Source organism: Eupeodes corollae, chromosome 1, assembly GCF_945859685.1.
Source record: "Eupeodes corollae chromosome 1, idEupCoro1.1, whole genome shotgun sequence".
Taxonomy (NCBI): Eukaryota; Metazoa; Arthropoda; class Insecta; order Diptera; family Syrphidae; genus Eupeodes; species Eupeodes corollae.
The window spans coordinates 212650825-212722913 of record NC_079147.1 but is presented as its reverse complement, the minus strand read 5'-3'; the positions used below and the strand labels follow the sequence as shown (position 1 = coordinate 212722913).

Sequence of the window (72089 nt, the reverse complement as noted above, 5' to 3'; positions counted from 1 at the left end):
TCTGAGAGCACAATAATTTGCTCACAACTAAATCATAACCTTTTAGCAATAATTATTTTGAAAACACATTCAGCTAATATTCAAATTTAGATGTGAGCTCCTAACCTTAAATGAAAGCAAAAGAAGACTGCGTCCATTTTATAAGCATTTGCCCAGTGTTAAAACACCAAAGACTAAAATTTTTCCAGAAAAAAAAAAAAAAAAAAAAACAGTTTTACAATGCAAGAATAATATGATTATTAAATAGTTTAAATTGTAAATTATTGTACTGTTTTTTTAAAATTCAATGTATAAGTAATGAAATCTTTTAATTACTGAATTTGTTCGGAGCTGGGACACTTGCTGCTCATTTTAAAACACTTTTGTCCGTCGATGTGAATCAACATTATTTCTCCTACGCACTTCCCAATTTAACAGTCAGTGAATTAGATAGTCCAATATCTTGGAGTGATTTGGAAACAAGTTTGAGTAAGTCGAAGAATAACAAAGCTTCAGCCATAGACGGGATGATTTTTACAAAAACAGCACTGATCAATTTAAAAACTTTCCAGTGAAGTACTTTAACAGTTTATATAATGATGCTTGTCTGCCAAAAAACTTCAGTAAAGCAGTTATTTTGCCATTTTCAAGAAAGGAGATTCAAATCTTGCGGATAACTACTCACTAAGTGGATCGAGAGTACTAATCGTCTAAACAAGTTTAAGCTTGTTTTCTGTCGGGCTTTTCAACGATGGATCACATTTTTGCACTTACCAGTATGGCCAGGAAGTCTATTGAAAAGAAAAAGAAATTGTATGCTTGTTTTGTAGATTTCAAAGCAGCATTTGGTAAGGTCAACAGACAGGCTTTAATGTACAAGCTCTCATTACTAGGGATTTCCCGAAAATTCCTGATGATGTATTTTAAACTTTTAGATTCATCTAGCACCTTTGTATGTGATGGATCAGAGTTTTCGGATTGGTTTGAAACCACAGAGGATGTTCCACAAGGCTGCATTTTGAGCCCAATAATGTTTGCTTTGTTTATCGACGATATCTGTGATGATCTTCCAGGAGGAATACTCTTTGCCGATATCCAAGTGAAAGTTTTGCTATACGCGGACAATTTAGTTGAACTAGCTGAAAATTCTATCACTCAGTAGGTACAAATGACAAGTCGGCTAGAGGTGGGGCTTACATGTTGACACAAACAAAACAAAAATAATAATTTTTGAAGCGCGTCAAAAAAGAAGGCTACGCATTTTAGTACAAGAGTTTAAATATCTTGGAGTGTTGCTTACGCATAATTTAAATATTTCTTAGCATGTCAAACAAAGCAAAGAGGCTTTAATTACATTGAGTTTATTATGGCCAAAGTAGTTTGCCAATCCAAAAATCAAAATTCAAAGACATTTTTTCAAACACTTGTTTAGACTACCAAATTCATCATCAAATAATGATATTTACGTGGAGTCTAACGTAACGCCAATATATGCTCAAAATCTCAAAAAGAACTCGGATTATTTAATAAGAGTGATGAAGAGATACTCATAAAACCTAAGAGTACCGAAATCTAATGACACCCCTTTTAAAGAATGAAGTCAGCTAGCTTTTTCACATGGAGCTAACTTAACTTAACTGGAGTCAAATGTTAATGAATGAAGCTCTATGTTTGCAAATGTTACTGCTAAAATTGATGAAAGAAATTACTGTCAACATCTCTCTGACAGAAAGAGAAATAGAAGATATACATCATTTTATTGCGGTGTGCCCGATATTTCTTCAATTGCATTTAAATGAAAACCATCTCACTGTAAACAGACTTCATGAGATTAAATGGTTCGCTAGGATGGTCCACCCTATATAATTTCTGTAAGCACGCCCTACATTTCCGAAATAGTTTGCCAACGTAAATTCTAATCATTCGCCCAGTTACCATTATTTAAGACTTTTTAATTTTGGGTTTCAAATCACGTTAAAATTGATCTTTTTTATGTTTCGAATCATATTAAAATTGTTATTATTTTTGTGTTTCAAATCATACCAAAATTGTTAATGTTTACTTACCAAGTTTTTTCTATTGCTTAACCAATTTATTTTAGTATACGAATCCAACCAAATTGTTGTACTATTATTATTGGTTTATTAAAATGTTTAACATTTTTTAAATTATAAATTAATTATTTAGTTAATTTTTTTACTTTTAATATTTTTCTTGTATTATGTCAAATCAGGCAGACGGCAGTATTGCCAAGTCCGCATTCTTACGTAAGAATTATTGTTAAACTTTAATAACAAAAAAAATAAAGAATTTATCTATCTATCTCTATCTATTATTGAATTTATTTAAATCAATTAATTCAAATTTTATTGCGTAGATTAAAATCGCCTAAGCAAAAGGAGAACGACGCGTCGTTGGCATGAAATTTTAGTTTTTGAAAGAGAAGAGGTTCATCTACGAAGGTAAGATCTCCCCCTCATCCGGCGAGCTTAGCCGAGCATTGCAAGCATGCCACCGCCTTTGTAGTGGGCATTCTATCCCATACCGCCTCTTCCCATCCTAGTTCTGGCCTACTCTTATGTGGTGGTCATTGAATCCACCACGCTCCTAACCTATCACCAATTGTAAATCCCTTCTCCTTAGCCTTATTACCTGCAAAATTGCCACATTTTAAATGGCGATGATGGGAAGTCCTATACCAATATTGTTTGAGTGCTTTACGATATACAGAACATTAATCAATGAAAGTTTTTTAATGCCTACAAAATTATATGCAAAATTGTTAAATTTCTTTTTTGAAAATTAAAATATAGATGTCAGTAGACGGCCATCGGCCATTTAAAGACTTAACATAAACTTACAAATAGTAGTGAAGTCAATAAAACTAAAACTAACTTAACTAACTACTAATTTAAATTCTTTTCAACATCCTGTCTAAATTTGGCACCTGACTCTATCAATATAATGCGAATATCAGTCATACTACGTTTTAAAATTGATGTCAGCAGACACCTCACCATATACAAAAATTGATTTGTATTTAATCGATCAAATCGACAAATAAAAATAAAATAAAATAATTCAACAACAACAAAAACAAACCATAAAATATCTCGACATAATTATATTGGCAACAAATTTTTTTTCATTCGAATAAAATAATAAACTTTAAAATATATTATTATGACGCAAATTTGTATTTTGTTTATAACACTGTGATAAATTATTATACATACATATGTATGAATATGTGTGTATGTTAATTTTTGTTTCGTCTTAATAGCTTTACTAAATCAGATTAGACTAATTGATTTATTATTTGTTTTTACCTTCCTATATATAACGTCAACGCGTCTGTTATATTGAATGTTTTTTTTTGTTGTTGTGAGAAATAAAAATATCATTGATTAAACACGATCAATCAAATAATTTATATCTATTTGTTGTCTCTTTTAATGAAATTGATTTTTTTTTATCTAAAATCAAAAATAATTTTTCGTGTTCGTATTCGTATTTCACATGATTTGAATTTATTTAGGGTATGTGGTAATATGTTTGTCGTTAAGAACTTATGAAATGGTTAAACAAAAGGTAAGGGCATAGTTTTTTTTTATGATTGCAAACAATGCCTTCCGAACGTATTTTTCACTATCGCAATAATATTGGAACCTGAAATAAAGTTTGAGAGTAAAATATGTAGTTTTTTCACAAGGCTTTTTTAAAATCTTCTATAAGCCAATTTTTCATATGATCTTCAATGTTAATCCAAATATGTTAATGCAAGTATTTACTAAATGACAGAGGTTATTCGACGACTTATATATTGCACCAATCCTTGGTATATTTCAGGTTGAATTGAATACCAAATTTCTTGAACAAACTTCCGTAAATCCGATTTGTTTGATACATGCGGCTTGCTTATTTTAATTTTGAGGTAGTCCCACAATTTTTCAATCGGATTCAAATCAGGAGGCTGCGAAGGCTAATACAAAGTATTAATTCCATTTTCTTCAAACCATCTTTTTGTTACTTTTGCTGAGTGCTAGGGATCGTTACCCTGTTGGAATCGCCACTTAAAGGGTATATTTTCTTCTGCCCATGGTAGCATTGTATCTCTTAAAATCCCGACATAAGTTGCCTTGGTCATTATTCCTTAATTAATACTGGACCTATTCCCCATCAAGAAAAAAAAACCATATATCATCAGACTTCCAACCCTATGGTTCACAGTTGGCTTGTTGTATCGTGGATTGTACGCTTTGCCTTTTGGGCGACGACCAAAATGTTTTCTTTCCATTCATTCGTCACTGCACAAAACATTTCGCCATTGTTTTACCTCTTTCAATGGATCATAGGGCACGTGAAACATTTTGGACAAAAGCCAGGCGCTTCATCATATGACCTGGTTTTAATAAGGGAACCTTTCTTGGCGGTCGAGATGGTAATTTTGACTCAAGCAAAACTCTCCGGATTGTTTTGGAACTTACTTCCACAGCATTCTCATCTCTTAGGTCACGCGACGACATAAAAGGATTTTCCTTAGCTTTTCTTACCGAGGTCCTTATGTCTTTTTCTGACAATTTTGATGGGCGACCTTTAGTTTCAATAGTTTTTCTTGGTCGTGACGCTTGAAAAACCATTGTAGAGGAGCATTATTGTTTCATTCAAACTTTGTAACTGTTTTTATTATGTTGGCCATAGCTGTGTGTAGAAAAAACTTTGTCTAAGTTTAAAATTGTACAATTACAAAATGTTAATAAATTATGCAAGTATATTAGGATTAACCTTTAACTTTAAATTTAAGTGAACAGTTCCATTTAATTTAAACAAACAAAAAACACTTTCTGCAAGGCTTAATATATTACTTAGTTATATCTCCTCTTTTAAATGTAAAATTATTATAAACACATTAAGTTATTTAAGAAAAATTTTAGTATTAAACAAAATAGACTACAGACTCAGTATTTATGGTAACTGTCTAAAATCAACATCAAACATAATAAAACCAACATATCTTGGACGAATCCAGCTTGCCTTTACTTCTTTAAAGATATAAAGATAAAAAAAAAAAACATCAGCAATTTCATGCGTATGGAAACATATACTAAATTTTAACTAGCGTACTAATATTTGCAGACCGGAATCCTTCGGACTGTCACTATGCAAGTTCTCTAAAGAACACACTCCAAAAAATGTGTACAGCCAATGTTCGATTCCATCGAAAAGAACCTCAAACCCAAAAAATAGTAGATAATGCCGATCTTGTGTGTCAAAATACGGTTGCAACATAAAAGGCCACTGGGTTCTATTCACAGACAGCCTCTAGGTCATCCATGCTTTCTGTGCTATGAACCTAAACAGCTTTCCAGTAATTACGAGACAAAGAAAAATTGTTATCAAGATAGCACAAAAACTAAAAGCTCACATAGGCATTATAGGTAACGAATACACAGCTAAAGCTGCTTATTCTGTAAGTTAATTACAAACGAGATTTTTAGTGAGTCGGATCTCTAAAAAACGATCAAATCAGATAATAAAACCATCCAGAAGCAGAGGTGGTTGAATTATACTCAACACTGCTCTGGTATCAACAAAAACAAAACACAACCTTTATTACCAACTGTCACACAGAAAGAAACAATTACCAATTTTGCTAGTTTGAGTTAAGGCCACACTTCTTTGACTCATCAACTTCTTCTGAAAAGGTAACATCCTTCGATCTGCCCAACTTGCATTGAAACAATGAACATCACACACTTTCTAGCCCACATGAACCGTCTTTTATCTAACAATAATCTGAACATCTACGAACTGCAAATATTAATTCACAAAACCTAGAAACTATACAAAAACTAATTTTAAAACTTAACTTTAAATTTTAAACTTGCTCAAATTTGTAACTTCCCATAGGAAATTATTGTAATGGGTCCAATTTGTCAAATTGAAAATCCTGACATTTCTCGACGTTTCAAGGTCGTTAGAGTCGAAATAAAAGATTTTTAGAAAGATGTCTGTCCGTGCGTGCGTGTGTACGTACATAGGTTTGTACGTCCGTACGTAAAGAACCAGAAGAGATATGGACTTCAAATAAATGTTGTTATACAGATAATAATAAAGAAAGATGCAGAAAGGGTTCTCAAGAAAATTGCGTGGGTGATTTTTTTACAATAGCAATTTAAAAAAAAGGTGACAATTTTGGTTAACACAAAGTATCTCAGGAATAAATGACGCTATAGACTTGAATTAAATTGTATATTATATATTATAACGTGATACCAAACAAGTATATTTTTGGAAAAAAAAATCCAATAAACAGTTTTTTTATAAATCAAAAAAACTGACAAAAATTTGTCACCTTGAAAATTTTATGAATAAAAAATTATTTCATCTCCAAATAAATTTTGTGCCACGAAAAATAACGTTTTTGACATCTGGAAAAATTTTTGAGAAAAATCAAATTGACATTTTTTTTTATAAAAAATAAAAACCTAAAAATCAGTGTTAAAAGTTGGTTAAAAATGAATTCCGACTCAAATATCTTTTCAAAAACTTTAGATTATGGCTTCAAACTTAATTTATGTTATTAGAAATATTTTTTTCAACATTCGGTAAAATTTTAAGACAAATCGAATTAACAGTTTTTTTTACAAACAATAAAAACTTAAAAAAAAAATTAATAAAATTTGCTAAAAATTGATTTTCGACTCAAATATCTTTTCAAAACTTTAGGACATTGGCTTTAAACTAATTTTATTTAATTTTTTAAATATTGTTGTCAACATTCAGTAACATTTTGAAAACAAATCGAATTGACAGTTTTTTTTACAAAAAATAAAAACAAAAAAAAAAAACAATACTAAAACTTGGTAAAAATTTACTTTCGACTCAAATAACTTTTCAAAAATTAAAAATATTGTCTTCAAGCTTTTTTATTTCACAGAAAATATTGTTTTCGATATTTATTAATTTTTTTATTTAAATCCACCCGTCCGTTTTTTCATAAACAAATAAAATCTACAAAAAATAGTACGCAAATTTGATAAAAATTTATGTTCCGTTCTTGATATCTCTAAAATTAATTGTATTCAACCATTTTGTAAAAATTTAAGAAATGCTACTAAAATTGGTACAAATTTGTTTTCGACTAAAAATCTATTTAGAAAAATAAGATTTTCAAACTGAACTTTATATGAAAAATATTGTTGGTAGTTTTAAAATGTTTAAGAATAAGTCAACTGACAACTTTATTAACCCAACAGAAAACCAACAAACTTTTATGCAAGACAAATCGACAGACGTTTTCAGACAGGAAGTTTTCAGTGTGGCTTCTTTTATCAAATTTATATCAGCGAGCCGAAAGCAATTAAAGATTACTATGTTAGTTTTTATGAATAAATAAAAATAAAATACTAACAATACAAAATTTTAACGAAATCGTTCCATATGCTTACAAAAAAATGACACTGGAATGTGATACAAAATATTGCAATAGAAATATGTAACTAGATTCCTTAAAACTGCCTGTTTCATGAGTATTGAAAAAAAATTCAACTTTTCTTTATTAAGAAATAAAAAAACGAATAGGTTAATGACTTTTGAAGATAGGTTCCACAAATTGAAAACTTTGACAATTCAGTGCGATCTTCCTTTGCGAACATGACTATGGCCAAATCTATAACCCCAATTCCAACTATTAACTATCGGGTGTTCTAATACAGCCTAGTCACAATATTCAATGGAACTTTGTCAATTTATTCAGTAACCTCAACATTCTTGGGGTATCACAATGGGCCATCAAACTGGCCAAGTGTGTCCTACTCCATCACGGATAGCCACTTTAAGCTGAGCCACTAAGCTTGACATTTTCATTATGGTAAAGTACACGAACGAGTAACTTATGTAAAAATTTTGGGTGGCCTCAACAACTAGAGTGTTAGGGTTAATTTTCGGTCGTAATTCTTGCTCTATAATACACGCATACAAATTATTTGAGTTAAAGTATTCGTTGTGTGATTTTGCCATGTCAGTTAGATTCTGATTCCAATCAGAGAAGTCGATGGCATTCACAAGAATTGGGAATCGCGCGAATTACATTATTGCGTATTTTGAGTAATGATCTTGGTTAACACCTCTACAAGATCAAGCTGAAGCAATAATTGAAGCCGATTCGTTACAAAAATTGTGCAATTTGAAATCGCTAATTATACATTTCCTTGTTCAGCAATCTGAAAAATTCTTAACTTACAAGACTCTCATAAATTAACTGATAAAATATTAAACTTTGATATTTATTAACTATCAATTACCAGTTGGCAAAAACAATAAGAATGTACATCTTTTGTGAAATAACAGAGAACATAAGTTCCACAATTTTTTTGATTTTATATTTTGAGTATTTCTTCTTTGTGTTATTCGAACCGAAAAATCTTTGTGTGGAACTTAAAACTATATGTAATTATTTTGCTGTCAAAGATAACAAAACCTGTTTAATCCTATTTCATTAGCACACGATCAATCATAATCCATATACTTTATAAGAGTACATTACAATCTACACGTCTGCAAATACAATTCGATTTATCAAAAATCATTAGAAAACTAATATTTAATGATTATGTTAATTTGCTGTGTATTCTATTTCTGCTTTTTTCAATTCTCATGATATCAGATCTCCATGAAATATTTGATATGAGCTTCCACATTTCAAGCCTTCAAGAAAAAAAAAAAAAAAACAAATTAAAAACGAAAACTATTAATTTTCTACAAATCGTTAATACACAACAACACCACATTTCAAACTTCATAAAAATAATTAACCAAAATTCATCATGCCATCAGTTCGATACAAACCCAAGTTGTGTACAGCGAGTAACAAAAATATATATATTATTTATCATACAGCAATCAATTTATCAAACTTGTAATCGATATCGATACATCATAATCAAAAAAGAGCAACGATAAACTCTCTGGCATTGGCAAGTAAATCTCCCATTCGAGTGGGCAACCAACATATGCCTTTGGCTTTTTATTCTCTCGTATAAAATACGGGTATGTACTGTGTACCTATGTGGTAATGTGTGGTTTATAAATATAATGTATTTTTGGAGGAACTCTGTCAAACGCAGTTTAAGGTGATTGGCAAGAGGGGATTCCAAGTGTGTAGGCAAAGAGGACAGAGAGGGCTAGCTGGAGCCCTCAATTGCTTATTGAAAATCAAATTCAATTCGTTAACGTTCAAAGTTATTAATTATTATTTTGATTGATTGCATGCGTAGTCGGGTCGCATAGCATTAGTTTGGAATATGTATTCGTAGGTTAGAATAATATCGACACTCCATGTCGAATAATTATACAATTTTTTCGATTTTCTTTCGAAAAACTGAATTTGAAATGCAGAATAAATCCATATGTACTTAAAAACCATATTGTAAGATTACTTTGTCATTCAAAAACATAGGCATGAAAGTAACAAGTTTGCTTTTACTTTAATTCCGTTTTTTTTTTCATAAAAATTCACAATATATTCATTTAAAGAAAATTAAATGAAAGTAATTGTTCTTTCACCTTTAGTCTGAAAAAATTTCAAGCATAAAGTTCATATGACACTAAACTTTCACAGATCGTCGTCAGGAAATTTTGAAAAATTGCATTCCAGAAGTTTTTATTTTGAAGAAAAATCATCATACTTATAATATTTCCTGTTTTCCTTATATTTCATGATATTATAAAGTGTAGCTTCCCAACCCCCTAACACCCTTAAATAGTTCTATTTATGAGGGAAGATTCCGGAGCCATGGGATACGAAACTAAATAGCTACGGCCAACAACTGGGAAAGTGTGAGAAGCATGTTGAACTCGGCGCGGTCCAGGTCCTGATCGTGATTACAATGAAGATTTAATTTTGAAACTCAATCAAAGATGAACAATCAATAGTTAAGGAACTCGAAAGCTCTAATATATGACGGGATTTGATCAACACAATGCGAAATTTTAGACATGACGCTAGGAAGAAAACGTCTGTACCTGCTTTAGTAACATACATAAGTATTGTTTAAGGTAATTGATGTGATCAAATATAATCACTTTGTCGAAAGTGTTACTCATTCAACAAACAATAAAATCAACACTTACTCAAACCCTTTTCACTGTAGTCGAGGTGAATAGTGACAAAATTACTTGAATCCAAGTTTTGATCTCAATCCAATTCACTAAAATGGTTAGTTTTGTGAGGCATGACTCAGTAAACAAAAACCGCACTGTTTCACTTCGCATAATAATCAAAATATGCACCATTCCAATTAATATGAAACTTAAAACAAAAACAAAAAACAAAAACAACTTATTTAAATACAAGAACGTTCAGTTCACCTTTCAAACGGCATAACTTAAGCATATTAAACACTCATTACTGATCATAATCATTATTATGTGCAATCAGATTGCGATTAAATGATTTATTGAGCCGCAACTTTGATATTTTTCTGACAGAATTTTGACAACGCCCTTTTAAAAAATATTTGTCGTTAACGAGCTACCTATCAACTTTGAGGTACTACAAGTTAAGTTTAAACAAAAAAGTATGTAGCTAACATTTATGGCATAATGGCTACTCAATAACCGTTATGGTCCGTTGGCTTCGCGTAATTGCGATTTAAATCGCCAAGCATACCGATACCGTATTCGATCGCAATATAGACGATATACCTAATTTTTCTACCTAAGCAGCCAAAATGAAACCCACACCACACCCATGTTTCTCACGAATAAAATTACAATAATTACGATGGAAATCGTGTTAACCTCAACCACAATCGTCGTAAAACTTTTATCAGATTTCCATTTGTCAAATCGCCTTTATGTACATATAAATGTATATATTTCTTTTTGTTGTTATTGAGGTATGCCAACTTGCTAACTATGAATGTGTGTATATAGCTGACGCTCTTAAGACTTTTTATATTTTCTTCTTTTTGTTGAAATGTCGAAAATAATAATAAATTATTTTGACCTGTCCTGTTCAGCGGCGGCGGCGCGACGTAGGCATTGTATAATACAGCGATCGTATGTTATTCGATTACACTTTGACAAGAAATCAGTTTAGTCAAAAAGTGTAAATTGAGTTTAATTGAGTCGGTGTCAAGCTGAGAGTGTTTTAATATTAATTAATAGGTAGATTTTATAAGTTGTTCTTTTTTTTTGCAATTTGAATAAGCTTTTATTTTAATTTTTTCACTTTGCTTTCTAGTTTGTAAGCTTTTTTGTTTTGTTTTGTTTTTGCTATCGTTAATTTATTAGATCATGCTAATAAGAAGTAGAGATTAGTCTGATGGCCAATTAATTGTGAATACATTTTAGCACGAACTGTTTTGTTGACTATAATAACAACGTTGATGATGATAATGATGATGATCTGATTATTCATTATAGGTTGGTATTCTGAATTAATATTTTTTCTTAATTGGTTTGTGCATATCAAGTTCTGCATATATTTTTTAAATTTTATTTTCAATTTTTTATAACTTTTAGGTCCTTGAATTGACATCGGTATTGAAATGTTTATGGTTTTTGGAACTTGAATTGATTTTTAAAATCGATTAAAATACCAACAATTTGTTTTCTTCTTGAATTGTGTGCGGTTGTCTGTGAATTTGACAGATTTTTATGAAATTATGGACAGGATATAATTTAAGCACAGATTTGAATGCAGTAAATTGAAAGATCGTGGTAACTTGTTCTACCAGACTTTTTAAGAAATTATAAATTTGTCTCCTGGTGGTGAAAAATACAATATATTTGGGTTAGAAAGGATTCTGTTGGTCTTTCAGAGTATCGACGAATCTCTTCTTCGTTGGATTAGACATTTTCTTTCAAACCGCTCAATACAAGTTGTTTTGAACGGATTCAAGCTGGTGTGCCCGCCCGTTTTGTCTCCGACTCTCTTCCTCATTTTTATAAATGTTTCCTGTCTGCTACTTCTAATCCAATACATTGTTTCGCTGACGATAGCACTCTTAGCTTTTCATATTCGTTTCCAGACTCACAACCCTCCTCTTCGGATGTGGAACTGCAACGGCAAAATATGATTAGCTCATTAAATTCCGACCTACACAGTATTGTACAATGGGAAATAAAAAACGTGTGGAATTTAATGCTTCGAAAACCCAATGTTGTCTTGTATCGTTAAAGCGAGATAAACCATACGCGATGTCGCCAGGTTTTTTGAGACGTTGCAAGAAATTTTTATCTCTGGCTACAATCTACAAAACCTATATGCGTCCGAAACTTGAATATAACTCTCATCTCTGGGCTAGTGCTCCAGTAACTTATATAAGCCTCTTGGACAGTATTCAAAGAAGAGCCTATAAAATGATTGGTGACATTAACATCATCAACTCGAACATCGACGCAATGTTTCTTGTCTCACCCTTTTTTACTGTTATTTTAACGGACTATGCTCTAGTGAAATAGCCAGTTACATTCCTCCCTTAAACAATGCTTATCAGTTTACCCTTGAGCCCAACTTCAGGGTACTATGAAGTACAGATTCATTTTTTAGCCGTACTACGCGAATGTGGAATGTCTTGCCACGATCTATCATTACAATGTCCAGGAATTCAAAATCAATGTTCACCGACACCTCCTGTCCAACCCTTCCCTGTCTTCCTAATGCTCACACTGTGTCTTTGGCATATTAAAGGTGTTCTTTCAACAAAATATTGCTTCAAAAAAAAAAGAGTGAAGCGTTAGCTTCAATACTTAAGTCAGCTTGATGTGGTATAGGTGCAAACAAAGGTTCTTACACAAAATCCGCCATAATGTTGTCTAAGCGATACCCAAATCGAGAGAACCCTGTGGAATTTCCTGATTTGGATCGTTTGTTACGGACGTCTGAACGACAGCGATATTTCCGACACTTGGAACAACCAGTTGTCTGGAAAATGTTTGCACTAAACTTGTTATTGTCTGTCTACTAGGGCGAGAATTTCGCCCGAAATTCAAAGTAAACACTCTTAAAGTTTCGGTCACCGACTACTTTGCAAATGTTTCTTTTTCGTGTACTTTACAAAGATAAAAGTGTTGAGTTTAGTGAATAGATTAAGAATAACAGTTCAATGAATAAGAATAACAGTTCAATGAAAGGATGAGTTCACAAATTAAATTCAAAGTTGCGCGTCCTGTCATTGCGTCAAATTTTCCAATGTAAAACATAAATGAGCAATTCAGGAAAAAGTTAACCTGCCTTAAACCAAATTCAAATGTTTTTAAGGTTATTGACCAGATTGACCGCAAAGCAAACAACACGCAACTAAGTAATCAGGTTCTCTCCTTTCAGAATAACAACGACTCCGCCCCATCTGAAAAAGTAGAGGCCTTTGTCTCCTTTTATTCTAATTTAAATTCCGGTCACAACCTCTCAATTTGGAACGCAAATATTCAATTGACAAATTTGTCTTCTCTAAATAATTCCTCGAACAATAGCAATGTATCCTTGATTCATGAAACTTCACTTGAAAATTTAATTTTATCTCTTGATAATAAAAGGTCAGCCGGTCCTGACCACATTCCAAATTTTATTCTTCGTAAAACCAAAAATACGCTTGCAAAGTTTCTCACCCCATTTTTAACAATTGTTATTTTCCAACTGCGTGGAAAAAAGCTTATCTTCTCCCGATTCCAAATATTGCATTTTCCGCCCAATATCTCTTCTTTCTAATGACGGAAAATTATTTGAAAAAATCATACATTTAAAACTATTTAACTTTTTTGATTATATTGACCACACGCAATCGGAACAGTTCGGTTAAAAAAAAGACACTAAACAGAACAGGCACTATTGCATTTCCATAATCAAATCCTTAACAACCTCAGATCAAAAAAATGTACTTATGCCATTAACCTAAAAAAAGCATTTGACCACCGGTCTTATTTTTAAACTAAATTTATTGCACATCCCCCGAACACTCATAAGAATTCTGATTAGTTTTCTGTCCAACCCTTGTCTTTCAGTCGACTTTGAAGGTGTAACCTCTTCCCCAGTTAACATCTTTTCGGGAGTACCTCAAGGATCCATTCTCGGGCCCCTCCTTTTCAACTTGTACTTATTCGATCGAATCCAAGGCCATTCTCCATGCTGATGACACAATTCTATATAGTCCTGATGAGAGACCCCATGAAGCATTGAAAGAACACCTCAACATAATGATTCCTTATCATAAAAAATGGGGAATTGACCTTAACCATGATAAATGTGAGCTTATGTATTTCCGCAATGCGGCTGGTAGAGGCCAACACCTTGCTGTTCGTGAAAGTCGATATCTCAAGCTATCCAGAGATGTACTTGTGTGTCAATCTTCATGAACTGAATCCACCGCGAGAAAAGCCTTAAGCAACAGCAAAGCTGCATTAGCTAAATTAAAACTGTTGCTCAATTCTACTAACGTTGAACCAAAAACCAAACTTTTGATGTACAAGACACTAATACGCTCTTTAATATGTTATGGGTTCCTTATATGGTTTCAAATTACGCCCAATGTGGTACTTGAGCTACAGAGAATTGAACGTTATATTATTCGAAAATGTATAAATAAACATCGCAGACCAGGTGGCAAAAGGCAAATCTCTTCTCTGCTTTACTATCTAACCGGACTTTCAAAAAAAAAAGAATATCAGCATAACAATATCACGAAAACTTTCTTCTTCAAAGCAATTGTTATAAACAAAATCAATTGCTTTCTAAATGAAAGATATTATATGTCTCCAATAAGTATCCTCACTGAAGGGTCCCACATTGCCTTAGAAATCGAGGATGATAATATTTCGACTTTACCATTTTACAAAAAATATGTCCCAGGCACCTACAGAGGCTAATGCTCAACATCTCTAAAGCAAATAGACAAAATAAGATAGATAATACAAATAATTCCAACGCCTAGACTGAACTCATCCAAATATAATTGGACTAACTTAAGTTCCTATAATATTAGTAACTGTGCTGTGAATAAAAATACATTATTTATTGATAAATTTTAGAGTTAAGTATATGTAAAGATATCTTACATTTGAAAAAAAAAAAAACTTATAGAACTTTGTGATACTTTCAAAACTTTAAGTACCAACTGATGTTGACAACAAAACTGACATCCTTGAAGAAAAAACATTAAAGGCACAAATAGAGTAATAAAAACTATATTTTACTCCATTTGAAACTAACTTCAAAAAGGAGATGGGAACAAACATACTGTGAAATCATTATCATTTCTTCTCTTTTTAAGTTAAGCATTCTTTTAGGTTAAGTTTTTTCCTATCTATCAAAGTATCGTCTTTTTGAGTGGAAGTATTTATAATTCTAAAAATATATCAGACTGTTGTATTTAAACTGTAAATTGCATTAAAACCATTTCTAAGTCGGAAAATTGAAACAATCAAAAGAATAGATATAGTTATGGATGTGTACCTCTTAGAACTTAAGAATGTAATTTGTCTTAAAAAAAGGCATTTTCCGGTTCAAGAACATACTCGCTTGTTCAATCAAAGCTATCAAAGGTTTTGATATGAAGAATCTTAGCAGAAAAGCAATAAAAGGAGTACGAGGGTCATAAGAAACAATTAAAAATAAAACAAAATTCTTTTATTCGACACAGAAATGCTTGGATTTCTGAGTATCTGCTCATATTCGAAAAAGTTCTAAGTTGCTTGTGAGTTTATCCTCGAAAATAAATGACTTAAGGTTTATCCTATTTTAAAGTTTAAGTGCCTCTCTTAAGTAAGATAATTTGACTATAATACTTATTGAGTGCTATATATTCATTTTCTTCTTTATTATGTACTTGTAACCACAACAAAGATTTGAAGTAGGTTTTTGAATTCTAATTACAAGTAAAATAACTGTGTACATGCAAAGTTCCCATATACATAATTATGTAGATAATACTACAAATGTATGTATATACCTCTATACTCTCGTATCTATCTAATTGCTTCATTTTATGCAAATATTTAGATATTGTTTTAAGCACCACCACACAAGATAAACCATACCCTCTTCTATTATGCCCTCACTGAATGTGATGACATTCTCAAACATACATACAACAAGATTAGTTAACATGACACTTCTTTTGTGCTATTCAAAGTGCCGCCGCCCCCGCCAATGACAAATTTTGTTCCAAGCAACAGCTAATTCTGTCACTTATTATTTAAGCATAGACAACTCCAAAGCCACCATCGCCGCCATCGCCTTTGCTAGACAAAGTGTCATCATAATAGTCATCTCATCATCTCTCATCATCATAATATCAAAATCACGTGTAGGTACGTGCTGGGGTTGTCATCGCTTGTCACAAGCAGCTGGAGGCTGGATTCTTCTATTATAGTTTCTACTTCTTAGGCCTTTGCAAATAAACAATTCAGCTTATACAAAATGGAATTAACATTTAAATTGACGGAGTCCCTTAAAAAAGACGCTGCCTTGGTAGTTTTTGGTTTAAGAATACAACTTATTGAGTTAAGAACTCTCGAGGGAAAAATATGTAAGAAAGTTTTGCAACATGAAAATTGAAAGAAAAATATTAACAAATGAAGTCAATGCCTTGAATCAATCCGGTCCTCATTTTTACTAAAGTATTTTTGCTGAGGTTATTGTGGCCAAATTGTTTGGGGGTGTATTAATTTTTTGGGAAAGACATCATAAACTAAAAACAAAAGAACTATAATACCAAAACACTCGGCGAATTGTTGTAAATCAAACAAAAAAAAGTCTGAAATGCGATTGTGTCAGCTTTGTATTTATTTATTGTACCTATACCCACCTTCCGACTACAACCACTTGTTTTATGACACAGTACTTCATTTGAAAATCCCCCCTTCCTATCAATTGAACCTCACCATCTCCATTAGCAATTCTTTTACTATTCCAGTTAAATTCCAATGTTAATCATATAATTTATATCAATTTTTAATTTTTAGTTTTTATTTTCTATTTGGTAATATTTTTATATTCAATTTTATCAATTTTTCGATGTCATATTTCAAAGAACCAATAAAGTTTTATGCGGCAGAGAGAAAAAGGAGAGTTTATTTTTGTATTATGTTGATGATATTAATTTTATTGTGAGTGGTTTCAACAAGAAAAACGACAATGACAGTTTATTTTATTTTATTTTGTATTCATTTTTGTTTTGGTTGAATGAATTACGACCTAATAATTCTTTTCGTAATTTTTACTCAGCAGAACAATTTAAAGATTCATTAAAAGACTGGAATGTTTAAGAGCATGACGAAAATGATTATAGCAATTAATTTTGAATAAAATACAAAATTTTTAAAATAATTAAAAACAACGAAATGAGAATTTATAATAAAATAAACAAAAGATAAACATGCCTACCTAAATTTAAATGTTATTCACTCACTGAAGGTAGGTAGGTAGATTGGTATATATTTATTGGCAGGAAATTTTTAGGGGAATTTAAATTTTAAAAACCAACCTACTCAACGCAAAATGTTAAGTTGGCCACAGATGAATTATAATTCGTATAATATTTGGTGAAAAATTTGAATTTTTAAAGTCAAAATGTATTTTAATGTCATTTTGTGTGAAGATCACATAAATGAAGAGCTATCGGGATTGTTATGAAAAGTTAAATGATGATAGTTTCACCATTAATGTGATTGTTAGAATCTTAAGACTGTTTTTGTTTTTTTGTATTTACTTTTGAATGCAGCTTGTCAAGTGGGTTACAAAACATATTTAGGTACTATGGAGTATATCAACCAACAAGTTGGATAAAACAAGAGATCAAAAAATAAAAAACACTCTAAAAAATCACTTAAATAAAGACAAGAAATTTTATATTTTATAATTTGATACCAATGAACGTTCCAGGATTAATGAAATCCCCCATATTTTAATGTGGAAGTATGAACAGAACATGTTTTGATGTGGGCCTAAATATAAATACCACATTTATCCGCTTCAACTTTTACTGATAAAAAAAGTCCAAACATAATACTGAAATCATCTTTGAAATGAAGTGATCGTTGGAGAATGGAGAATGGAGAAAAAACTACTAACAAAAAATTTCGCTCAGCTGCAAACAATAAACAAATATGTTCACTGTCAAAAGAAAGAGACTTTTCTGCATCTGCTTAAGCTTAAGTATAATTCTGTGTCCAGAATCAAAAATAATGGACTATAGCTTTCCAACGATATGTGCATATCTCAATTGTGGCCAATTGATACAAAAAAGTTCCATTCTATTTTAGCATAAAAACATCTTAAAAATCTTGCTCGTTTTGATGCCTTTTACAAATTTGAAGAAACTCGCTATCATTGCATTTGGCGCATAATCAGAACAACTAAAATAAATATCAATAAATTGGCCTATCACTTAACAATACATACATAGGTGTATCTATGTTTTGAGACATGTTATTTATGCAAAAGTTTTGTACTTACACCCACTAGACTGGATAATGATAGAAACATGCAAAATGCATACTCTAAAAATGTACTTTAATAACAATCAAGGAGTAAGGACATAAAATATTAAACTATATAGAATTCACAGATGAAGACCTTACACCAACAAATTTAAACATAGGTATGTATTTTGAAAACAATTTAATTAATTACAGATAACTCACCATTCAGAAATTAGCTTTTGAAATCGAAATCTCAAAGATGGCGTCAATATTTGTTCTGCATCGTTTCGATTTTTATACCAAATCAATGGTAAAACAATCAATGGTTGCTGTTTCTTAGACTATCATTAACGATTAGGTACACTACACTTTGTCTTTAAATGATTATTTATAATTGAAATTTAAATATTTAATATTTCACATTTTTAATTCGGCACTTAGGCAAATAAAACACAAACACAATACCGTTCAGAAGTTCAGCGACCCGTACGTTACGTTTTACGTTTACGTTAAGCAATTGGAAAACGGCAAAGAACATTGTGGGCTTACACTTTTTAATCATTTTGACAGGTGCCGATGTTGATTGATTTAAATGTTTGATTTAACGATTTTTATTCGGAACAATAAATTTCATATCGCGAAGTGAACAAAAACTAAAATAAAGACAAAAATGTTTAAGTATTTCTTCAATTTAATATTCAATGAGTACATTGATTGGTTGGTTGGTGGATTAAATTTGAAGGTCATTGTAGTAGGAATGTATTAAACCATTGTATAAGATGGCGGAGTTTATTGGCAAGCCGAGCTACTTTAATAGGTTTGATTTTACTTAATTGATTCATTTGGAAAAAAAGTGGACGTCCAAATTGTTGATAATTTTCCAGTTTATATTATAATCTCAAAAATGTCCATATTCTCCTAAACATAACCAAAATGTTTCATAAAAATTTCTCACTTTTAATGCCAGAAATCTGACCACAACATTTTTATGATTCGATTTCTCAAGAATTCTCTTTTTCAAAAAAGATGAGAAGATATGTACAGCTCAAGGCTCAGATAAATCTTTTTTCTGTTTTGTCGCACTTTGACAGCTGACAATTGTATTGTCATTGCAATATTGTTTGTTTACATTTAAGAATCTGTGTATAGAAGCAGTGTCGTCCCTTATATCAAAAATAAAGGCGATTCAAATAAAAACGTAAGTAAACTTTCTTCTCAACTCTTGGGGTTTGAAGCTACATTATGTTTTGCAAATTCTTCGGTCAACCTTGGTTGACCAGTAAGATGCCCGTCAAAAGCCAGACCGAACTAATGCGTGGTTTAGCCTAAACGACCTCAATCGTGTCTAAGATGATATAAGCTGTCATTTGGACAAATCTGAAATGTTAGAATTAAGGAATTGAGATTGGAGTTCGGATGCACACTACAGAATGTTGCAAACTTAATGGTTGCGTTCTCCGAACTATCGAAAGCTATCCTGATAGGTCATCTTTTATCCAAAACAAAATTGAAAGTCTTAGGTATCATATTTCAGAAATCGGTGATTATGTTCATAACGAACTTTCGGTATGTTTATGTCGTGTTGATTATTTAACTTATATTTTTATAGCTCAACATTTAAAAACAGAAATAATGCATTTAGATATTATTTTATATAACACTTAATATGAAATTGTAATTCTGAATTGATGAAATAATTCCTAGTAAGTGGATTAATAGGCCTTTTTTGTTTGCATGCAAATAATAAATATTTTCATTACATTATGCACTTCAAATTTGTCAGCTGGTCTTACTTTTGATCTGGCAGATAATGATTGCTTTTTCCTTCACAAATATAAGTTATAGTAAAATACTTATACCGGATCGCTAACCGAGCGATGGTGGCCAATTACTTTAAATTTAGCAGCCCCATTCTGGCAACCTCACTGATATTTAGTCACAATAACTTCATTACTCGAGGTGAACTTCATTTTGTGACTTTTTCGTATTCTAACAAAAACTTCACTACTTGTGACCCTCACAAAAACTTCAAAATAATGATTTCCTCTTTAGCAGATCATAATCCAATTTCTGAGGCTGCATCTTGATTGTTGCCAAGAGTTAGTGATTTCTCCTTGGTATATACAAAAAACAAGTCGTCCTGCGAACCTTTTTATTGGATTGTTCATCTAAAATACAAATTAATAATTAATAAAATACAATGTATAAACATTTTTTCGAATTATTTACCAAGAGATTGCATAATTATTATTTATCAACTTTCCCGAGGATCTAAGTTGGTTTCAATTTGTTTTGACAAACCAAACAGTTGACCGAGATTACAATGAGAAATTCACCTCTCACTGTGGTGAATTTTTGTGGGGTTTTTCGCAGAATACGCAACCTCACGACAAATTGTGTTTTGTGAGCTTTACAACTCTAGAATAAGCCTGTGGATGAGAAATACTCCACCCAAAGTTACCAATCCAAACTTACTTAAGCAGCTGATTTAGGAGTTTATTCTATTTCTATGGGTATGTGAGAAGCTGATCAGGAGTTGGTTATGCGAGTGAAAACCAGCAAAAGTAGTTGTTGGAATTTAAATACATATATCTGTCAAGTAAAGCTTAATCTTTACGCTACAATTCTGATTTATGGTCTAAACTATTAAAAGCCAAATCGTTTTTGGTTGCATACATTACATTTCGTGTGGATAGATTTCTTATTCAACTTTATTTTATTTCTAAACAGAATAGAATGTTCTTTAATTTGTGATTGGTTCCATAAAATAGTAAATTATACTATACATTTTAATAAAATAATCTTTTAAGTGTAAAAATGTACTGCTGATTCAAAATAGTTGCGCTTTTAAAAAAGAAATAAAAAATTCCCAATTAAACTTAGAGGAACTTTAAGACAGTTAACAAATATATGCTTTTATTTTTTAAAATATTACCTATCAATTCATCATTTTTTCAAGCTTTTCCATCAGTGATCTACCTGATTCTACAGTTTTTACCCATTCAGAAGAAATTGTAGGTGGTAAGGCAGGCCTTAAGGCCCAACTATAATAGGCATAAGCAAACATAAGCTTATGTCAAAAACCCAACGATAATTCACTTAAGTTAGCGAAATTACTGCATAGCCATAATGCAATTTTGCTCACGTATCTAAATGTCAGATTTTACTTATGCGGCGAGCGACTGGGATCGCTCTTGCTTAAGTGTGCTTAAGTTAACGAAACTGAGAAAAATTGAACGAAACGGAGCTAGACTCCATTATGTTCACTCGTATTGAGATTCTTTGTATTCGCACGTTTACTTATGCGCGCATATGCTAGCTTATGCCTATTATAGTTGGACCTTTAGGGTCGATTACTAAGTCGTTATACAAAAAATGATCTGTGGCTTAGTATTGAATTCACCTATTTTGATAGGTGGTGAGTTCATATGCGTGGTAAAAGAGATTTCACGCGAAATTCTGCTGCAAAAACAAACTTTTTTGTCTAGTTAAACGTTTTCTCTACAAATCGCAGTTAAACTAGAACCTGTCCGTGGATGTGTTCAATACTTTCTGCACCTTTATTTCTCAGTGTGTTTAAGATGTAAATAATCTTAGAAAATTACTGACATTTGCTTTAAATACGTCGAACACCGTGAATACCCAAAAAGTAAAAATGTCAAAAAATCACTCAGAATGTATCTATAATTCAATTTTCGGATTATGTAATAGGAATAAGTATTTTTGAATGCAGCATCAAGCAGAGCAGAATACAATTACTTGCAAGTCCTCTCATTAAGTTGAAGTTTCAGATGATTACGTTTGACATATCCTTAAGTTGAGCTACATAACGATCGACAAATAGTTATACACAAACATTTCTTCTTTTAATGTTGTCTCAAATAATAGGTTTATACCGGCCCGGTTAGATCATCTATTTGTATACATACTGACTGCGTTCAATCTCGAGTTGGATAGGTTATCTTGTGGTGGATTTTTAGATATCTTGTTGAACGACTTGGATAGCTGTATTGAGATAGCTGTCAAAAAATAAAAACAACAAATGGATAATTTAACTGATTCGTCGATGATGAATCGATAAGTGCTTAACAATTTAATAAAAAAGAGATAACCTTAATCTGTAATCTATGTAAAACTTCCTCTTAGCTCAATTAGAATTTTATACGATTAATAATTCACTTGCGAAATCTCCTTTTTCAAACGCTTTTCGTTTAACAAAAAACTATCTATCAGAAACAGAGACAAATAGCTTCTTTATAGTCTATGATGTACAGAACATCCTCAAATACAACTTCAACTAACATTTTGTATCTTTTTGTTTACCAACAAATACAAAAAGCTAAAATCAATTTTCAAACTTCTTGAAATTCAACAGTGTGTTGAATCAGCTGTTCTGTCAGATACTTATATACCCCTGAAATTCTTGGATACCTTTGGATTCCTTTTTTGACATCTCAGGTGTTTTTGATCAGGTGTATTTTACACGTATAACATTTACAAAAAGGTATCCGAATACCCTATCTGTCTGTTATTGAATGCAGCCATTATGAATTTAATTACAAATTATGTGAAACCTAAAATTGTACTTTGAAGTGTAATACGATTTATGCAGCATATTCATCGAATCTTCCAATTCCTAGACGGGATGTAATCAAAACTTTAGAATGATTTCACAACCACGAAAATCAATCTTAGCCCCTTCAGTAAATAAAAAGAAAGTTGTTTATATTTCTTTAATAATATTTTTCATTTTATTTTCTTGTTTATTATTTTTTTCTTTCAAATTCGAAATCTAAATTCTTAAAACCTAATTCATTATAATAGTTTTTTAATCAGTTTTTTATTTTAAATTTGTTTTCATTATAATAAAAGCAATTCTCTTTTCATTTGTATTTTTTTTATTTTTAAACAATGCAAATTTTTTATATTACTTTTATGGTACAGCAATTTTTTTTAAATTTAAATTTTTTAGATTATAATTATTATTTTTTATAAACTTTTTATATCTGTTTACACTTTATCAAGTCTTTTTCTATTTACATAAATTCTTTTTATATTAAGAAACGTAAACTTAAAAAAAAAGAAAAAAACAAACAAAAACTATTTTAATTCATTTTTAATTTATGTTTATCTTTCTTTTTTAATTTCTGCTTTTTTGTTTTATATCCTTTGGCGGAGTTAAAATTACTTAATAAAAAAATAACATTATCAAAAATCGAAATCAAATGAACGATTGTTGATTAATTAAAATCGCCTTTGTCTGCGAATCTTTTTAAAACAATTTTTCAAAAAAGCGAAAAAACATTCTGTTCTTTTCCTTTTTTTGTTATCACAGGTGAAACTTCCAACTGGAAAGTCGGAAGCAAGATGCTCTAAGTTTCCGGTTCATCTCTTGTTTTTGGTATCCATTTTAGAGGTGATGGGCTTATTGTTGGGGCATTGCCTTACACTTATTGGTGCACCGTGGCTGATCCAATTCGCTGGCCGTACATGGCGTATGGTGAGTAGTAAGGGCCGAGAGCAGCTGCAGCTGCTGCAGGGTTGAAGCCGCCACCGCCTCCAAAAGGTGATGGTAGGGAACCTGGCTTCGCATATGGATGGTAGCGAGCTGCGGCGGCAGCTGCTGCAGCAGCGGACATGGGGCTCAACGGGGCATTAGGGTAACCGCGTTGCAATGCCGACGGAGGAAACAGGGAACTGAGCAGTGACTGGGTCTGTGATTGTGCCAAAGCTGCGGCTGCGGCAGCAGGATCGGACAGGTTGCCAGTGTGGGTGCGTAAGTGAGAAAATAATTCGTCGGATGTGTTGAAACGCTTTCCACAATACGAATCACCAGTGATCCAGCTGCAGGCGTATGGCGATGGACGCATTTGGGAGGCAGAAGCAGCTGCTGCAGCAGCGGCGGCTGAGTACGGATGGCCAGGTGGTAGAGATCCAGCCATTGAGGCTGCCATCGCTAGACCGTACTTTTGGTGTTCACACTGTGTGCAGCCACTTGGGCAGGGGGCACCCATCAGCATCTGTTGAGTGTGTTGAGAGTAGGGACATCCCGGGCAATAGGGATCTTTGCAAACTGGGACAATAGCTTCACCACCTGAAGGAGTCTTTATCCTCTGATAACTGATGTATGGGTTTGGATTGCCTTGACTACCTGGGTAACCATTTGCAGCCGCTGCAGCCAACATAGCTGCATGGTGGTGAGCAGCGTATCCACCACCGAATGGGGGACGGAAAGCTGGATTCGCATGCTGTTCCATGCCTGGAGGACAGCAAAGCGCCGACAGGGGATTCAATGGGCCATAAGGCCCAGCACTGTTCTTATAAGCCGATGGGTGTCCATGAAGTACTTCCATTCCGGACCGGACAATGGGACTTGCTCCACGCTGTGATGAGCCCGAAGGAGACACAGTCTTGCGATTATCACCATTTGGAGTTGATTTGCCATTCATGTGGTGTTCATCCGAGGTTCTAGTGACACTGATTTCAGGACTGCAATTGGACTTGTTGCGAGATGGAACGCGACCACCACCAGCTCCATTACCGCAATCACTTGAACTTGAGCTCTTTGAACTTGGACGTTGTTGTTGTTGATGTTGCTGTTGCTGCTGTTGATGTTGCATTTGTTGTTGATGCTGTTGTTGTTGTTGCTGTTGCTGCTGCTGTTGTTGTGAATGGTCCTCAGATTTTATTGTCATATGTTGATGATTCAAAACATTTGCTTCATATGGCTTAAAAGCCAATTTTATCTCATTTGGAGCTGTTTGATGTGGTGTACTTGATTTAGGAGTTTTCACTTGTGATGGTGATTTGGATGTTGTTGAAGACGATGAAGATGAAGACGATGATGAGGATGATGAATCATTATGGCCACCTCCGCCAGCGTTCTTTTTCTTATCCATTCCCAAAATTGGTTTGACAGCATTTGAATCGGCACCAATTTGACTACATGTCTGAGCCAATAAAGCAAGGGGGGATTTTTTTGAATCCATCTGGAAATAAAAGATAGATAGATTTAGTAAAACGAAATACTTATTTTTCAAAGTTTTTTAGTTTAAAGGATTCTAAGAAAATTTACTCTTTTTCTAAAATTACAATACCTAGTCTTTGTTTATAAGAAATAAATAAATTGGTAGAAAACATTGTTGTTTTTAAGTTACTCTGACGATTTGTAGGTAAAAAGAAATGTATATTGTTTTTTAAGCAAAATGTTCTTAATAAAATTGGTGCTGGAATTTTAAAGGGCCTTTTTTAACTTATACATATGTAACAGATTGTATTAAGAAATGTTCATTTAAACCTGACTTAAATTTCTTGTCTGTTGAAACTAAGCTTAATATTTATCAGAAACACATTTACTTAATATTTTTTTAATGTTGAAGTCTTCAACTCATGAAACCTATACTACTATAACTTAATAAAAATTCAGCGTTAATGAAACATCAAAAACATAACTTTTTGTTTTTTAACTCAACTGTCATTCTGTCAAAACTTTTTGAACCATGAACTATACATGATTTATAAAAATTAAAAAGTATTTATCTTTCTATTTGACAACCACCGACGGCAGTTCACCAGTAAAAGAGTTGCCGTCGGTAAATCTCAGTTTTTTCTTATAAAAATCAAAATTTCGAAATTAACGATTTTTAAACTGTCTTGCTGGGAAAAAATGTAATGTCAAGGAAAATGAACTAAAGTTACTAAATTTGTAAGTAATCTAATTTTCAAGAAAAGTTTAAGTTGTACAACCAAATATATTTCTGCTGTTGAGAAAACAGATTTTTTAATGTTAGAATAATTTTTCGTCAGTTATGTTATAATAACAAGATCTAAAGGAACTAAACTGTTTAAAATGATTTTGGTTGAAAAATAATGTAAATACCTGAAAAATACCGAATTTCAAAATTATTGCTAAAGGAATAAGAGTAGTTAAAAGACTTGTAAGATTAATTAACAAAAGCTGTTGAATATTGTGATTTTGTCTAAGGCCTAGTTGGCACTTATTGACAGATTTGATTATTTAGGATTTAAGAACATGGTTTTCCTTAAAAACTTCAGAAATTGATGTTTTCCCTTTGGTTTAATGAATTCGTATTTCCGTTGAAGAACCTACTCATAAATTTACCTCGAATTGAAATTATCAAAAATCTCAATTGCTTTGTTTACAAATGGTAGTTTTTCTGACCTAGAGAACTAGAACATCAATTAAGATAATCTTATATTTTATTTTTAAGATCAATCTACTCAAAATGTAGCACGAAAAAAATGAAAAGTTCTAAGATAAAACAAAAGAATCTATCAATCTATCTTCACTTGAAATGTTTAATCTTCAAAGACATCTTTTTTTTTAATGAAATTGCCTGAGACAAAAATAAACAAAAACAACTTAAAAAAAACCCTAATTAAAAACAATACCATTATTTTATCTCAAGTAGGCACTTTTGAAGTATCTTTATTTTAAATAATTTTTATCATGAAACTAACCGTATTTGGTAATGGCGATAGGTAATCCGGTTGAAGATATTGATTGTTGCCGATGGTAACAACACCACCGCCACCTTCTAATACAACCATTTTTTAGGTTTGTAGTTTAGAAAGTTATTTAAAAAGATGAAGATTTTTTTTTTAAATAGTAATCCTTTGGGTTTGATTAAGGTGTGTTGAATAAAAATAATCCACAGGGAATTTGGGTACTAAGATGGGTTATCCTTTTTTTCCACAAATCACAAAGTTAATTTTTCTCAGATTATTATTTATTTCTCTCAGTGTAGGTAATCACTAGGTTTTTTTCACACAAATCACTTGATGTAAGTTTTTATTTAATTTTTACCGAGCCGGCAATTTATTTATTTTCTCTAAGGGAATTATATTTTTTTGTATTTATTCAAGGTTTGACACGGTTTCCAATGGACGTATTTGGTCTTCCGAAAAACAAGTCTTAACGCAAGGAAAGTCGAACTCGAACTGAATCTTCAAAATCAACCTCAACTAGTCCTTAGCTCGTCTGAAAAGTATCTGAGTATCTCTGAAACGCAAACTGAGTATCTTACTGAAAAAGAAGAGGGAAACTAAAACCAAAAAAGACACACTTCTCTCTCTCTTGCAGAATTATAGTGTATGAGTGAGAGGATTTTTGTTTTGTTTCATCAAAAAAAACGAGAGAGAGATTCAATTACCTGAAAAATTCCAACATGGCGGCCTTTTATCCAATCAAGTGTCATGCGCTTGAAGTGGGGGTAATATGGCGAGGATGTATTTCATGGATTTGTAGAGAATTTGATTGAAATCCCCACCGTGAGAATGACTCTCTTTGTTGAGGTGAAATTTGATCAGGTGAACTCTTTGGTGAGAACTGTCATCCCCTCCAGTGCTTCGATTTAATCACCAATCACAGTGGACCGGCGCAGTGTTGCCAATTGTATCTCATAGATACGAAATTCTCATTTTTGAATTTTCTTTTTTATTATTGTTGGTAGATATAAAAGGTATTCATTTTTAACCTGATAATTTGCTGTAAAATAAATTTTTGTGTAAAGCAAAAAGAAAAATTAAATTAATTTGTTTATGAGGTGGTGTTGGTGGTTTGTTGGAATTGTTTGTTTTTTTTTGTTGGATTTTTGGATTTTGGGGGGTTGGGTCTGGTACACACAACAATTAGTGGTTCTTTGGATTTGTGTGTGGGGTTGAGCGAGATATAGTAGTTATGATGAAGAAAAACATTTGATTTGAAATTGAACTCTGTTAATTATGTGGAACTTAAGAGGCGTGCGCGGGGGAAATGCAACGAGGAATTAATGAGGCATTTTTCACTTTAGTTTTTTTTTTGCATTTTTGTTGGGAATTGTTGATTGGTTTTTGATGTAAATTTTTTGGTGGATTGTATAGGTTTTGCCGCCACTACCGCCACCACACGGCAAACACCGCACACACCGTTGTTGCTGTTTTGCGGGTTGCGGGTCGCGGCTGTGCTTGTTGGTTATGTTATGTTTGTCGAGAGTATCTATGGCTTTTTAACTTAATGAAATTAAAATTAAGTGGGCGAACACAGGTGATGATACAACGATTAGTGTGTTTATTTTTTTTTTAGGTTTATTTAAATATATAAGGGTAGAGAGAGGAAGTACATCTAGGCAAATCGATTTTGTGGTAAAATGCAAATTAACCAGAGAATTGTGGCGGTAGTGGTTGATTATTATGGTTTCAATGTTATATTTTTTGTTTGGTGTTACTTAGGTTTTTTGAATGGGGGAGAACATGGTTGGCTGGTTAAACCTACTATAAATATAATTTTGGTGTCTAGTAAATTATGTATACAATGCTCATTTTATTAAAAACATATACAAGAGAATTATATTATTTTCATTTTGTTTTCTAGGTTAACCGGATTTTCTTTTAGCAAGTTGTTAGTTTGGTGGAAATAAATAACAATAAAACATTTCACAAATATGAAGATTTATTATTTTTAAGCTAGATGGTTCTTTTATTTAATCCTCATACATATTATAGTAGGTAGTATGTATATTTAAGGTTATATTGTTAATTTTCGTATTATCAACTTAAAGATTTATTTTGATTTAAAACAAATTAGAAGTTAGTTTTGTCACTTTTTGGTTTGATATATTGTCAAGTGGCTATTTATGATAATGTACAAAGTGATAACTAAGAGATTAGTCTGTGTTTTATGTGACATTTGAAACAAAAATTAAGAATTTAGCAGAATTACAAAACGTAGTCATGGGTAAGTAGGATTAACTTAAAACTGGATTTGGTTTTGTTTTAATACGCATAAACATACAAATTACAAGTTACATAAATGGGAGAAATAATTAACAGAATAAATTTAGTGTTTCGAGCTAAAGATGTGATTTGTTTTTAAATACAACAAAGAAGCGCCAGACCCATTTAATATAAAATTCGTTCATAAAAGTTTAACTAATCAAATTTGTAGAATAATCTGAAAACCATTCTTAAATGGCGCCCAAGCAAATAAGTATCTTAAGTTTAAACATTGTCAAAAGGTAAATTTTCTATTCTAATCTATACCGCACGTTAAACTATCAAACACTATCGATGCAATATCATAATTAAAAAACGAATTTTCTCAACAAAACTTTTCTACTGACATCGTTTGAATTTTTAGTTTAAACTATAAACGAATTAAGATGAAATTATATTAAAGTAACCAAAAAATATTCCATTTATCAAGAATAGTATTTTATTTGAACTGTCAAAAATTTTGTTTTTTTTTAAAGCTCATTTATTTTAGTTTGACAGCTTTGTGAAAAAAGTGACCTTCGATACGGTGACATTTTCAACTATTAAATAGAAAAATTCTAACTAAGTTCTCTTAAAAGGAAGCTTCTATCCAAAACTGGAATTGTTAAAAGTTAAATTTTTTTCACTTTTGAGCATGAGAATGGATTCATTGATTAACCTTCATTAAAATGTGTCTGTTTTCATACAGATTGATCATATTATTATTTCTAGGGTTCCTCAAAGACTTTCAACTTTTTATTTCTTATTATTTTGACAGTTGAAAAATCATCATGTATCTGTTGTCTCACAAAACACTCAATCCATCTTTGGAAATATTGTTTTCATTAAAAGCAATTCAAAGATCCTTAGAATAATGACTTAAATTAATTGTGTTTCAGCAACTGAGAAACAGCTGTCAAAATAATTATCATGATTTTGTTTTTCTATGGAAATGCAAACTTGCTACAGAGATCAAAAAATTATTTTGCTTTTAAGACTCAGTAAAACTTTAGAAAAATAGTTTATCCTCGGAGATAAAGTGTTTGAATATATCACTATTGATGTATACAAATTGAAATTGAAATCCTCATCATCATTAGAGACGAGAAAATGTAATACGTCCCTTAACCTAGCTTTTGTTCATTATCTATTATAATCCTAATGCAGCTTTTGTTTTCTAGAAGCCTTTATTTTTTTGCCATTCAAGGTATGTCTAAACAAATTACGATCTTGATCTTTCATTTGTGTTGTTGTTTTTAAATAAAATTTGACGTACTGCCTTTGGATAATCCAAAATTTTATTGTTTTCACCATATTTCTAGACATCAAGATTAAAATTCCCTTTGTAACATAAATAATCTCTCATTAGGATTGTAAGCCATTGTATCAATTTTTCCATTTGTAAAAGAACACATTATAAATCTTAACAACAACTTTTGTAATCCGTTTAAATTTGTGCAAAAACAAAATAAAACCATAAGGTAGCAAAATATGAAACCATAAATACCTTCGTATGTACCTCAAACCCCTACCTTTTTTCCGCAAATTAACCTTTATACGTATATTATGAATAATGTCTTCTTTGTATTCTTAAAACTCCCACCTAAAACCGCAAAGATTCAAATAATTTACCAGATAATCCATTATAAAACAAAAAATCAGCATGTTCTATAAGGTAGGCCTAGGTAAGATATACTTGCAGCTTATCCTTAAATAGAAGTTATAATATATTTTTAGGATAGGATTATTTTTAGGACTATAATGTACTTAGTATACTTTATCCTCCTTGTGTGGTTAGATGAGTTATTTAAATATGAAATACAATTTGAAAATTCCTATGAACCCATAAAGTTTACGAGTTAAATAAAGGTTTATATGAATTTCTAGGAGTATATCATGAAATCTTATTTATAGGTTCTAAACAAGAGGGGTTATCCAGTCTTTTGTTTTCTACAAATGTCAAACCCGTGACTTTGGCAAAACGTCACTTATCACGTTTTTAATTTAAAACTATTCAAGTGTCAAATAATTGAACCAAAACATATCAATCTGTAGGCATGTTAAAACTTGAAGCCTGCTTTGACTCTTTACATGCATAAAGTTGAAATGATTTTTACTTTAAACAATATCAACTTGAGTTGAATCTAATCCATTCTAAAGCTTGCACATGCATACATTAGTTAGATTTGACTTACTTCGCAAATGACATTTAAACTGTTCGAATTGCTTCTGGTACATTCTGAGTTAAAATCCAGAAGCATTAATCTTCTTCCTGGACCATAAACTTATATTTTAAACGACTCAGAAAGTTTTTGGAAGAATAATCGATAACACTATTATAGAACATAGACATTGGTTGGAAAAATCGGTTTGAAACTAAGAAATATTCATTGACCTGTCAGTTTTTTGTTCAGCTAACAAGTTCAAATGGTATAATCCTGCCTTATGAGATATAAATTGCGTTTTCCTTTTTTAGTTCAGAGCAAAGCAGGCCAAGTTAAGGACAGAAGCATTTGACAGATGCAATTTAAAATGCTTGTTTGATTATAATCAGTTTTTCCATTTCAATTCAAGTTTTAAATCTTATTTCTGAAGATGAAAATGACATGTAATTTGACAAGTGTCAAATAGTGACAACTTAATTCTCAGGTATGTTTTAAATAAAATTAAGAACACGGTTTGTTCTGAGGATATTACGAACAAGCTTGATATGCTCGTGTTCTTTCCAGAACTCTTTTCTGAGTAAATCTTTTCAACTCGAGTTTTCGATTTGACATATAAACAAGTTACACATTTAACTCACCTCTGGTTTAGTGAAAACTGGATTTCAAACTCACTTCAGATAAGTTGACAAACCAATCATTTGAAGAAGTGGCCACAAAATTGTTATCAGTAACATATTATCTCTAAACGAAAACAAACATGTGAGCTGACTGCTAATGCTTAGTGAAAGGAAAGGCATTTACTTCTGTAGAGATACTATAAAAGTCCTATAAAAGGTTCACACTTGACAGGGAGGAAAAAACTTACATTTCTTTGGTTTTGTTTTTATTATCCCTTTGGAGTTAATTTCATTTTTATCTTTTCAAAGAAAGGCACACAGGAAGGACTCTGGCTTTTCCGTTTTTATTCATTTCGAATGTGTAAGTGCTATGTCTACAGCAGACAAACGCACACACATTTATCGTGGGATACAAAACAATTATCCTCGCCCATTCAACTAATTTTATTGTCCTTGCGGGAAAGCAAAATTGTTCGATGTTGTTAAAAGATGATCCCAATAACGCCGTTGGGTGGTTAGGGAATCTTTTTTTTTTGCAACTGCATCCATAAATCTTCTGGTAAAACTAACAATACCTTCAAACAATGGAACATGAAAGAAAGGTAAATAGCTAAAGCAGCAGAATATGAAGAATAAGATGAAGAAAAAGCAACAAAGAAATGTTTTCGGAAGAAACGTGACGCGTTTTTCTATTGTTTGTTTTCAAGATTCAGATTCAGGATACTGATGCTGAATCTTCTCGAACACAAGATGCGTGTGTCTCTGATGGTGTGTGATGGTTATATAGGTATGGTTTATATTACTGGAACTGGATGTTGCTTAATGTCCTTGGGAGATATTTATGTGTTTGTTTTTTTTTTTTATTATCATTTTTATGAAATTCTGTTGAGAGGAAAGATGTTATCTTACCGAACAGTTGACAGTCATTAATAAAGATATTGTCAGCCATTATGGTATGTTTTGTTCCTGGCATTATATTCGTATATATTTAGGTATATGGAATTTTAAGGACGAAATTTGAGCACGCATCATAAATAACAAAACAACGAAGAAATGGTAAGGTAGTATATTATTCTTTTGACTATATGTGAAATATGATTTTTATGACCTAGCTATAAAGTCTTTTCTTAAATTCATTGTTATGGAGAGGTATCTGTCTTGTTGTTTTTTAGTGTCGTTACGATGAGAATTATGACAAGATTTTATTTTATTGTTGATTTCTAGTTTATTAGAAAATGGTTAAACTACAAATTTATCACGAATTAATAATCTCTTGGAGATACAAATTCAGAAAGCATTCTCGTCACCTTTTGAAAGTGCTACAAGAACAATAAACATTTGAAGTGACAACGAAATGCGCATATGCAATTGTTAGTCGAAAATTACGATTTTGCATTTAAATTTTATTTTTGGTGATGAGTTTCCCTTAATATTTCCGGTGTGAAGTTTAAATTATAGACCTGCGTATAAAGCTGGTTTCGGTTTATTTTACTGTGGAATCTATGTTGCTCAATTAAAGAACGCATCCATAAAGGTCAAACTGTTAGATATTCCAACAAAATTCTACTGTGAAAAAAATGTTTTCTAATTAAATAGGTAGATGATCAATGATACTTAGACTTGGGATGACAGAAGAGTATTCTTAAAGATTTTACGGCAATTATATTTTCTAATATTTCGATTAAGTCGCAGTTTTAATGTTTATAAACTTTTAACTAAAACCAATCATTGTATTATTTTAAGAACAATTCTTCCCAAATGTGAAAATTTATTTTTGTCATCAGCATTTCATTATCAATCATATCAATTTCTTTAATTCTCACAATCGACATAAGAAAAAATCCTATAGGGATGTGTTTCAAAACTTTTGTTTGTTGTGGTGTAGACACACTATATAAATGAAAAAAGTTGAATTAATTGAAAACTACAAACAAAAACGAACATTGATTCTGTGAAGAAACGTAATATGAAGTCGCAACTGCGAATAGCGATTCTTGAATAAAATTATTTTTCAAGGCTCAATCACTTATCAACAAGAAGTGTCTTCATTACAAATTATTTTTTTGTTTGTCGCTTCAAGAAAAATAAGTTTATTTATGAGCCTTAAAGGGTTTTGGTTATTTTTCAAGTCTGGCACTTAAACCAAGCGACTGGTAACTCTATTCTTTTTCCAACAGAAACGTCACATTTCTTGGAAAATGGAATTTAAATTTTTGTTGTGACATCTATTGAGCTATAACTTGTGACTATTGACGTGCACGTATCAAAATTTAAGTCTAAGGTAAGCCAATACCTAAATGGGAGAGAGGAACAAAGGCTTTGGTTAGGTAAGTGTCCTTTCTTTGACGAGGAGTTTGAAATTAATAATTACTCACGAAAATTCGGTACGTAATATTTTATTTCTGTAAAAATAACATATAATTTATTTCATTTAAAAATATTGTTCCCAAGAAACTTACCGCAGTTTGCACTCCTCGACTTACTCAATTGAAAGTTCAGTTTCATAATGAAATTCCAATTAGGGATAGACGGAGAAACAAAAAATAAAAACTAAAATGGCGACATTTCCGATGAAGAGTGCAAACTGCGGTATCAAATTGAGACAGCTATATTGTTGCATTTAGGTCTGTTTATTTTACGGAAGCATTAAAGGGCGTTCTTCCACATCCCCGACCCCGTGAATCAGTCCGATTCACGTTCAACTTTAAGAACGGCCAATTTAGATACGGGACGACGGAGAACTCCAGATTTGGTACGAACGTCGGCTCGTCTTACTACTCCATCTACGCCTTGATAAACTCGTTCAACTCTACCTCGGCACCATTGTCTTCTGGGCATGTCTCTGTCACAAATAAATACCAGATCTCCTTCTTTAAGCGGTTCTGTTACCTGGCACCATTTGGATCTCCGTGTCAATGTTGGCAAGTATTCAGAGATCCAGCGCTTCCAAAATCTGTCTCGGAGCTGTCGCGCAATTCGCCATTGTTTCCGAAGAGTACGCAGCTTCTGAAAAGGCTCACTTCCACTCGGCGTTTGTGCAGTGTTAGCTGTTCCTAGTAGGAAGTGATTCGGAGTAAGTGGCTCTTCCTGATCGACTGAAATTGGCAAATGAGTCAAAGGCCTCGAATTGACGACATTTTCTGCTTCAATCATTAGACATTGTAGTGTATACTCGCGTGGTGAAACTTCCTTCAGTGTGTGTCGGAGTACCTTTTTGACGCACTGGACCATGCGTTCCCAAACACCTCCTTCAGATGGGTTAATAGGGCAGTTGAAAACCCATTCAACACCCTTGTTTGACAGCTCATCATGAATACGGTCACAATCAAAAACCTCGCTGAAACGTTTTGCGTGTTGATCAGCTCCCACAAAATTCTTTCCATTATCACTGCGTATCCGGACAGGCACTCCTCTACGGTTAATGAAATTTCGAATGGCTAGAATACATGCATCTGTTGAGAGATCATAGGCAACCTCTAGATGGATAGCTCGGATAGAAAGGCACGTAAATAATGCCACCCATCTCTTCTCGACACGACGACCAATAGTTACTGTGAGGGGTCCAAAATAATCCAGACCGCTGTAGGTGAAGGGTCTCACAAACGGCGTCAAACGATCCTCTGGCAGGGGCCCCATCAACGGAGTAACAGGCTTGATTCGCTTCAGCTTGCACGTATTGCATTTAGAAATTACCTTTTTTAAGACTTGCCTGATGTGTGGAACCCAATATAGGCGTCGGACTTCAGCTATAGTGGCTTCAACGTTCTGGTGTTTCATACGGCAGTGATAATAATCAACGACCATTTTGGTGAACTCATGTCCAGGCGGCAATATAATAGGTCTCCTGGTTGAATATGGTAGCCAGCTGGCAGCATCAATTCGACCACTCACACGTAACAGGTCATCCTCATCAACGTACGGCATTAGCTTATGCAATGGACTTTCTGCATTCAGTGATTGACCATTCTTTATTCGGCAGATGTCAGCACAATATACTTCAGCTTGTGCTTGGCGGCATAGGACACGTTCAGCTGCATTGAGTTCGTCTACTGTCAATCTATTGGCGGGCTTTATGTGACGTAGTGAGCGAGCGTATCGAACGACATAAGCGATTGTTCTTTTGAGCTTCAAAAAAGAAGAAAAGTTGGAAAATTTAACGAAGATTTTACTTACAACAAGAAGAGTAAACTTGGATGGGAGTTCCTCATCTTCATTTTGTTCGTATTGGCCAAATTTGTCAAAGTCAGCAGGCCACGAGTCTTCTTTTTGTTTTAGGAAACTCGGTCCAGTCAGCCATCTCGATGCAGCGCTAAAATTGATCGGACAATTTGATCGAGTTGCCTCATCAGCGACGTTGTCCTGTGTAGGTAGCCATTTCCAATTGGACACCTCAGTAGCGGCAAGAATTTCGGCTACCCTGTGTGCTACGAATGGCTTGTAGCGGCGATTCTGCGAGGCAATCCACTTAATGACCGTCTTGGAATCGGTCCATAAAACGCAACGGCTGACTTGGAGTGTTTGGTGCTCTTCAGTAATCGTCTGCATCAAACGAGTTCCCAAAACGGCAGCCTGGAGCTCGAGGCGTGGAATAGTCATCGGTTTCAATGGCGCGCACTTAGTTTTGGCACAAACAAATGCGACATTAGCTTCTTCATCAAGAGTTTCGAATCTCCAGTATGCTACGGCGGCAAACGCTTCCTCGCTTGCATCAACAAAGATGTGTAGCTGGAGCTGCTTTGGCAAAGTGTTGAGGAAGTAATAGCGCGGAATTTGAACATTGACTACTTTTTCCAAATTCGAACACCAATTAATCCAGGCTGTATTGATGTTGCTGGGTAGTGCGTCATCCCAAAGTAATTGGTACCTCCAAACTTCCCGCATCAATAGTTTGGCACAAATCAGAAAGTTTGCCAAAAATCCCAGAGGGTCAAACACCGACATGATGACACTGAGCAGCTCTCTCTTGACAGGGCACCTTTTTCCAGCGATAATATCAGGATCTACTCGATGGAACTTCAGCTCATATCTAAAGGTGTCGCTTAAGGGCTGCCAAAACATACCTAGCACCTTCTCTGTAGACAAGCTTCCACCGGTCGACTGGCGTTTTGTCACCTTAACCATATTAGATTCGGCTTCTTCTTCTAGGGCACTTAATACTTCTGATGAGTTTGAACTGAAACTCCGCAATTCAAATCCAGCATGCTGATGTATTTCACGAACTTGTTTGGAGATGGTAATGGCCTCGTCAATTGAATCGAAGCTGTCTACGAAGTCATCAACGTAATGGTGCTGCAAGATAGACTTCACAGCTCTGGGATGCGTATCGAGATGTTCCAAAGCATTCATAGACTTGACATATTGAGCAGAGCAAGGCGAACAGGCAGCGCCAAATGTCATTACTCGCATCTCGTACACATCAGGTGGGTTGATTTCTGAATTTCCAAAGCGCCAGAGAAATCTTTGTGAATTTCTATCTTCAGATTGGATTAGCACCTGGTGAAACATTTCACGAATGTCTGCACAAACTGCAACAGCACCTACTCGAAAGTTGAACAGAACTGATGGCATCGGTTGGTACTCCTGTGGTCCTTTCAGCAAACAAGAGTTCAGCGAAATCCCGGCAACTGGGGCGGCGGCATCAAACACCAGGCGTATTTTACCCGGCTTGTTGGGATTCACTACGGCAAAGTGTGGTAGGTACCACGTCCTAGGACCAATATTTGCGGCATCTGCTGGCTGCAGTTTACGGGCATACCCTTTCGTAATGTATGAGCTTATGATATCATTGTAGGCGGCAGCAAATGTATCATCCTTCTTCATCTTTCGCTCAATACCTATAAGCCTTTTCTTTGCCATATTATAGGAATCCGGAAGCTCGATGTCATCACGCTTCCAAAGTAGTCCAGTTTGGAATCTTCCTTCAACTTTGACTGTAGTTGACTTCAAAATACGACGAGCACGTGAATCATCTTGACTTTCTAACACTGGTGCTGGCCGCACCCCAAAGCTTTCGGTTTCGAAATAATCTGCCACTAATTTGTGGAGGGTATCTTCACTTGGTTTGATCATCAGCAGGCATGACTTCGGCAGTGATGATGATGTCGAGGCTGGACAAAAAACAACCCACCCTAGTTCAGTGTGGGCAGCATATGGCCCTCCATCTCGAAGTTGAATTGTCTCACTTGGAAGACCTAGTTGACAGTGGTCTAAGCCAATGAGAATCTTCGGCGTGATGTCATTATACGGATAAACTGGCAACCGATCAAACCATCTAGAATCCCGGTGCAAATCATTTTCACTCAAGCTTTGCATTGGTAGACTTAGGTTAATAATACCATAAACGTTTCGAAGTAAATGTTTCTTTTTGATATTTGCTCCACTGATCTCAACGCTGACCACAGTTGAAGGTTCTTGAGCGGCTCTACCTCCAAACCATTGGAGATCCAGATTGCGTTTGTCACCATTCAGACCAAGTTCTTCAATCAGGCTGCTATCCATCATTGTAATTGAGGAACCCTCGTCCATAAGTGCATAAGTTTCGACTCGCTTCAAAGGTCCGTATAAAATAACAGGCAGAACTCGAAAAAGTAACTTGCTGTTCTTTTCTGGTTTGGCTAAACAACTGAGAACTGCTTCCTTCTTTTGGCTGATGTCAAGTTTTGTACCTGGCACAGAGGCGAGTTGTTGTGGATCGTGCAACAACTGGTGGTGACTCCTTTGGCACCCATCAACACCACAAGGTTTTCGTCGGCGGCGGCAATTCCTCAGAGCATGTCCTACTTCCAGACATGTGAAGCATAATCGAGACCTTTTTGCCTGAGCCCACCTGTCACTCACACTACATCCCAAAAATTGCTTACATTCAGGTGTTCTGTGGTTGCATTGACAAATTGAACACTTGAATGCTTCTGCTGGCTTTCCCTCAACTGCATGTAGAACTGACCGGCGTTTTGGTTCTGGCATTGTTCGACTACCGGTATTCTTGTTGTCTTGTACCACGGAAATCAAACTTGCGACTCCACTTAGCCAGTTGCTAAAGTCGATGATGGTTGGGTAAGGCCGAATCTGGGCTGAATACCCAGCCCACTGAATTCTTTGGCTCATAGGAAGCTTAAAAATGAGCTCTTTCAGAAGAGTTGGGTTAGCTAGGTGGTGTTGGCCATTGATGGATGACAAAAATACAGAAAGATTCTTTGCCTTTACTGCAAATGGAATCAATTTTTCCATTGATGTTTCAGATATGGGTGCAATTTGTTTTACTTGTTGAAGCTGGCTCTCTATTAACTGTTCAGGGCGACCAAAACTCGAACGCAGTTGCTCCATAACCATATTTACATTATCGGCATGAATCATCATGCATTTCACCACATCTCTTGCTTCACCTTTCAGAGATTTTTGTAGACGCATACTGTTCTCGAGATTGGTGTAGTTGTAGACTGCTGTCGACTCAGAATATGCACTCGCAAACATAGGCCAATCTTCTGGATCGCCACTAAATTGTGGCAAATCTTGAAGCTTTCGAGGCGCAGAAAACTGTTGCTGAAAGGCACCACTATAATTTCCAGAATAGGTTGGAACAGTATGCGGTATTGGATGATTTGCGGCAACCCACGTAGGTGTAGATGGCGGGCGGCTGCCCGCCAAAACTTCCTGGCACACTGGTGAATGTGACGTTATGGTTTATCATTCCTCCTGGCTGTGAATTGTTCACACTGTACGGCGGGTTGGAGAATGATACTGATGGAAGTGAATGATGTGTCACAGTGGTGGGAAATGGTGATGTTAGTTGAGAAAATGTGGATGAAACGCAAGGCATTACTTTATTCTGCGTCTGCAGTGCCTCTTTCAGAGACTCACACTGTGAACTTTTTGCACTCAACTTCACCTGTGTACTTTTTAGCTCGTTTTCAATTGCTAATAATCTTCTCTGAAAACTCTCGAGCAGATTATCTGTGAAAACAGACTTGGCTGTGGCTGCTGGCGACATTGGAGCATTCGTCAATTTTGTATCAGCTGATACGATGGCATTGGCATTCACAACAAATCCTTGTGAAGGACTTGCGCGGCATCCATATACGTTTATATTGGACGTATCTACCAATGAAGAGCTAACCTTGGGTGCGGCGGCATTGGCATCGATTGGTGGAAACCCTTCTAAGGGTGCGGCGGCGGCAGCGCCTACAACATTGGCATTGTTGGCTAAATCAATCGATGCGGCGGCAATATTGGGCTCTGATTCATTGGTTGGCGGATCAATATTATCATGCATCGCTGATGGATCCTCGGGATTAAGTCGAGGGCTTCTCCTAGGTGGTGTGCGTTGCATTATTTGCAAAAAAAAAAAACCACGACAAAAATGGAGTTAACCCTTCTACGATTCTCAATGTACGGCGGCGTGGGACTGGCAATTGCGCATAAGAACGATGCGCAATCTAATTCACAAAATGGCGGCAATTACAATGCAATTTAATCCTCGGCATGGGATTGGCAATTGCGAAATAAAACGCTGTCCTTTCTTTGACGAGGAGTTTGAAATTAATAATTACTCACGAAAATTCGGTACGTAATATTTTATTTCTGTAAAAATAACATATAATTTATTTCATTTAAAAATATTGTTCCCAAGAAACTTACCGCAGTTTGCACTCCTCGACTTACTCAATTGAAAGTTCAGTTTCATAATGAAATTCCAATTAGGGATAGACGGAGAAACAAAAAATAAAAACTAAAATGGCGACATTTCCGATGAAGAGTGCAAACTGCGGTATCAAATTGAGACAGCTATATTGTTGCATTTAGGTCTGTTTATTTTACGGAAGCATTAAAGGGCGTTCTTCCACAGTAAGGTTAAAGTGGCTGTACAGAGGAGGTGAAGAACTGTTTCCTCCTCTTCCTTAACCATTCAGCTTTTGCAAAAGTCATTTGAGAATACGCCTAGCCAAGTGGCTGTTAGACACTAACCCGTTATGACACTGATTACCAAGCTTGTATGCGATCTTCTTAGACTGCATTTGCCAAACGTGGTAGAATGGTTTGTACCGATTCTGGAATAAAGACTTAAGTCTGTAAATATTATTCACATCAAAATTAATACATAAGTCAAGTTGCTTTTGATTCTAATCAACCATTTATATCTGTTTCCACTTTTTTAGTTAATATCATATTAAAAAAGATTTTGCGTTTCTACACAAAAAAGAGGAGACATAATATTCAAAAACACAATCAAACCAAGGGAAGCAGAAAATTACGAAAAATGATTAATACTTAAGCAGTATTCACATGAACACGACCAACGTACGACGAATTAACTACAAAATGTGAGTTTATACACGTTTGAAGACATTATTTCCACACAAATTCTTAACAAAACGATAGCAATATAGTTTCTATTTGATTTATGATGCATACTTTTACTTTTCAATATCATATATTAATAAATTTCAGAAAACAAATTTATTCGTAGCGAAAAAAAATTTGCTCGATACGAGCTGTCAAACTTTATTCGCGTTCCACATTATCCACACTCGCAACGAATAAAATAATAGCGCGTACTTAACCTGAAAAAATCATTCTTGTTTTTGTTTCGGACTGGTGTTTGGCTGTGGCCAAAAATACTCCATTTACCAAGATCGGAATCTTTCGTACGTTTCACTCTCCCAAACCCGTTTGTTTACATTGATGTATTTGTATTTTTGACAATTAGTCCATGAATAGATGTGAAAACAAACAAAAAAATAAAAACGATGCCGTGGGTTAGCGGCACTTTGCAAAGCAAAAACAAAATGGGGAGGCAGGTTTTTCTTTTTACTTTTTTTGATGAAAAAGTCAGTTTTAAGCTTTAATTTTACAGTCATTTTGTTGCTAGCGAACCAATGTACATTTTTGTCTTGAAAAAAGCATGTTCAACATGTTTTTTGTAATTAATTTACTAATTTAGAGTAACCACTACAAATTCTTTAAATTTCACAATTAACCTCAAATTATTGTATCAAAGATGCGTTCGAAGAATCATCAAATTAAGGGTGCGAGTGCATTTTTTTTTGTATTGAATTCTAATAAATTTTCGTTAATGAACGGCCAAATATTTTTTTTGCAAGTAATCAAAATCTGTATTAATTTAACTAATCCAAGTATATTTATAGTTTGTTTTTAATGATTTAAGCTTGCAACTATACTTCAATTCCATTTTGATTAATAAATATTATGTTTAAAAAAAGAGTTATAATCGAAAAATACCTTATCCATAACATTCTTGATTGATGGATGCATCATGTGTTTGCTACAAAAAAAAACTTTGCATCAAAGGAACACCAATGTTTTAAAAAACTAATCAGGACGATTATAGCGAACCTGTTGAATAAATGCAGAACAAATAAAATGAAAATTTTGACATATATAATAAACTGAAAACGTGAAAAAATCGATCTAAATTCATGTACAACTCATTCAATACATCAAATAATCGACATTAATGCTTATTGTTGACGTAAAGAAATTTTTTTGTTGTGAATTCCCACAGTTTAAGGCAAAATATAATTTTCATTCATTCCGTAAAAATGTTTAGTTACCAAAGTTCGAGTTAACTTATTATTGTTTAAGGGGTATGTTAAATAAAAGTTCTGCTAATAATAACAAAATTAATAAATTACGTATATATTTAAAATGCTTTACACAAAGCAACTTATTTTTAAAACATGGTTACCTCAAATTTGTATTTCAAAATCTAACTACAAACAAAATTCTAACTCTAACATAGTTCCTCAAAAAGAAATTTTCAGGAATATTTCTGCAACAAACAAAACTAAAATTTGGTTTTGCAATTACCGATCTGCTTAAATGATGAAAATACTTATTTAATTGAGGAATCTAAACTAGCTAAAGTTGGCAATGGAACTTTACAAAATATTGTGTTACACTTTTGTCCATTTCCAATTATACTTAACCAGTTGAAGCTCATAATTTAAGTAATTAAAAACCAGCACTAATAAATCATTAAATATGTATTTGATCAATCTTATTTTATATAAATTTACAACATTTATTTGGATTGAAATTAAAAAGCTATACAAATCTTCCAATTTAAGTCCGTGTCAGCACTTCAGATTATGTGGGTTAGGATTGTTAAGTTTTTGAACGAGGCCATAAAACATTGAAAATAAAGCATTTAGATGTGCCTGCAGACTATAATGAAGCATTTTGATGGGCCGGTTTGGTTTTTGCATCATTTCACGCACACTTACTAACATTTAGTGTGTACTTAGCTTGTAGGCAAACCGAAATGTCAGTCTGAGATTCCGATCTTGGTAATGGAGTATTTTTGGCTGTGGCTCTTAGTTTCATTCATAGAAAACTGATCAAAACTTTCGATGGATGCGTGATATTGATTCCAGCATTAGATATGTGTAGTAAACTGACGTTTCAGCTTGTAGGCAAACAGAATGACGTAAAATTTTCAGATTTTCATTATGGTGATTCCTTTAACAGAACTTTGATTTTGTCACTGATGTGTGTGGGGTAAGCATCAGGCATACAAAAACAGAAGTCATCAAAGTAATTTAATTGGCTCACTCAAGTCTTTGGTAGGATATATTGCGCAGGTTGTCAAAACTATGTGTAAATCTAAGAATAAAATGGTCCAATAAAAACAAATTATAGTCAAATATGTCATCGAAATAAAAATGAGCTTTGTCTCTAACGGGTCTAATCACACTGCGCAGTTAAGTCATGCAAGGCTATCTTAAAAAGTCACTAAAGTGTCGATCAGGATAAAATTTGTTGATCAAATGAATAGGGTTATCCATGTTGATATCACGATAATCTCTTATATTCAAGCTATCTGCCTTTAATATGTTTCCAAAATATCTGTGAAAGATATGATGGTATATATATTACGCTAAATGAATATTTTTATTCAGATGTGGCATCTTATTAAATCTCAACAACTCGATTTATTCCATTTTCTGTTGCCATAAATCAAACGAAAAATTAAATCACCTGTCCACCTTGAGTTTTCAGCATCCACATTAATTCATACAACTTTGATTGATTTTCATACGAAAGTTGGGGATTTTCTGAAAGAAAAATACAGACCTCATCGCCTATCTTCTAATCCTATAAATCACAAAACACGATTCCAAAATTGGAATTATCTATACTCTCGCATTTCCACCATGAGGTAAGTTATCATGAAGAGGCATAGCACACTAGCAACAGAAAGTCCTACTCTCTTACTCGGTATAAAGGTCTGATGTTCTGTATATACTGGGATGGGGGGCAATATATCTAAATTATTTTTGTACAGCTCGCTTGTATGAAGCTAACATCTTGCCGCTGTTGTTTTGTGTTGCCTGCACTCGCACTCGCTTCCCCTTGCTTTGGATAAGCTATTTCATGCCAGAAAAAAAGTTATGACTTCTCATAAAACGGTGGAAAATCATATCGAGGCGGTGAGGCTATAAAAATAAGATATAATATCTATAATTTTTCTTCACTCCGTTTAGATTCCACACACTCGACTCGACACGACAAGACCAGGCCTGGGACCTCGGTTTTGCTTTGCTCTCGCTCTGCGTATATGCTTGTTAAATCGCGTAGTTGTTGTATTTATTTTTTTCGGGATGGGTTTCTGGATAATTTATCTATGTGCAGATGTGAGCGGAGCTAATTTTGCTGTCATAACGAACCCATAAACACATATTAAGGGGGCACATTAGGTCCATTTTTCTTTTTGGATTTTTCTTATTCATATAATATGTATATGTGTGTTTTTCTAGGGGAAGGAAATGAGGTACCGAGAAATATTATAGCAAACTCTAGAAAATTACAAAGACTATGAGTACAAGAATTTTATGTTCGGTCATGAAGAAAAACAAAAACAAGAAATCCAAGAACAACAACAACAACAACAACCAACGAAACATATTTTATGTGTCAGACAGTCGTTGCGTTGCTCTTGGTTAATACAATTAGATAGAAGTGGTGCGCATTTGAAGAGCGAGGAACGACCAACGAGTCAGGCTGTCGAACAAAATTAGTTTCCTTTGATGGTGGAAATTAATTTCATGGTCAATTTAGTTTTGATTTATGTTTGCATCAAGCTTAAAGAACATGATTTTTAGTTAAATAAAAATATACAACTACAATATAACTAGCTGATGTTTTAAGCCTTTTTGAAATGGGTTGGTTGTTATTTTTTATGAGAAGCTTTTCCGCTAGCCGCTTTCTATGAGTAAATAAAAAAAACAAGATGTTTAGATGACGTACATATTTTATTAGTTTTTTTTTCGATTTTGAATTCTAAACTCTTTGGTAAATTAAGACAAGCAAATAAGACGTCATTAATTCAATAAAGTTAAAAATTAAGTTGCATCTTCGCATTGACATTTGTTAAAATATGAAACGTCATTCACAAATAAGTATGACGGACACTGTTTGATTTATTTGGAAATATGAACGATTCACCAAATATATTACCGGTACTTATTATTAAACAGGGAGTACGGAAATGAAAATAGTTTAACGTTTTGTTGGTTTGACATATTTAAGAACATTAATCCTTGGTTATCAAAAATGAGACCATATTTCAACTAACTGTCAAAATTCTCTTGGGAAGAAATAATCAGTAAATTTGAACGCTATTGGTCTCAGTGCTTTTAATGCCGGTCAACACACATTTTAATTTACCTATTTCATTTACCAGGAAAAGATGTTTCGTTCTCTTAAGTGACATTAACAGAAGCCTCTTCTAAATAATGATAATCGTTGCATGTATTCTTAAAACAGAATATAAAATTAGTTCAACGTTCGATATAATACTTGTTTCCTATTATATTAAAACAAAACAAAGAAAAGTGTGAAAATGTAAATTGCAGAAGATGCTATAATAAAGACGAACATATTTACCATAATCTTGACTTCTGCATTTCTCCGTATCTAACAAATATGAGTTCTGGATTTGGCATCCATTTTGTTAGCAGAAATCAAATGTAGTTACACGTAAATCCACCATAAGAGAATATTTGAAGAAGTGCAAATCGCTTCTAACAAAATTCACATGGGAAGTGATGTTTGACAGAATGTTCACGAGTGTAAACGCTTATGGTTGCAATCCGCCAAAAATGTACCAAGCCATATTTGTAAAATTAAGTCGCACTTGCTTTAAGGGCCTAGCACATGAGAGCGAACAACGAATTAACGAATGGGGGAACAGACGTGATTTTACACATTTAAAAAAGTTAAACTAAAACAAAAACACATTTAAATTATAAGAAACCAATTGACACTCATTTTAGGATAATAAAATTTGCATTTTGCTCTCTAAAACAAGACAATTTTGTAGTAACGAATTACCGTATGGTTCCTACGAACTGTCAAACTCTATTCGTGTTCCACATACCATCCACACTGCGACAAGTAAATTGTTCGCGCTCAACTTAACCTCAAATTAATACCACTCTTGTTTTGTTTGTTGAAAAGGGTAATTATAAATTGACAATTCGTCGCTGTCTGCGAATACAAATAAAACTCATGTGAAAGAAAAGTCAAAATATGCGAACATCCACAGTTCGCAGTTCGTAGCTCATGAGCAAGATGCTTTACATGAGAGTTAAATTAAGGTTTTGTTGATTGTGTGCATAGCTTTGACGTCTATGACAATTGAATTCAATCTTTCAAACCTGTGTGGATTCGCTCCACTCATGCAATGATATACAATCCACTATAGTTAAATCAAGTAAAGTCCGATTTAATCGGATCCAATTTAAACTGATTTAATAAAGTATTGTGTTTGTCAGGATAAATCGGAATTGTTTACAAAGTGACGTCAAAACCTATTACGCATTATGGCTGAAACAGAAACACGCTTCAGCTACGGCTTCGTATGCGTTACGACGAAGCTGCATCGAGGTTGCTTTGAATGACATTTCTATAATAACCAATGGGAATCCCTCTAACAGCAACTGTATTTGGTTTGTTGACTTTTTACAGCTGTGGAGCTGTCAGACAAAGCAAATGTTCAGCAAATTTAAACTAGAGCTTTCTTTCGATTGTCAAACGAAACTTGAGGTCAAAGCTTTATTGGTATAGCATGCATTGAATTCCTATGGCTGAACTCGTAAGCGTCAGCCTAAGCACAAGCTGAAGCTTATTTGTGTTTCAACCATTATAATGTTGTTATAACGTTACTATTATTACTACTATGGATACAACTTTCCAAAACCTTGAAAGGTTGGAAAAATAAATACGAAATGCGTTCATCTGGTATGACGTTGATATCCTCAAACGTCACTTGATAGTCTTTAAAACAGTTTAAAATTGACATGTCTCATGAGTCGTCCTAAAAATTATTCTACGCTTAATTTAAATTGTCATCCATCAAGCTAAGTCAATTTAATGAAATATATACACACAAAGAAAACGTCACACACATTTCTCGCCCCTGCTTTTATACATATATCCCCTAGTCCAACAGTGATAATTAACTGTTGCACGCCACTTCCCCTATTTGATATAACAATTCAAAGCAGAATGACAAATGCCATAAATAATATTAAACCATTTCAAGTTTCTTTATAACAACACAACGATTCCCTGGCATTATTCGTCCTGCTGAGAAGCAAATTTATCATTGGTTGGTTGATGGTTCGTTCGTTTGCTAGTTCGAGAGAGAGGATTATACAATTTGTTAAGGACGATGAAAATAAATGCATACCATAACTCAAATCCTGTTGCCTTCCTCTGCTCCTGCTGTCGCTCGGTCACTGTTATTATCCTTATTATTACCATTGCTAATAAATTTTCCAATTTCATTCTTTTTTTTTATTATTATTTACCTACGATACTTAATCTCTCCCTTGGTAGAGGAGGTACAAAATAATTCGAGCGCAATGGCAACTACTGCCAACGGTTGGTGGCGACGAAAATTTATTACGCGGCGTGGAAATTGAAAATTACGATGACTTTACATCTTCTCCTTTAGGTACCTATAAAAAAAATAAGAAAAATGATATTCATATTTTTTTTTGGTTATAAATGTATTTTTTTATGACCATAAAAATGACGCGAGAAATATTTTACTTTATTTTTGTTGGTCGTCCTTTGGAAATAAACATAAATTTCACATCCTGTCTTTATAATAATGTGTATCCTGCTGTGCTGACCCATTTACGCCGTCAACGGAATATGGTTGATAGGTGTAGGGTAATTTATCGGATTCCAGATTTACAATAGAAAAACCTCCCCTTGGGTTTTCAAGCCATCTGAGAATGGGTTGGGTAGGTAACGGCACTCAAGAAACTTCAAATCAAGAGGGAAAGTTAAATTTTCCACGTCATCAAACAACATTTCTGGCTCGTTTATCTTCCCGTACATATGTACATAGTTCTTTTTGTGTTAATAAAGAAATTTGTAATATAAAGTTATAGCTAACTGTAGCTGGACTGTGTCCGTCAGCGCTTTGGGGTCGTAAATTATATTTTATGAAGAATAGAAGTGAAATTATTACACCGCCAGAGCATTCAAAAACTCAGACTCATAAATTTCACCCTCTTTTCATCTGGCATTTGTCTGCTGTTTGCGGAACAGAACAGGATGCCATCGCCCTATGGCCAGCCAGAAGTCAAAACCATTGTGTTGCCCCTATAAACCTTCCACTCCTATCCCCGTCTGTCGACTTTGCCTTTACGGTTGGTCGTTCATTCATCTGTCTAAAATAAAAGTCTTAATAAATTGTTTTTGATTATTCTCAGTGCAGCAGGAAGAAATTTAAGACAAAAAATGCTAGTTTGTTGCAGCCACTTTAGAGGGATTTTTAATTTGTTTACATTTGATTGTGGAATCCAATTTATTGTTTAAATGAACGATGATATATTTACTGTCAATACATATAACAAAAGACATAAAATATTTGTTTATTTGAGGAGCCATCAGAAAATGTCAATATGACTCAAATCAAGACAGCGCCAGATGGTGCTGTTAACTATTAGTAAAAATACTGACTTCATAGTTTATACATTTTAGTTAAAATTCAGAGAGGTCCAACTTTGAAAATCTCAAGGGAAGGGTATGACATGTAATCAAAATTGAAACTTCAAATAACAGATATTAAAAATCATATTAAATTTAAAAATAATATGGGTTCTAGAACGAAACCCTATGGAATATCATCACCTGACATGGAAAACAAGTTCCCGTCGGTGACATTTATGTTTCACTAACTACAAAGTTAAACTTCCTACTAGTTTTGTTTATTTTCTTTTAACATTGCGGTACATGATATGAAGTCCAAGTTAAAACCAAAGCAACGAACTGACCATATTTTAAACACTTAACAAAACAAAAAATTATAATTTGACATTAATACCCTGGAGCCTTAAATAATGTCATCAGGGTCTTATGTACGCATATGTATATATTTGTATGCTTGCAGATACCTGCCCAACATATCAGTTCAGAAAACAACATTCTTAACACAAAAGATCTAAAGAAGCACTCGAGTATGTTTTCCTCGAGTTCTTACAATCATGTAACGCCCTCTCTGCTCACCTTGAATTAAGCCATCACACGTCTTATCTCCAACCAAAAACACACACACTGTTTGCCGTACTTCATGTCGAGGGTCTCTTAAATTAAAATGTTAATAACATAAAAAAAGACGAACACAAAAATTCTTCTGGAACTCAAAAAACATGCAGGGAATCTTTCCTGAGAGTCCTCGAGAATTTCTCTCCTTACCGAGTTGTTTTCAGCTTTTGTGGTTCTTAAATTTAAAAAAAAAAAACAAAAATGAAAATTATACACAAAGTAGAGAACCCATCAGCGCACAGGATAGAGAGCCGCCCATTTAACCTGTCCAACAGCTGTCGCGGTGGATATTAAATGCCAAAGTGGCAAATGGTTTGATTACACACTCGTTTCGTTTTTGACCGTGTTGCCCTTGTTCTCATCTCAACCTGTTGTCGGATTGGGTCCAACTTCGGGTCCTGTCAGTTTGGCTTGGTTTGGTTAGGTCCTTCATGGCATGCACTTGAGAAGTTTGTGTTTTATTTTATCTTTTTATTGTACCTTTATATTTGTCTGTGTTTTGTTCCTCGAAACCAACGAAGGAGATGATACACGGATCCTTTCATCACGGATTCAAATGGGATGTTTTCTTATATGTTTGCTTTCTGATGTATAATTTTTTTCGTTCAGTTCCAACATCACCGGGCCGTTGAGTTTTTTAATGAACGACCTGCCAAAGTGCATAAATGACAGTTCCCTGCATAGTAACCTCAGCTTAGGAGACAGCATAAAGAGGCGGCAGAGCAAGCGAGAGATGAAAAGAAAAGAGGAACAGCAACAAACAAAAAAGAAACTCTGAAGACCTCTAATTTGAAATGTGAAACGAAACGCATTTAACGGCCAAACATAATAATATGGAAATGACATCACCTCCAGCCGGCTGCGGGAGGTTCCGCTGATATAATTGACGTCCCAAAAACATTAGCAAATAGCTTCCAGTCACGGCCGTATTAGGAAGAAATAAAAAGGATGTTCTACACGAGCCCTCTGTATTTAGGATGGCCCAAAATACTTGTGAATAGAAAATCAGTATTTAGTCATTACATGTGGTGAATATACAGAAACCACAAATGAAAAATTGGAGGCATTCTGACAGTTATCTGTCAAAATAAAATATTGTCTACCGTGTTCAGCTGTTTGTTCTGTTTTTACCACTACGAAACTTCAGAATAAACCAAATTAAGAACATTCGATTCGCCATATCATTTACTGTGAAGAATGACAGCAAAAATGACGCTTGAGTCATTCAACCAACAATTGAACTTTTAAAAACAGCCTTGAATCTTATTTTTCGTTACTAAAGTGCGGCCCTGTTTCTCCTTGTCAAGTTTGAACTGCCCCGCTGCCGTGTTCCCGCCATTGGCCAACAGGCCGTAATGGGACGTCATTTCCACTTAAAGATGTCAGAATGTGTAGTAAAGCAGACACCTAAAATCAATGGCGCAACGTTTGATCTTTTTCATTTCACATCCACACTTTTTCTCCGAAGTATTTTGTTGTTTTCTTTTAGTTTTTTTTTGTTAATTTTGCGTTTGGGTTCTAATTTGATTAGGAAGACATTAACAGACGGACAGACAGAATACCACTTGAATATGTCTACATCATCGTCGACGTCGTCTTGGTCTTGGTCTTCGTCGCCGTCAATGTTGGTCGGTGTTAAAAGTCGGTGAAATGATAAAGGTACCTTTAATAACTTTTTTTTCACGGTGATGATGGGTGCGATGCACGTACAGTAGCCCAAATGACACAAAGCCAAAGTGGAGGAAATCGTTGAAGCAGACAAAAATGGCTGCTGACGACGATGATGAGACTACGATGACGACGAAGAAGACGGTTTAACTTCTGTCGAACGCGTTCTCTTTTATTGTTTAGTTTTTTTCCTTCATTCCTTCTTTGGGTTCCTGAAGGATTTAATGGATTTTTGTGTTTTATTTACACCTACACTATACACACCCACCCAGATGCATTCAATTTGTCAATTTCAAAATTGATGTGTTGTGAATGGTTGAGTGAATGCATGATTGTATTTTGACAATAGCCAGACTTTTCATGTTTTTCCGACACCTCGATATATGCCTTTTTTTAAAGGAAGGTACATGCCTACGAACGTCTGGTTTTAAGGGATCATGAATTGAATAGCAAAATTGGTGTTAAATTAAGATGGGAACAGCTTTAAATCGGTATATAATTGAGTAGGTATATCTGAATCGTATTTCAATTGGACTTGATGGGTCTGTAATAATTATTCGGCGTGAGAAAGAAAAGAAACTTTAAATTGATTGGCGATAAATCTGGTTGTCTTGGTTGAAGTTTGAAAAAAATAAAAGGTATGTTTTAACACTTTATTTATCAGTTACGTCTTATGTTTAAATTAATTTTGGGCACATCCATTAGTATTCAGTTTAGTAAACGTCGAATGAAATATTTTTGCGTCCACTCTCTGTCGATAAACTGCTAGATAATTCGTTATTATACAAATTCCAATGTATAACCTTTCTGTGTAGGTAGGCCTATTCAATAACACATACGGTAATAAATTTACTCTGATATATGATGTCTAATTTAAATCTTAATGAACTTCAGAATTAAATGCTGTCAAATAGCTCAAAGGTTTAAATGTCAACTTAAATTCAATAATGTTTTGTTTTTTACTTTTACTTTGTTAAAGAGAAAGATGGTTCGACAGCAGAATAATATATGTGCACCTAATAAAAATAGTTCTTTTGGTTTTGTTCAGTTCTGCAATTTAATTATGCAGCCACATCAAAAGTTGGTGTTAAAAGTGCTAGTTTGCATGACATTCCACATGAATTGTACATATACATATATTCATTACAACTTCTTGAACAACCAATCATAATTCATGAGAGTTTTGACAACCGAAATAAATTTCCATTCTCCAATTTGCAGACTGCTATTGTATTTCTCTCTTTATCAACTCAACAAAACACGTAAACTTTAAAATATTCACCGCATTGAATGGTGGATTTGACACATGACAAATACTGATATTATTTCTTTGGAGACTGACAAACTAAAAACAGCTTTTGACAATAATTGAAGTTAAGTATATTGATTATGGAATTTCCAATTAAAATGAGTACCTTTCATAGGGGGCGCCACTAAAAAAACACTTTGACAGGTGCCGAAAAAAAATTTGGGGCAGCATCTTGGGTGTCCTACCCAAATGGTAAATTTTTTTTTTAGTGGCTCTAAAGGTACTCATTTTGATTGGAAATTCCATAATCAACATACGAAACTTGAATTATTGTCGTAAGCTGTTTTTCAGTTCGTTAGTCTTAAAAGAAATAATATCGATATATGTTTTATGTCAAATGCATTTTCAGCTTTTTTTTAAAGAAAAACTTTCTCTCTCTGTTATTAGATAAATTCGTCTTTTTTTAAATCCTAACGACTTTCAGGTGATACACAAACTCCAGGTCTTAAAAACTTTGTAGGCTACAACGCCCTCACGGCCCGAAAATATCCCTTGAAGACCCCAACATTGATAATTTTGAATGTTTCAAAAAACATGAGGCTTCAACGTAAACCATAGACAATATTAACATTTTGTTTTCATTTTATACGAATTTCACTCAAATTTCCCGCTAAAGCCTAGTACGCTGCTGATGCGAAACCAAATTTCTGATACAAAAATGACATGACGAAATTATAAACGAAAATTTTCACCGTGCTTTTCGTTTTTTCGTTTTTCAGTACGCTGCTGACCAACGAAATGTGTCATTTTAGTGGATAGCTGTACTAGATTTCTTAGTACAATTCTCCACTCTTTGCGTTCTCAATTTTACTGCCCTTCATATTAATTGCTTGCGAAATTTTGACGTTTAATTTATTTCTTGAAAAAAATTGTTCACTCGTGACTTTCTGTGATTTGGATTTATCTTTGATTTAAAATTTAATAAAATGGAGATTTCTAATGTGTTCCAACATTACATTTCTGAATCGTTAACTCATTATGTTATTGGTAAAGCCTAGTACATACTTCCTCGTGAAGTGCACGTTCGCCAGTGGAGAAAGTGAACTTTTGACATTGCTCACTGGTACACTCTTGTGAGTACACGTTGTGAACACTTGAAACCAAATGTCAAAGCTTCACCAACAGTTCCCGTACATTTTGCACGTGAATTGCCCGTGAACGAAAACTCTCCACTCAGCTTCACGAGCAAGTTCACGGGTAAAGCCTAGTACATACTTCCTCGTGAAGTGAACGTTCGCCAGTGGAAAAAGTGAACTTTTGACATTGCTCACTGGTACACACTTGTGAGTACACGTTGTGAACATTTGACTTCAGCTTCACCAACAGTTCCCGTACATTTTGCACGTGAATTGCCCGTGAACGAAAACTCTCCACTTTGTTCTCCACTCAGCTTCAAGAGCAAGTTCACGGGTGAACCAAAAACTGAAATTTGTATAGCCTAGTACATACTTCCTCGTGAAGTGAACGTTCGCCAGTGGAGAAAGTGAACTTTTGACATTGCTCACTGGTACACACTTGTGAGTACACGTTGTGAACATGAACAAACCAAATGTCAAAGCTTCACCAACAGTTCCCGTACATTTTGCACGTGAATTGCCCGTGAACGAAAACTCTCCACTTTGTTCTCCACTCAGCTTCACGAGCAAGTTCACGGGTGAACCAAAAACTGAAATTTGTATGGGTTCACGAGATGGTTCACAAGTATGTACTAGGCTTATGGGTTCACGAGATGGTTCACAAGTATGTACTAGGCTTAAACCAAAAACTGAAATTTGTATGGGTTCACGAGATGGTTCACAAGTATGTACTAGGCTTAAAGCCTAGTACATACTTCCTCGTGAAGTGAACGTTCGCCAGTGGAGAAAGTGAACTTTTGACATTGCTCACTGGTACACACTTGTGAGTACACGTTGTGAACATGAACAAACCAAATGTCAAAGCTTCACCAACAGTTCCCGTGCATTTTGCACGTGAATTGCCCGTGAACGAAAACTCTCCACTTTGTTCTCCACTCAGCTTCACGAGCAAGTTCACGGGTGAACCAAAAACTGAAATTTGTATGGGTTCACGAGATGGTTCACAAGTATGTACTAGGCTTAATGTGCAAGAAGTGATGAAGACAAGCAGTGAACTTCAACTTCCAAAAAATAAGAAAAAAAAATTGATTTCTCTTCGAAGGAAAAAAATAAACTGGCCTCGTTGGTCGAAGCCAGTGAAGCTATTTAGAAGTTGTAGCATAGCCTTTACAGAAATAGTTTAGCCGTTGCTAGCCTTTTGAGTAATATAGCTGCAGAAATGAAAAACCCAGGTACTAACTGCTCAATAAAATGTTAATAAATAGAATACCGTCTGTAAGCTTTTTTTTTATTCCAGTTGAAGATTGCAGGGCAATGTGGCGTTCCTTACGTGATAGCATGCGCTAAAACGTCACAGGCAGGAACAAGAGGAAGTCGGGTAGTGAGGCCGATCTTGGCGTTTCAGATCAAGTCGAGACATTAAAGGAAGAATCCCAGGAGATAGGATGGCAATTTAATTGTTTTTGACAGCTGACAGAACTCTCCACAAATATTTGTCCGCTGTGGTTTTCGTTTTCATTTTGCTCTGCACTTGGAGGGCGCCGAAAAAAATCGTTTCACTTCAGCGGCGTACTAGGCTTAAAACAGATTAATTGGAGTCAAAGTTATGAGGTTTTCTTTTATTCAAAACATATAAATGTACATTTTGGTTCGACGTAAAAATGTTTCACTTAAGTTAATGATCATATCGAACAATTTCACACACTTTTCAATTTGTATGCTTCATAAACTCAAATGATTTGTAAACAGAAATTCAATATTTTGTATGCTCTTTTTAATCTCGTTTAGTTTGAGTTTTAAAATTATACGCGAATAAATAACACATATTACTGCAAGATGTAAGCCCACCATTATTATTTGTCGTGCGCTCTTTGTTTCATCCTTATTGGTTATTACTCTTTGGTTGCGGTTTGAGTTGAGATTGAGATTTAAATGCTGCGTAATTTATTCAATTGCCAATTGTGTTCTTGTTCGTGCGTGAAATAAAATCGATAATCGTGAAAACTATTAAGTAAATTTGTGTTTTAAATATTAAATTGTGATAAATAAAGTGCATTTTATGATTCTATTTATGTTTTAACTTTCGGTTTCGGTCGTGTTGTGCGAATTAAATGAATTTTGTGTGCATTTTTGAGGTTTTCTTCAGAAAAGGTCGATCAACAACGACCATTGTTTCCCAGCATAACGGTAAGTTGGAAAATATTTCTGTTTCTTCAGTTTACACTTAAATTTGTTCATTTTACATTTGAAATTTTGTTAAAAACTTTAATACGAAAGCATATATTTTAATAAAAAAAATGTAACACGCATTCGCTAACTTGACCTTATGAATCCAAACGTTTTTGGGACTTAGTTCTTTGAGTTTCAGTAGAATTAGAGCTGCCTTTGTTTCTTTACACCGTGTTAAAATTCAAATCTACACATTTAAAGTACATTTTATTGAACTAAAAAAGGGAAAGCCTTTCTACCTTCTCATAATTTTCAAAGAACAAATCTGTTTATCCTCTAAACTCAAAAAATCTTCTAAAATGAACATTGGTGGCTTCTCCTCTATCTATGAAATCTTTAAAGACAAAAAAGAGATTCAAAATAAAATACAATTTAGGATCAAATGAAAAGTAACTGAAACAACAACTGTCTGCAAGGATATGAATTTATTTATGCAATATATTTCATTCCCTCATCGTTCTTGTTGGTGTTCTAGTTGTTTTTTTTTCTCTTCTCCTCTATTTCTGTGTGATTTTTTTTTGTTTTGTGATGTTACCAGAAACGAACAATTTATGAACCATCCAGGATACAAACATGGATACACACAGAGTGCTATCCATGCGGGAGACAAGCGACGACCAACCACCATTTATTCCAACTTAAAATGTCCAATAAATTTCTCTCGCGTTCACATTCATACTTAACTAAGGTTTGAGTGGGGACGGGGATGGGGTGGTGATAGTATATTACTATACGTTCACGTTTATACATACATACATAGATACTAGGAGAAAGATTCGTCCTGCTGGGGATCATAATACAACACCATTTAAACGGCATGGGGTTCACAATTACCCAATTTATCTTTTTTTCATTCCCCCTTTCTCTATCGCCATGTTCGGCGACTCGCCTCTTGTTCATCCTTCTTGAGAGTTTGCTTCTTGATCCTGGCCTGGCGCTCACACAAAATGATGACTATAGTATTTTGCTCTCGAAATGGGGATTGGCGGATACCATGTATTCAGACAGGATCCCAGAAGAACAGAACTCCCAGCACCATCCCCAGCTTCAGCTTTAGCAAAATGTAATGGTATCTAAGAGCGATTTATTCTTGCCGCATCTCGAACGGGATCTTGTCGGTTGTCCTTTGGTTGTTTCATCTTGCGCTCTGCTTTTATTTGGTGTAATAAATTGCATTTGTCTTTGTCGGCGATAGTTTATTGCATTTTACCACCACCACCATCAAGCACAGCCAGCAAACATACGTGGATTTGAATTTATGTATTCAAGTCGGTACGGTATATCGTTAGATAGCTAGCTAGCTAGGTAGGTAGGTAGGGCTAGGGATGGAGTGTGTTTGCGAGAAAAAGTATACCATATCTGTTATTCGCCGCGAACAAGGATAATGAATGACATAACTTTTTCGTAAACAAATTAGGATATTCTTTATGTTTACTGCCGGTGGCTTGGTGGCGGCGGTGGCAGCGGCAAAGGCAGCAGCATAGAAAGAAAAAGCTATTTAAAGATTTATTAACTTGGCAAAGTGTTTTTATGTCAGCTTCAGATGTGTGCTGTAAGTGAAGGTATATGTGTGTGTTTTCGTCCTGCCATATATTTTACTCAGATTTTATTGTTGGTTCAAGGTTATATTACCCAAAACAGAGAGATAAGAGATGATCGTTAGGGTATTTTAATGTTTATGGTTTTTTAAGGTGCAAATAAAATTGTGTGATACAAAACTCTCCTTAACTATGCTCTAAGTGTCTAATGATATGATGGTATGCCTGTATAATGAGTTCAAATAAAGCCGACAAACAATGGGTGCCGCCTCAAAGTCGACTCCTATCGGCTTCTCTTTTTTAATGAAGGTACAGTTCCTGCATACAGTAGTGTCTCATTGATCCTAAGTCCAGTTAATCCGACTTAACTTCAGGTCAAAATTGACGAAGTTGGGAATTTGTTCGTATATAAGTAATCTCGCTCTTTTAAGATACCATCCTAATTTTGACAGCTAGACAGACTTTTTGATGAGTGTCTTTCAAAAAAAGAGTTCAGGCAAATTTGTAAGGATACGCATCTAAGCTTGATTTAAGAAATACGACAAAAAAAAATGAAAAGTTTCGGTTAAGCGAGTTTCTACTGTAATAAGATTCACGTCACGTTTTTATTGTACTCTCTGAGTTAATGATTTTATTATCCTTATTCCTTTTTAGGATTATACAATTGCTTAGGACCTTTTGATTTGCTTTAATAGTAAGTATTTTGATAGCTACAAAATTTATTACCTTGACGGTGCCCGAACACTCAATGCGTGTCGGTCGGCGGCAAGTGTAGAGGCCGCGGCAATGGCGCGGCGGCTGTCGTGGCGATGAGTGATGAGTTGATGTAGATTTATTTACACAAACAAAAGTAAGTCTCGTCCTTAAAATAATAAAGAAAGTGTGATTTGATTACGAAACATCAAAAATTCCGAATTAGTGTTCTCTTATTTAAATTGTTTCTGGACGTGTTTTGAGTTTAATTTTTAAACTAAAATCAATGTTTATACAGTTTTCTTTTTATTACATAGGTCAATTTAAGGTTAAAATGTTTCATTGAGGAAGAACACAATTTCGAGTAAATAAAGAAAACATGAAAAATGTATAAGGACTTACTTTGACGGTGGTCCTTTTACGGACAAAATAAACTAATTTGAATGTCTGTTAATTTGTACAACTTTCTGAATTTTCGGTTTAATTCTGGAACAGCTTCAACATCTCGAGCATTAATGATATTAATTTTCTCTGTGAACTGATTTGAAATCATTGGAAAACATTTTATAAAGGAATACTCTTCAATTTTGGGTATAGACTGAATTTATGATTCGGCCCTAAATTGATAATTTTCCCAACCAGCAATATTTATGAGTCAGCTTTACAAACCAAGTTGTTTGAGGTTCTTTTTCATCCTCTACTGGAAATCGCTCATTGCTTATTAGAACGGCTATTCCAGGAAGTCGAATTTATAAATAAGAAGTAATTTAATTCAACATTAATTAAACAAGATGTTTATTGTTCAAGAAAATATGATCGAATAAATAAAACTGAAAAATATCGATCTTCAATATTGTTCGATATTAAAACTATAAAAATTAATATCACAAGTGTTTTTATAGAAAAGTATATACATATATACAAATAGTGAACTATATACAGCTGCGGTCAAAATAATAGCAGTAAGAAGGGAATACTCAAAAAAATTGAACCTAATAAATAACTAATGATTTTTAATCGTTATAAATATTTATATTCATTAAGTCACATTAATTTTAATCCAGGTTATGACAATAAAAGTTTGGATTTTATCAAATAAATAAAAATAAAAAAAAATTTAACCTTCAAGGTAAAGATTTGATCCGGTCAAAAAAATAGCAGTACATATTCACAAAAATTAAGGAAACAAAATGTTGATAAAAATTTCAAGAAAATTTATTAATATTTGGTTGTAGACCCTTATTGCTTGCATCGTCGCTTCATAGGATCAACCAAAGCTTGACATCTCTCCAATGGGATACTTTTCCATGCAGTCTCAACTGTTATCCAAAGCTGATTATTGTTGGTCGGTTTTGATGCTGCAACCATTTTTTTAACATCTGCCCAAAGGTTCTCTATTGGGTTGAGGTCAGGTGATTGGGGAGGCCAATCTAAAACAGATATATCATTGACCCAAAACCACTCCTTAGCTTTTTTGCTGTTGTGCTTCGGGTCATTGTCTGATGTGCATTTCCTCCTCTGCGTAAGACACCATGGTGCCCTGAAGAATGTCAAAGTAAACATGCTGATCCATCACACCATTTATTAGGTATATGGGACCTACCGTGGTATGAGAAGGAACCCCATACCATAATGCTAGAGCCACCATGTTTAACGGTTTTACGCGTATACCTAGGCACGTATTCAGCATTTGGTGGGCGTCGCACATATTCACGAGAACCAGGGCTGCCATACAAAACGATTTTGCTTTCATCTGTCCATAAGATATTTCGCCAATCCTGAAGGGGCCTATGAACATGGATCTTGGCAAACTGAATTCTTTTGGCAATGTGTTTTTTTTTTTCAAAAGTGGAACTTTTCTGGGGCTTCTGGCGTTGAGATTATTTCTTCTTAAAATTCTTCTAAATGTTTCTACACTTGCATTCAAATTTAATTCTTTTTTTATCTCAGTAACAGGCAAGTGGGGTAAGGCTTTCGAGCATCTTACAATTCTCCTTACCGATTTCGGAGATAAAACTTTTTTCCTGCCGCGGGTTTCAGGTTTTTCTTTATAAGTTTTTGCATTCGAAATCATTTTTGCCGAGATTTGAAGAGAGTTTTAGATTTCCGTATAAGTTTATCCTTCAGAAAAAAGTTGGCGAATGATTCGGCGTCTCTCCGGAGTGCAGTGTTTACTACGGCCCATACTGTAAGTGTATCTGAGTATAAATATGATAATACAATGAGGCATTGAAAGCTTACCTTGAAACTTGAGATAATAATAATTTAAATGTGCACAGGATCAGAAAACAATATAGAAATACCATAAGCTTGGTAAAACTGCTATTATTTTGACCGCTAAGATATACACTTTAAGAGCATTCAAGTAACATTTAGGAAAAAACCGGTATGTCATGAAATTTTTTTTTCCGCAAATGGTACACAAAATGTTCTAATACCAAAAAAGTAGTTAAAGAATGTAATTAATTGTTCATATATTGCATTGTACTAGAATATATTAATAGGGAGGTTACACTGCTATTATTTTGACTGGCACTGTATATACTAAGACCCCTTCTTAATAAACACTTCTTAAGTAAAGTCTTCTTCGTTCTTAGTTAGACCAGCCAGGAGTCGGAATTTTGATTGTTTAATATTTTGTAATAGTTTCGTAAGAATGTCTGCAACCATTTTGTAAGTTGGACAGTAAATGAATTGAACTTCTTTATATTCTTAAATGTCACGAAGAAAATAGTACTTCACATCTATATGTTTAGTTCGAGGATTTATCTTCTCTGAATCCAGAAGTTTTAAACAACTTTGATTGTCTTGGAATATTGTAACATCATCTAAATCAATTTGTAGGTCTTGAAATAATGTTTTCAGCCAAATAAGTTCATGAGTTGCTTCTGCTTAAGCGATAAGCTCTGCTTCAGTTGATGTAAGTGCAATCAATCCTTGCTTTTTATTTGCATAACTGATTGTAGCTTCTCCAAATTTAAATAAATATCCGCTTGTGGATTTTCGTCCTTTAACATCTGAAGCTCAATCTGCATCGGCATATCCAACAACTTTATTGCATCCAACACAAAGCTGTAGCTGTTGAGTTCCTTTCAAGTATCTTAAAATGGGTTTAACTTCGTTCCAATCAAGCTGAGTAGGACAGGATACTTTTCTAAGAATTGAAACAGCTGCTGCTATGTCCGGCCTTGTATTTCCTGATAAGTAAAGAAGTGAGCCAATAGCTTTTCGATAAATTTTATTGTCGTCGAAACATGTTTCTGAAATATCCAGTATCCAAAGATATTTTAAATGTCTTCGCATCTGACATATTGAAGGTACCAAGTATTTTCTTTATGTATTTTTATTGGTGCATATAATACTTTCCATTTTCTTTTTCAATTTGAATTCCAAGATACAACTCCAAATTTCCCAATGTTTTCTAATTTCTTTAATAGTTTGTAAAATTAAATTCTGTTCTTTTGAAATAACCAGGATATCATCAACATAACCAAGTATATATATAATTTTGTCGCCTTTCATATACAAACAACTATCAGCTTTACCCCTTCTTAATCCAAAGTTAATTAGGATCTAGGTTACCATTCAAGATTGCAGTTTTAACATCTATGTGTTGTACTGTCATGTCATTCATTGAATCAATCGCTGAAAGGGTTCAAAGATTCGTCTGCTTCACCACTGGGGCAAACACCTGATCGTAGTCCTGACCATATTTCTGTGAGAAACCTTTCGGCACAAGTCTTGCCTCATACCTTTTTGATTCATCAACTAATGTTTTGATCTTGAATATCCATTTACAGTTTATAGCCTTTCTACCTTTCGGTAACTCCACCAACTCCCAAGCACTGCTTCCTTGCAAAGCCTGCAGTTCTTCCTTCATGGCACATACCCATTGCGCACTGTCAGAACTTTCCAATCCTTCCTTATAAGTAGTGGGTTCATCCGCCTAAGCTATTTTATAGCCATATCTTTAAGGAGGTACGCCTTTTTTAGTTATTATTGATTTTCTAACATTATCTTCAGAATCAATGCTATCTTATTCAGAATATTAAGTACTTCCATCTTCTGATAACTGTTCTTCAAAATCAACATTGTTTTCATCTTCAACATTTTCTTCATTTTCAATCGTATTTGTTAAGTTGTCGTTTCCTTGGTTCTTGCTAGTAAAAAGATTAATTTCAAAAGTAGAATCATCTTTATATTTTGTCACATCAGGTAATTTGTTCAAGCCGGCATTCATTTCTTCATTATACTTGACATCTCTGGATTTGATTATCTTGGCTGTTTCTGTATCCAGCAGTCTGTATGCCTTTGATTTACCACAGAATCCTCATGTACATATTTATAAGATACATCTTCCAACTTATGTCGAAGTTTCTTAATGACATAATGATATGCCACACATCCAAATGTTCTTATATGAGTCATAGCTGGTTGTCTTTGAAAATACATTTCATAAGGAGTTTTCAGAGTAGCCTTCGATGGTAATCTATTTTGTAAATATTTAGCAGTATTTAAAGCTTCTGCCCAAAATTTTCTGTTCAGTCCAAATTGTAGATTTCGGTTTTTTCGCTCAGCTACACCATTCTACTGTGGACTATAAAGGGCTGTTTACTGCTGCTTAATACCTTAACTTTTAAGATAATCTTTCAACTTTTTGCTAGTGAATTCTCCACCTCTGTCAGTTCTTAGTATTTTTATTGGTCTTTTAAAATAGTTTTCAGTTTGTTTTATAAACTTCTCAACAGCTTGACTCTTTTCTTTCAAAAAATAAACAGTATACAGTACCTACTGTAGTCGTCAATCATTGTTAGGTAATATTTGTTCCCACTTGGAGTTATTTCTCTCATAGGTCCACATATATCTGCGTGAACAAGATCCAAGGCCTTATCAGATCTGTTTGTGGCTTGCTTTGGAAACTCTGGTCTTACCATTTTACCTCTTAAACAGGAATCACAATGATCAAGAGAAGAACATTTTATGAGTTCAACTCCAGTAATGCAATTTTTTGTATAGCTTCTTTAATCGACCTTGAATCTCGATGACCAAATCGGCGATGAAAAGTAAGAACACATTTCTTTTCAATTTGTGTTACCCTTTTTGTATACAAATCTTCATTTAGCCTATAAAGGTTTTTGTATAAACTAGCCGTTTTAACGGTTTTCTTGGCTTTGAAATTGGGTTTTCTTCGTTCTTGCATCTTGTTTGGGCAGTTCTTTTTTAAATTTCCGGTTCTTCAACAAGAATAGCATTTGAACTTGAAGTCTTGAGTCTTCAATGCATCATCTTCTAATGGTTCTTTCGATGGTTTGTCACTTTTGTTCTTATATTCTTGAATCAGCTTTCCCTTAACTAATTAGATTGTTAACTCTTCGTCTCTTCTGACTTCAAGAGCAGTAACCAGTCGTCTGGCAAACTTCCTAGGAGAAATGCAACCACAAGATGATATGCTAATTGCTCGCCTAAGATCAACGATAACCATCTTGCGCCAGTTTTTGCACGTATCCCTAGTGGCCCTAGCCAACGGAGTCCGGAACAAAATTGTTTCCGACTTCTGGACATTTATTTTCAGTTCCCAGTCTTCGCAATATCGCTGAATCTTGTCGAAATCATGCAGCAAGAGAATTCTAATAACCTCAACCTTTCGGGCCGTTTTGTACGCAATTAGATAATCGGCGTACGCACTTGCCTTTGTAAGACTACCTATCAGATCGCTGGTGTAAATGCTGAAGGGAATCGGCTAATTCACCGCTCCCTGTTGAAGACCATTTTTAATTCAGAACGTTGTGGTAGAAGTTACATTGCCACTTTTGGCAGAAACGTTCTACCGTTAAGCATATCATAAAGTATATACAACAATGGCTTGCTTATGCCAAGACTGCTCAGTTTTAGGTAAAGACCCTCTACCCATACGGTGTCAAAGGCCTTTTCCAAATCAACCAGAACAGCACCTGTGCATTGTTGTTTTGATTAATTCCATTGGATATTAGAAACGAGTTTAGACGCAGCATGAATTGTGTCATGACCCGCCTTGAACCCGAACTAATATGCGGAATTATTTTGTTGTCCGCAGCCCACTTAGTCAGAGCCCTATTAATGATTTTTTTGAATACTGACCGAAGATTTGACGGGTTTTAGTTGTCCTTTCCATTTTTCTGTAGAGGATGAACCACAGCTGTCTTCCAGTGTAATGGACAATATGCATTATTCAGTGCATTATTGAAGAGTGTGGTGTAAATGTCAATTGCCTCCATCGGTAAATGTCTTAGTACTACGTTGGATATACCATCGACACCTGCTGACTTTTTGTTTTTTATTGAATTGAAGATGAGCTAAAGCTCAACCTTCGTCACTAACAAGGGACTTGGTCCCGTTTGCTCGGTGATTATGGCATTTGTCAAGGAATCGTAATTGAACCGCATGAAACCGCTGTTCTCAGATCGCCATTGTGTCAAATCATTTCGAAGGTTAAAGTGATAAAGTAGGGCTCTGTTTTCCAGGTCGTGGTTGTGGCGAATGCTAACATTCACCTTGTACACTTGCTGGAAAGCAACTCCCTCCGCCTCCACTTTTTCCTTCGGATCTTCAATTATATAAAAGTCATCGTCAAAGATGGCTTCTTCTGAATCTATTTGCGCTGTCCTGAGTACGTCTCTGTTCTCTTCGGCTCTTTGGAGTTTCAGACTTGGAAGGTCATTGTCGTTCTTTTTTCTGAATATCTTGTTGATTTTAGGGAACATACTAGGGTTACTCGAATTAACTGACCGGATCTTGCGGTCCCAGTACTTGTTAATTGATGAACTGTAGTTCTCCTTAATCAACACATTGACATTTTTTATTGACGACTTCAGTATCCTCCATGTTATTTGGGTCTGTAAGTCGTCTCTACAAGTATTTGAGTCTTGTCAGTAAGCCACTCTTGAGCCTACGTAGTGCGTCAATAGAGTCGCTTTTCTGTAAGCGTCCATTTGGTCCCGCTCTTTGTACTTTGGTATTGTCCGTTCCATCGTTCGTTTTACTGTTTCGTCCATCTGTTGTAAATATTGGTCAATTTCTGTTGTTTGGTGGGGCTATGTCACTCGAACGAAATTCTCTCGCTAGGGCATTGGTGAAACGAGGCCAACGCATCTTACTGTAATTGTAAGAGTGCATTGCAACGTATATCATTGTCGTACTCGACTGTCTGTAAGCAGTTTCGAGGGTGATTACCAATTTTGTCTGTAACTGTCAGTCTGGTGTCGTACAGCAAAATATCCAGAAAAGAGCCACATCTTGGATACGATGGCTTTTCAGTAGCCAGCAGGTCGACGCCATATTCAACGCTGTAAAAATTCAACAAATTAAAAATATGGTTACCTCTGGGATTATTATGTTAATTTCCCCAATCTTCATGGTTTGCGTTCGAATCACCGGCCAAGATGAAATAGTTTTCTTCCAAGCTCAGTTTAAGTTCCCTAAAAATAATCTCGAGTTCTGATCCAAAGTAAGTGACCTGCGGAGCTCCAGCCGCATAAGCCGGAATCATATACATCCGCTTCCCTTGAGAGAGAGAGATGCATACAACGCAAACTTCTAGCGTCTTGAGCACAGTCCAACGCACTAACCATCATGCCACGCGTACTACTATTGTTTGATATAAAACTATAAAATTAATATTGCAAGTGTTAGAATAAAAAAGTATATACACATAGTGAACTATATATATACTAACATGGCTCACTGAAATAATGCCATTTCCAGTCATTTACCACTAAAAACATTTGTCTTCAAAGTATGCTAAAGTATAATTATTCTAAAAACTGAAGGCCCTTTAGTCAAATAACTTTTGGACTACCACTTTCTGATGTTTATGATCAAAATTAGTGTCAAATGGAAGACAAACTTTTGCTTAAATGCTTTCTTAGATCGTAGAAGTGCTCAATCAAGGGGAATTTTGTTTCCTTTATTATTCCAAGACACAGTGTGAGCATTTGGAAAACATTTGAAGAACATTGGTTTTGAATTCCTGAATTTCAAAATCACTAGGAAAGATAGAGTTTTGAAAGTCATTCTACATTGGCATTTCTGTACTTGACAGAACGAACGAAGTTGGGCTCATTTTTGTATGATAGAAGATGTTCTTGAGGGATTTTTTATAATTCCTCGCAATACATATTTTTGAAGGAAAATGTTTCGTTTTAGTCTTAAGAGTCTATAGTAAAGAGCTGAGGTGAATTACTGGGTGTGTTTTGTGCACGTTTTCCACTTTTTTCCATAGCATTGTTTCTAAAATGTCCGAAGTAAAACTAACCAACCAACCTAAATTAACGAGAAGAAAATCATCAATTTACCACCATTAACTGGCAAGTCTAATGTAAACACTTGTGACAGGTGATGCCAAATCAATTGCTAAATAACAGACAGGCGACTGACTTGGTCAGGACAGCACAGACCAGGCCAAGCCAAGCCAATCCAATCCAAACAAACAAACAAAAAAGACACACAACACCAAACTGCAAATAAATCGACACACATAACTTGAACTGACTAAGCGACTGACAATGACGGATAGGCAAACTGACGGACGTACCAACTAACGTACGAACAGACAGACAGATCCAAATGGACGGATGAATAAATATGCTAAAAGATGAATGAATAAATTTTCACTCCATCACAACTCTAAAATGCCAAAACAGCATACAGACTTGATGCAGAACCGAAACTCCTCTCGTTCATCCCCATCCATCTACATCCATCTCGGCATAGCTTTTCGTCTGTTTGCTCCTGCATTGATGGACAGTCGATTACCATAGGAGGAGCGTTCGAGAAGACAGGATGGCAGTTAAGCATGCACGCGAGATTAACGATGTAAACGAGAGTGTCCATCATCGTCTTGATCATCATCATCAGTAAAAAACGAAAAAAAAAAAACGCTAACGCAAAGGCAGCAGCTAGCAATGGCCACATAGTTGTTGTAGAAACGTGTTTTTTTTGTTGTTGCTTAAATTGGCTGACTGGCTGGAAGAGACAGGCTTGAGAGAAAGCACCACTACCATGACCGCAACCACAAGCATGTACGCACAAGTACCACCATCATCAGGGTTTTATTAGGACGCTACGACGGACGCTACTATGATGCAACCAAATTGCCTTATGCATGCAAACTTTATCTAGATGATTCCATCAGGGATCCTCTTCGTCCTCGAATAAATACATTTGTATATAGGAACTGTATGTAGGGTAGGTTCAAACTGACACAACAGTCAAATGGGCACGCAATTGCAAATGGAACGAAAATTATAAATCGCATGACTTCACAAATTGGGCACTGTGCTGTGCATCCATACACAAATTGATGGAAAGAAGGATGCGTCGAATTTGTTGTTTCGTCGTCGTCATCATCATCGTTGTAGTCGGTTCGGGTTATTCCTGACAAAGACAACGGACTGAGCTACTAAAGGAATGATGATGATGATGATTGTGCTGGAGGACTCTTGATTGATGTCTGTAATTTTATGCTTTCAATTTGTAAATGCAATCAACAAAAAAAAGGAATTAAACAGAACTCGCCTAATGGATCACTTTTAACAAGATGGGTTGTTGAGATGGAGACGCACCAAAAAGAGAAGCAAAGAAACAAAACGACTCCAATCAAGGATCAAGGTCAAAGAAACAAAATTGACCAACAAAGGATTGGGAATCGAATCAAAATAAAATATCGTACTTACTAAAATCCGGAGATTGATCAAAGAACGACAATTTTCTAGATAAAATGGGACAGATGATTTTTGCATTCCTTGATCCCAGAAATTTCTAAGTTGATTCTGTCATTTTTCTTACTTCCCTTAGTAAAATAAAAAAGGACCTACAATTACGGATTTACCAGTATTTAATAAATAAACAAAAAATAATATGTGCGACCATAGAGACACTTCCTTCGTGTCGACCACTTGAGTTATTAATTTAAGTAAACTTATAAACTATCCACACATTTTCTCATGTTTCATCGTCAATGTCCTTCGGGAAATAGATTCCGGAACAAACACTTACCTACCTACTTTTCCATCGTCAATCATTTTAAAAGATGAGGGTCAAATTTATTTATTTATTTTTTTGAAAAGGGCTGTCATCTGTGTATAAACGAGTATATGTATTTTAATAGGACATCAATGGACATGCCATGTCCAGTTCAAAGGCAAAATCAACTACAATTAGTATAAGGGACAAATAATTGTGTGATTATGTTGTTTGTGTAAAAGGAAATCTTACAAGTGGTATGTTTCCACATATGGGTTATTTTGTTTGCCTATTTCCTTCACTTAAGTTTCTATGAAGTCATTTTGAATGAAAAGGATGACTATTGAGTTACTTGTGTGTGTGTGTCCTTGTTAAATCATTTTAAGTTAATATCAATGAAAAGGACTGTAAATAAGTCAAAAGAGATCATTTGAGTGCTTGTAATACGATACGAAGTCATGGAAATGGCCTTCATTAAGGGAAATATAATTTAGAAGAAAATTGATATTTTGAAAAAGACACTAGATTTTAGACTTTTGACAAACTCATCCTTCTTTTCAAAATTTGCCAACTGTTAAGTCCAGTTTCGTTGTTTACACTCACATACCCTTATCTTTTTTCTTTGTCTGCTTTGCAAAATGAAACTTAAACATCAGCATAGTACAATGAAACAATGACCAAGAAGACACAATAAAACAAAACAAAAAAGCAACAAATTTACCCTAAAACGAAGCCAAGGACACAGGGACAGGATTAATAAAAATGAACAAACTGAAAAAATGCTACCAACCAAAAGAGAAAACATTACAAAAATAAAATAACAAAACGAAAAAAAACCAAAAAGAGAGAGATTAATGTCGACAATGAGTATTTATTTATGTGTTCGCCAGTTTGTAATGTGAAAAAGGATGCTTAATTATAATTTATGTCCTTTTTCTTGTTTTTGTTTGGTATAATGAAATACGTTGACTGTCGACTGAAAATGGGAGAGAAGCTGTTATATTTTTGTATGTATTTATATCTATAGAGGTGAATAATAGGGGATGTATTTTTTTTTCTTTTAAAAACATAAAAAGAAATCATAAATTACCCAAAATGGACACAAAATAAAAATATTACTAACAAAGTATTTAAAATAACTGGCAATTTATTTTGAAAGACTGGTTATATTTTTTTATTCTTACTATTTAAATTTTAAATAAAATTAATTTTTGTTTATAAGGCAGAAGTTGATCTTTGTTGCTAATACTATGTTAAGTTTTAAGTTAGAAACATTAATCGCCCTCAGTGGAACGAGATGTCGACTTTAAGGACTTTAAATATAAAAGAAAACTTAGTAAACTTCTTTTAATTGACACGCTCACTTTTTAAACAGAAGTCTTTCTAATTTAATACAAATGTTGTAGGTAAGGGGTCCGAAATTCGGGAAAGTTATAAGTTTTAGACCGTTGACGCTTCTGTCAAATATTTAGAAATTTTCTAAGACAAAATAAGAAACTTCATTTGCAGTCAACTGCATTTTTTGAACGGAAAACACTTAAAGAAATTGTGCTTACTTACTCACTTAAGGTGGCACTACAGTTCGGGGCTGACCTGGGCCTCAACCAACATGTGTCTCAAGCCAGCTCGGTCCCTACCTAGTTTTTTTTTTGACAGGAGGAAATCTTCAAAAGACACTTGGCAGTATTCGACACCAAGTAGTGTGGGACTCTTAACCACTAAAACCACCTCTTCATCAGGACCAATCTTGAGGGATCGACTACAGATTTTTCTTTCTTAACTTTGTAGAATTACTTTGGGGGAAGTTAAAACTTTTAATACTTTCCCATGTTTTTTTTTACACCATAAGCTCATGAGGCTTGATTCTTCTTAATCTCCGAAGATGGTTTCTTATATTCAAGACGGACTCCATTTCAGCGTATTTTTTAACAACTTCTGTACCTATTTCTATTTGTAAGTCACGATGTAGATCGGTATTTCTTATGTAACAAGGTGCATTAACTGTTCCACGAAGGACTTTGTTTTGGAATTTTTGGATGATTTCGGTATTTGTTTTCTTTGTACAGCCCCATAATTGGATTCCATAGGTCCAAACAGGCTTTAGTACTTGATTATTTTGTTTTTGGGATTGATAAATCAGAGTTGTTACCAAGCAACCAGTACATTTGTCTATATTTCAAGTTTAGATCTTCTCTTTTCTTTTTGATGCGCTCTTTCCACTTTGGCTTTGCATCCAAAGTCATTCTAAGGTATTTGGCCGTATTGGCGTAAGGTATACAGCTTGATTATTAATGATTATTGGAATATTGTTTATCTTTTTATTTGTAAAGTTTATATGTGAAGATTTTGTTTCATTGAGTTTGATACGCCATTTTTCGGTCCAAACTCTCACAGTGTCGACGGCATTTTGTAGTTTTACTGCTGCCTTAGAGACACATTTGTCGGGTACCAAAATTGCGGTATCATCTGCAAAAGTAGCCATTATGGTGTGATTACCAACTGGAATATCCCTTGTGTATAGTAAATACAGGGTAGGACCTAGGACACTTCCTTGTGGTACACTGGCTTCTATTTTTTTCAATTCCGAGTATTCTTAAACGTACCTTACTCTAAACAAGCGGTCTGAGATGTAGGATTTTAATATTTCAAAGTACTGCGTGGGAAGATCCCTTTGCAGTTTGTACTCAAATCGCTCATGCCAAACCTTGTATAAAGCTTGAGCAACATCTAAGAAAATAGCTGAACATACTTGTTTTTCTTCTAATGCTTTTTCTATTACATCCGATATTCTATGAACTTGGTCTATCGTGGAATATTTATTTCTAAAGCCAAACTGATGGTTTGGGATTAACCTTCTTTCTTCTATGATTTTGCTTAGTCTCTTCAGAAACAATTTTTCAAAAACTTGCCATAATTGGTATAAGCGATATTGGTCTGTAAGCCGTCGCTTCTGTTAGTGGTTTACCTTGATTTGGTATAACAATTACTTTAGCAATTTTCCAATGGTGTGGGACATACCGGTGCTTAAGGCATGACTTTTCTTTCATAACCTGAGCAGTAATTAGATCGTAACCTGGTGATTTTTTATTTGATAGTTGATGAAACACATAATTTTTATTTCTTTAAGTCTTACAATTGGTATTTCACTTTCATCTATCTTATCAACACACTGTAAGCTATTTGTAGCCACGTTTGATGAGTATGGCTTAAAAACATTCGCAAGATGTTCAGCGAAAAGGTTAGCTTTTTCTTTCGGGTTACCGCTCAATTTCCCATCTTGAGATTATAAGGGCGAGTTTTGTAACTGCGGTCTTTTCAAGCGCTTGGCTGCTTTCCATAGCGAAAAATCGGTTGAAGCATCAATCGTTAAATTAATTAATTTGTTTTTTAAGATTGTTGCTTATACGGTTAAACGTTGTTTTATCATCTGGAAATCTAGTATTTTGCCATTTTCTCGAGCTCTTCTTTTCTCTATAATCAAGTCTCTTATCTCTAAAGGAAATTTTATTTCATTTTGTCTTCTATTAGAAAATGTTGGAGTACTTTCTCAGCGGCCTGTTGCACATAAGCAATAAATTGTTCCACTTCATGGTCAATTTGACCGATTGTATCCATGGGAGATCTTAAATTTATAAAACTTAAAAGCCTTTCTCTAAAATCACTCCAGTTTGTTTTCTTATTTACAAGCCTTGGATTACTTTTTTCTAGTACTTCCGATTCACTAAGTGATATAATCACTGGAGTATGATCTGATGACAGGTCATAATTACCTTCGATACTAATGTGATTTCGTTTGAATTCCTTATCTACGAAAAAGTGAATAAGGTCTGGTATTTAGCTAGTATCGGAAGGCCAGTAAGTAGGCAACCTGGAGGAATAAAATCCGCAATTGTATTTACGGCCTGCTTGGAAAAGTCTTTTGCCTTTTGTTGATATAAGTCTTGAACCCCAATGGGTGTATTTCGCATTGAATTCTCCACCAACAAGAAAGTGTGCCCAAAAAGATTATAAAGATCAGTTTCGCACGGCAAGTGGAGTCGCGGTGTTCCTCTACTGCG

General features: G+C 34.3%; 2 protein-coding genes across 2 annotated transcripts; both read right to left on the bottom strand.

Moving 5' to 3' along the window:
• Positions 1 to 23344: 23344 nt before the first annotated feature.
• On the bottom strand, positions 23345 to 27414 carry LOC129940167 (zinc finger protein Noc). Its single transcript, XM_056048423.1, has 2 exons — positions 26887 to 27414; positions 23345 to 25394 (listed from the first exon to the last, which is right to left on the bottom strand). The coding sequence occupies exons 1-2, from the start codon at positions 26974 to 26976 to the stop codon at positions 23856 to 23858; spliced, it is 1629 nt and encodes a 542-aa protein (XP_055904398.1). The 5' UTR covers positions 26977 to 27414; the 3' UTR covers positions 23345 to 23855.
• Positions 27415 to 34621: 7207 nt separating this feature from the next.
• Positions 34622 to 40265, bottom strand: LOC129948452 (uncharacterized). Its single transcript, XM_056059459.1, has 3 exons — positions 39552 to 40265; positions 36113 to 39478; positions 34622 to 36064 (listed from the first exon to the last, which is right to left on the bottom strand). Exons 1-3 carry the CDS (start codon positions 40263 to 40265, stop codon positions 34622 to 34624), a joined length of 5523 nt encoding a protein of 1840 aa, XP_055915434.1.
• Positions 40266 to 72089: the final 31824 nt, after the last annotated feature.

Bases quoted from the DNA above. Each gene is read 5' to 3' on its own strand.
- LOC129940167 (XM_056048423.1), bottom strand. From the start codon at position 26,976: ATGGTTGTATTAGAAGGTGGCGGTGGTGTTGTTACCATCGGCAACAAT. The intron at 25,395-26,886 runs GTTAGTTTCATG...TTTTATTTCCAG, and splicing joins TATCGCCATTACCAAATACG to ATGGATTCAAAAAAATCCCC.
- LOC129948452 (XM_056059459.1), bottom strand. From the start codon at position 40,265: ATGCAACGCACACCACCTAGGAGAAGCCCTCGACTTAATCCCGAGGAT. The intron at 39,479-39,551 runs GTGGGTTGCCGC...GGTGCCTTTCAG, and splicing joins CGCCCGCCATCTACACCTAC to CAACAGTTTTCTGCGCCTCG. The intron at 36,065-36,112 runs GTAAGTAAAATC...TCTTTTTTGAAG, and splicing joins CCAAGTTTACTCTTCTTGTT to CTCAAAAGAACAATCGCTTA.